Source organism: Podarcis pityusensis (assembly GCF_964106645.2).
Source record: "Podarcis pityusensis genome assembly, chromosome: 3".
NCBI classification, from domain to species: Eukaryota; Metazoa; Chordata; class Lepidosauria; order Squamata; family Lacertidae; genus Podarcis; species Podarcis pityusensis.
Genome location: NC_138026.1, coordinates 39,315,127 through 39,387,215, shown reverse-complemented (window position 1 = coordinate 39,387,215; position 72,089 = coordinate 39,315,127). Strand labels below are relative to the sequence as shown.

The 72,089-nt window shown below is 42.0% G+C and overlaps 1 protein-coding gene across 1 annotated transcript in view; it reads left to right on the top strand.

Moving 5' to 3' along the window:
- The first annotated feature begins 70,573 nt into the window (after window positions 1–70,573).
- The window catches only part of HTR1B (5-hydroxytryptamine receptor 1B), a 6,941-nt gene continuing 5,425 nt past the window's right edge, over window positions 70,574–72,089 (top strand). Inside the window, exon 1 of the mRNA XM_080998866.1 lies at window positions 70,574–72,089. This exon is cut by the window's right edge and continues 5,425 nt beyond it. The gene's annotated coding sequence lies outside the window, so the exon portion shown is untranslated.

The following is a 72,089-nucleotide window of genomic DNA, read 5'->3' as shown; positions in this document are numbered from 1 at the left end:
AGATGGTGGGGCGGGAGCAGGAATGGGGGTCCAGAAGCCAGGAGTCAGGAAGCCAAGAGTCCGAGGGTCAGAAAGCAAGGAGTCACAAAGTCAGGGGTCCAAGCATCAAGAAGCAAGGAGTCAAGAAGCCGAGGTTCAAGGATTAGGAAGCAAGAAGCCAAACGCAGCAAGGCAGGAAGCGTGTTGTTGTGGCAAAGAGCTGAAGGGAAATGCTGACCCCTCCCAGCTCTTGCCACCAGGTGCTGTGAGTTACCAATGAGCCTCCCCTGTGAGGCTGCGCCTCGCCTCTTCAGAACAAACTTATGAAGGCCCCAGTTCTGCAAAGTCCTATTGGTCACAGGGCCTGGCTCCTGCACACACACCTGACAGAGGTTCCTTGCTGAATTTTAGCTGCAGTATTCACATGAATATTCTACAGAATATTTCAGGGGATGGGCCTTGCATCTGTTTTTAACTCAAAGAGCATGTACAATAATATCAACAGAAAAGATTGTATTCAGCAGAAAGCCCATTAGCCGAGCTTCAAGTTATTCGTTGTTTGTGAATATGTGGTATCCTCCTCCACACAGTCCAGTTTGAATATAATCTTGCATTAAATGTTGTGTGTGAATCATAGAATTGTAGGGTTGGAAGGGACCCTGAGGATTATCCCTTGCAATGCAAGAATTTGCAGCTGTCCCATACGGGGAACGAACCTGCAACCTAGGCACTATCAGCACCGTGCTCTAACCAACTGAGCTAGATCAGAGTCAATATCCAAACTAGTTTAGATATCCCCCAGCAAGGTTATTCATAAATGCTGGCATGGATGCAAATCATTTGAAGTGGTTTAAATGATGGAGCAAGTGTGTAGCATGTGGAGCTGTCTCCTTTGAGGATACTGTTTTGCTCATGACTGTGCCAAGAAAACTGAATGTTGGCTTTTTAATCTCTGATCCCTGATCCTTTTGAATGTTGCTGCCATTTTATTCTGACCTCACAGAAGTCTTTTAAGCAGTGCGTGGAAACTACTTCTCCCATAAACAGGGATGTTTATGCCAGTATTTCATATGACTCACAGAAAGTCTCTTATTATTATTTCTCTCTCTCTTCCTTTATTCAAATTACCTTTTAGATCAACATACTGGTCTTGTTAATAATAATGAGTGTGTGGTTATGTAAGGATTTTAGTGCAAGTATATCACAAGCGTTTTAAAAAATAATTGTCTAATTAAGCTAGTCACAGCATCGCTCTAATGTATATTTATAAAGGATTGTTTCTCCCACCAATGAAATGGAGTCAAATAAGGGTCAAATAAGGTAGCTAGCACATGGCAATCTTACACAGAATCTAATGAAAGCAATGCAGTGCTATAGGTGAAAAGTTTCCTTACTAGATACGTCAGAATACCTGGTGAATCTCTTCTTTGAGTGCCTTGGTTTTGGTTCATGTATGCATGCATGTCCCTTAATTTATCTGTATTTGATGTAAACTTAAGAACATAGGAAACTGCCTTCTTCTAAGGCAGACCATTTGCATGCAAAGCACATGGTACATTTCCCCAACTTGTATCGGTGCATTCACACATGCAAATCACCACTTGATGTATCAGCCATCATGGAAAGATAAGTATGCATGTGTGAAATAGCCCTTCTTTCAGGAGCTTAAATCAATAGGTGCCTGTTTGTTGTGATTATGTTCTGGAGGAGCTGATCAACCTTTGGTGAAGAAGACTTTGCCCTTCCCCCAGATGCAGGCTGAAGCAGCTGCTTTAATGCACACATGATGGGGCAAAGGTCAAAAGGAGAAAACAAACAAACCCACCAAGGAGATTTGGGGCAGTGAGACAACGCCAGATTTCCATCATTTGGCTTATCTCCCTTCTGGATCTTCGCCTTCTCAACTCGTCTCTCTATGCTATGCACTCCCAGTTGTCCTATTACCCTGAACCAATGGTCTGACTCAGTAAAAGACAGTGTCCTATGTTCCTGCTTTTGCAGGCCAAGCCATTTTGACCCTTTGTAATAATAATAATAATAATAATAATAATAATAATAATGCTGCAACTGAAAGACTGTTCCTCAGCACAACTGTGTAATTATGCAGCCAGAAATCAATTTAAAACATCTGAAAGCCCTACAAAAGCCCCAAACAAACAAAAATTACACCAGGCATCCTAGCATGCCCCCGATACTGTCCCATTCCCCCATTCCAGAACAACGGGGGGGGGGGTATTTCTTGGATTTCTGTAGTTCCCCCACGCCTAGCAAGAGATGTTACATGATCTGTGTGGAAAAGGATCACTCTAGTGGTTTCAAAGAGTAAATGTTGAAATGATTACTTTGGAAGAATATATTTAACAAGTGTAGTGTCTTGCTGGGTTATTGTTAATCTAGACTTTTAGCATTTACCCTACATATCAAAGCAACATTTCAACCTTCGGATTCCCATTAAAGTCAATGAACGTCATGCTGCTAAAACACACTCAGTTCAATGGAAGTGTACCAGTTACCATGCTGGGTGCTTGGCAGTCATGGAAATGTCACAAAGGGGCAAAAATATGCTTGAAAAATATAATTAAGATGACAGTCTACAAAAGTCACTAGAATGGTACTATAGCTAGTAGCTATAGCAACCAACACAACACAACACAAGAGGGAAGGAGAGTGAGGGTGCAATATTTTAGAAAGAAAAGGGGGGCATTTAATAGCTGAAGCACCATGCTATGAATTGCGGCAACCATTGTTATTAATTTATATAACCGTTTTAATGAGCAACTCGTCTTATTTTGCTTTGCATCACAGTAACCCTGGGAAGTAGTAATTCCTAATATTTTTGTTCTTTTTTAACAGATGAGAACCCAAGGCTGGCAGATTTGCATCCCAGTCCTGTTAAAGTTAATTGTGATGAGCTCACATTAAAGTCAATGGAGCACAGCAATTAATTTAAGCCCTTTTGTTTTCAATAGGATTGATGTTAGCAGGACTGAGGGTCATGGCTTCTCTAAGGCCATTCAAAAGGACAATTTCAGAGATGAGGATTGAACACAGAACCCCTTTATTTCAGAGCTGAATGGCGTATTACACTTAATATGTAGCCTGCACCTAAATCCCTGTTGGCTTTTTTCTTTTCTTTAATGGGTTGGGGAGGGTTGTTTTTTCAGATTGCAACAGATGGGAAGTCCATGGGGTTGACTGACAGTGGGGGAATGGAATGTTGGGTGGAGCTAGAGAGATTGGCAGGCTGGGAGCAGCAGATAGAAAATGACAGGTTAGCTCACATGAAGGCTAGAGCTAAAGGAGAGTTGAAACAGAGAGAGAGAGACAGGAATGCATATAGAAAGATCTAGAATAGTTGCTCAGAAGTTTAATGACTGTGTTTAATGATTGCTTATTCTGGGTGCTGTGAAACAAATGCTTCTGTTTCCTGATCTGTTTTCTAGTATGGGTGAATTCTAAGGCCATATTCACACCATTCATTTAAAGCACTATGATATCACTTTAAACAGTCATGGTGTCCCTCAAAGGATTCTGGGAGTTGTTAGGAGCAGGGGTGAAGGAAGGCTAACCGGCACCTGGTGAAGGCTTTCAGGGGCGGGGCAAACCACCTGGTGGCGCATGAGCATGCGACGCCATGAATGCACAGTACATAGTGGTGCCTCGCATGTGCCACATGGTGGTTTGCCGACGGTGCTGCTTGAGCGCCGTACAGACAGTGGTGGGATCCTACCACCACTGCAGCCACGAGCAGAGGATTCTCCGCATGCGGCGGCGCGATGACGGCGGCTCGTGCTGCCATGCCCGGGGCAGTGGGGCGATCCCCCCGTGGGGTGCCTTCTTGTCACCCCCCCCCCTTAGAGATGGCACCTGGGGTGAACCACTCCCCACCCCCTCCTCCGCCATCGGTTAGGAGGCCCCAGTTTCCTCCAGAGAGCTACAATTCCTAGTGGGGATTGATGGCAAAACTACTTTCCAGTGGTGCCATAAGACAAAAAGGATCTATGGCAGTCAAAAACTTCTCAGCAGGAGGACACTCAGAACAGCCAGTCACCCAGTTTCATAGAAGCTACAGTGCTATCCTATACGCATGTGCACAGAAGCATGTCTCATTGAGTTCAGCGGGGCTTCCTCCTGGTTCAATAGCTATGAGATTGCAGCTTTTTATGGCTGCTTACAAAAGCAAATTCCATCAGGATCTTGAAAAATTTATCTCATGGCAGTGACTTCTAAGCTGCTTGATGGACAGAACCAGAGGAGAACTGTTCCAAAAAATGCTATATAACCCCCTAGTGGCTGAACCTGCATTTCTCCATAAATGAGTCTTCTAAGTTAATTAATTCCACTGGACAGGAGTGCTCTCTGCAGCTGTTATCAGTGGAAGGGCTTTCCAAAATTAGTCCATCATTTATCAGCTGTTTTCTGGATCTGTGCCACTCACTTCTGCTGCCATTGTTGATACCTGATCACTGCTGTTTTCTTCCATTGTACTGAAGGCCTATTAACGCTGAAATAATGGCACCAGACACACGACAGGGGCAAGAGCAGCTAGGCAACAGACTTGGGGAATGGCCAGGCCGAGCCATCAATTACAGTCAGTTAACTGCAGCGGTAGCAACAGGCACCAGTTCCAAAAAGCCAAGCTTGTGTAGTGAGCAGAATCAGAGGTTTGAACCTGTGAGCCATATTGTTAGCTGATCTCCTCTAGGTGGATTTGTTCAGCAGTGTCAATATTTCAGTGTTGCCTTTTCCTATTGTGCCTTCAAACCATGGAATAGTTTTTCTTACATTTGATCTGTCTTTTATTACAGTATGTGTGTCTTTTCTGTATTTTTTTGAGGTACACAGCCCTGGAGCCTTATTTGAGAAAGGTGGCATATAAGACTGACAAATAAATTGAATGAATATACAGAGCTGCCTGGTACTGAGCCAAACCAGCTAGCTTCATATTCCCACCTACTCCAAGTGACAAAAAGGTTTGAGGTAGTGACGATCTCTGAAATCTGTGTTAACGTTAAGTGACAGGGATTGAGCGTAGAGCTATCTGCATATAAAGGAAGTGCTCTGTCTCTGAGCTACGGCCCTTTAGAATCAAAATGATAAATCCATTTCTCTTTCGGAGAAAGACAAGGGTGGGAGGGAACTGGCCTGCTTCCAGTCTTAACCAAAACCTACTTTAAAAAAGAGATTTCAGAATTGCAGCCTGGGGGACTACAAGGCAGGGAACCCAGTAAGAAAGTACAAAAGAGGCTAGTTCATTTCTTTCCTGCAAATAGATTGTTGAAAACTATTTTGGCAGACATACTAGCAACCTGCCATTCAAATAATAATAATAATAATGAGAGAATTTACTTGACTGAAAATCAGCTAAGTAAGAACGTGGGCACACATCGCTTTCATGTATGTGGGAGAAATGATGCACAAGGTACATGAGATTAGGGTTAAATTTCAAGCTGACAACAAATGAAGGAACTGTGGTATATCTTCAGTATTGATTGTGGGCAGAGACACTGTGAAGTAGACATTGCCCCGTCTGATAATTGCAAATATCTTGTACCTGAGTAAAAGTTGTCTGTACCTGGGTTCAGCTGCTCATGGGGAAAAGTCTACATGTAGTAAGTTTAAAAATTACTGCCCTTGGCTGTCCCTTGAAGGAATAGGTGTTTTCTTCTGTGTTTACTCTCCCAGCATGTGCTCTCAAACATGGCTTTCATTGTGAGCAGTTTCTTGGCTAGGAACAGTCCAAGTCATTGTCCTATCAGCAGCTGCCACTTGGAAATGAGCTCAAGTTGGATCACTGGTCAGCAACAAATTTGTTGTCTGCGTTTTTTCAGTTGATTTAGGATGAATCTGATGCGCTGAATCCAAAAATCACATTGGTTTTGCTCAATCAGGTCAGGTTTTTGAGCTATGGCCACATGTCTTTTTTTCACGTTTTTGTTCACATGTATGCTTGTGTGGAGCATTTTAGAAGAAGTTGGGGGGGGGGTAAAATGCCATGTCGAATAATTGTTTTGATTGGAAATGATTATTTTAATGACAAGAAGTATTCAGGTCTGATAGTTCTGGGTGATTATGTCGAAAAGGGATCAGTTTGAAGTCATAAAACCTCTGTTTTTTCTCGGAAGAGAAGGACTTGGTGTACTGTGCAGATATTGTGCAGCTTCTGCTCAAGCTTGGAGTGCCACAGTACGAACCCAAAGATTGGAGACTGTTCATTGACAGCAGCAAGCAATCACTGAAATGTGTTCTGCTACACAACAGCAACCAGTTTGCCTCTATACCCCTGGCTCACTCGACTACACTGAAGGAGAACTATGAAGCGGTGAAGTATGTGCTGGAGAAAATTGGTTATGATCAGCATAAGTGGTTTATTTGTGTTGACCTGAAGATGGTGAACTTTTTGTTGCGACAACAGTCTGGCTTCACCAAGTACCCATGTTTTCTGTGCATGTGAGATAGTAGGGACCGTGCTCAGCATTACACGAAGAAGGACTGGCCTGTGCGGGAGGAATTGGTGCCTTGCAAAAAAAGGAACATCATCAACGACCCTCTGGTGGACAGAGACAGAATACTCTTCCCACCGCTGCACATCAAGCTCGGCTTAATCAAGCAGTTCACCAAGGCTCTGGACAAGGATGGTGACTGCTTCACTTACTTGTGCCAGGCTTTTCCAAGATTGACCATGGAGAAGTTGAAAGCTGGCATCTTTGACGGTCCTCAGATCCGTCAGCTCATCAGAGATCCAGAGTTCGGAAACTCAATGAACGAAGTGGAACTGGAAGCGTGGAAGGCATTTGTTCTGATAGTGAAGAACTTTCTTGGCAACAATAAGGCCAGAAACTACGCAGAACTTGTCAACAACATGCTGACTGCTTTCAGAAACCTGGGCTGCAACATGAGCGTCAAGATGCACTACCTATTTTCACATATGGACCGGTTTCCTGAGAACCTGGGTTCAATGAGTGACGAGAAGGGGAGAGATTCCATCAGGACATGAAAGAGATGGAGACCAGGTATCAGGGTTGCTGGGAGGCAGTCATGATGGCCGACTACTGTTGGACTCTGAAGAGAGACCTCCCTGCCACTGAGCATTCCAGGAGTTCCAAGAAACGGAAGTTCAAGCCCTGAAGTTTGAAAAATGGTGAAGCAACATGCAATTTACATGTACTTACCTTTATCAATGCCCACCATTCAGTTTACAGTAAACCTGACCTGATGGAGAGAAACGGATGCCATTTCCTTATTCAGCAGTTCAAAAATACCCTAAATCAGTTGTAGAAATCTAGACAACATTCAAAAAGTAAAAAATTGTTGCCCAGTGGGGATTGTTGGAGCAGGAAAAAGCTTGGAGTTAATGGGCTATTGTGAGGGAAGAGCTGGAGCCAAGGACAAGAAAGATTAAATGTGGGCCAAGAAAGAGCGAAGGGTGGGGCCATCCTCCCATCCTCCTTGTGTGCTGTTCCATAGGGTTTCTCAACCCACTCCTGAGCCAATTTGAGGGGATGGAGGCACATGGGGGGGGGGGAGGAAACGCTTGCTTAGGGTGTCCACCTTTCAAATCTATGAAGTTTGATATTTAGCAGTGAGCAGTGGCTGACAGCTGAACTGAGTGAAGCAGAATAAAAAAGACATATTCCAACTCTGGCAGGTAATAATAGATTGTAAACCATTGTCTGACAAGATGGCAATTGTAGCTTCTACCACTTTCCCTGTTTCCCCCCCCCCCCCGTCATGATAGAGGATGAAGTAACACCCTCATCTGACTCCTTGGAAGACAGGGTGCCGGCATGGGCAGCGAATATATTCTAGCCTAACTAGAGACCTGCTTCGTAATTCTTTGTAAAATCGCAGGAAGCTGCCTCATACTGGCTCAGACCATTGGCCCATTTTGCTTGGTACTATCAACAGTGGAGCAATTTTCCATGGTTTCAGACAAGAGTCTTTCCCAGTCCTATCAGGAGATGCTGGGGATTGAACCTCGGAAAACCACTGAATTTCAGCCCCTTCCCAAGATAATTTTTTTAATCTGCATTTCTTAGGGAGCTCTTTGATGAAGCAGTGAAACAATTTTCCTAAATAAAATAAATTATGGCATTCCTGTGGTTATAAACTGCCTTGGGTTTCTTTCTGAAAGATGAAAGGTAGATATAAATATGTTAATTAAATAACAAATGTTCCTCTTGTCTCAATTTTGGACATCTGGCTGTGGTGCTTTCTGAAGGAATCATCATCTTATCTCTAGCCCGCCCATCTGACTGGGTTGCCCCAGCCACTCTGGGTGGCTTCCAACAAATATAAAAGCATAATAAAATATCAGACATTAAAAACTTCCCGATACAGGGCTGCCTTCAGATGTCTTCTAAAAGTTGTGTAGTTCTTTATCTCCTTGACATCTGGTGGGAGGGTGTTCCACAGGGAGGGGGCCACTGCTGAAAGGCCCTCTGCCTGGTTCCCTGTAACCTCACTTCTCACAGTGAGGGACCCACCAGAAGGCCCTCAGAGCTGGATCTCATGGGGGTGGAGATGCTCCTTCAGCTTTACAGGGCGATGTCATTTAGGGCTTTAAAAGTCAGCACCAACACTTTGATTTATGCTTGGAAACGTACTGGGAGCCAATGCATATCCTTTAGGACAGGTGTTATATGGTCCTGGCAGCAGCTCACAGTCACCAAAACCAGGGCTAAAGAGGACTGCGAGAGGCATTTGGGGTGTTTTTTTTGGGGGGGGGGGTCGGGTCCTGGCACATGTCTGGTAACTATGGATGCAGTTCTACATATATAGAGAACACACTAATATATAGCAGGAATATGTAAATGAAGGTCATAATATATAAGGTCACAATCCTTATACACACATATTAGGGCGCAAACCCCATTAACACAGTGGATCATTCCTATGTAAACATATAATGGGATCGGGCTGTCTTTTTATATTCACACATAACGAATTCACATAAAAGTTAAGAGATTAATTCACTGTTTTTTGCACAATTCATTTCTGTTTTAAAGTAAAGCTAATTGCTTGTGTTTTTGAATTGGGGGGAGGTAGCTAAAATTTCAGTTGGCTTTGGGGTGGGTCAGAACAGATATGGTGATTCTTGCTAGGTCAGAGAATGCTGCTGGGGCTAAGTAATGTGGGGAAAATAATTCACCACTTGGCACATGAATGATGGAAGTTGTCTAAAAGCAATAGTTTCATAGAATTGATTTCTCTCTGCTCCAGCTTCCTGCTTTTGCAGCCTGCCTTTTCTCTTACCTGTCTTGACATTAAATATTTAGGCACAGACATATACCTTAAAAAAAGAAGGGGGGGAAAGAAGTCAAATTAGAATGTGTAAGTTTTTTGTACAAATTTTTGAACGACACATTTGTGGAAACTGAAAGAATGTACTAATAAGATTCCTCTCTCCCCCCTCGCCCCCCCATCTATTATATAGATCTTAAGATTTGCATCACAGTCTGGGATTAAAGGTTGGTTTTTGATCACCAAACAGTGACAATAAGTGTTGTGCCTAAAAGGTGCTCTAGCCAATCCCACCCCTACCCCTGTCCCATGGTCACAGGGACTCTTAATGCAGGACAAATGTCCTGAACATAGGGCTGGGATACAGTGACACCGCAGTGATGGATGTTGTGGCAGGGATATGTCTCAGCAGCACTACCGATGAGCCGATGTCTTCGTCGTACTGCAAAGACTACGGTGACAAGGTGTCAGTGCAGAGTAGCATGAAGGAGGAGGGGCTCTGAGGAGAGACACTGGCGTCTTCCTGGCCTCTGAGGTAACACTTCGGGACATTTGGTAAATGACAGTTAATCACCAAGCTAGACGTCAAATGTGGCCAGAGCTACCAAGACTTATTGAAGCAAATGTTCTTTCACAGTTTCTAAAGGTGATGCCATTGGTCCCTTTGGCTAGGCTGCCAAGTCAGTGCATGTGTCTGGACCAACATGCGTGTCAAGCACGCACATGTATTCATACATGCTGTACCCACAGGCTTAGGCCCTTTGGCTTTTCTCTTTCTTTTTCCTTTCTCCTCCTGTGATGAGGCTGCATTATAATGTTTTAATGTTGTATTTTAATCTAGTTTTTAAGTTTTATTCATTCAACTTGTTTTTATTATTGCTTGTTAGCCGCCCTGAGCCTGGCCTTGGCTGGGGAGGGCGGGGTATAAATAAAATTTATTATTATTATTACTGCAAGGTGACAAGGGCTCTCAAAATGACATTGAGGTTTACCTGTCCAGTCCTCGAAACTACTTCACTTGCTCAGTACCTCACTGCCTGGGCTACTGAACCAAGTACGATACCTTAATTAGCTGTGAAACAAGACTTTCTATTTAGCTTCTCTTATGCTGTTTCTGATGCTTCAAATGGATGTGTTTGGGTAGGCCCATGCATGCAGTGGCGATGTGTGTGCAAAGTTGTTGCCACACTAAAATCAGTAGGGGAGATTGCACAAACATTCTGCCACACCACAACTTCCTTCCATATAGGAAGCTGGCTAGAAGTTAGTTGCATGATGTACAAATTTTGCACATGCTGGGAGAAGTTGGTGTGGGGAAACCTGCATTTGCTTCCCTGTGCATTTAAGGTGCCATTTGTCCTGTTGAACACATGAGCCACTGCTTTGGGAGGATCTGAATGGTCTTATATTGTTGTTGTTTAGTCATTTAGTCATGTCCGACTCTTCGTGACCCCATGGACCAGAGCACGCCAGGCACTCCTGTCTTCCACTGCCTCCTGCAGTTTAGTCAAACTCATGCTGGTAGCTTCGAGAACACTGTTCAACCATCTTGACCTCTGTCGTCCCCTTCTCCTTGTGCCCTCAATCTTTCCCAGCATCAGGGTCTTTTCCAGGGAGTCTTCTCTTCTCATGAGGTGGCCAAAGTATTGGAGCCTCAGCTTCACGATCTATCCTTCCAGTGAGCACTCAGGGCTGATTTCCTTAAGAATGGATACATTTGATCTTCTTGCAGTCCATGGGACTCTCAAGAGTCTCCTCCAGCACCATAATTCAAAAGCATCAATTCTTCAGTGATCAGCCTTCTTTGTGGTCCAGCTCTCACTTCCATACATCACTACTGGGATCTTATATTACTGCAGTTCTAACTTTATCCTCTGAAGCTAGTAAGAGAGTAAAACTACTGTGCTCACACTACCTCTTTCTTTTATTGTCCCTTGATCAGTCATGTTTTAAACCTTGTATTGCTAGCAGAATCTCAGTGAGTGGTACCCAAAGATGGTTGGTTAGAACATGCTTCTCCAGCCCCAGTAATATCAGTAGCATATTCAGGCAGAAACTTTTAATGGTTGGAAGGAAGAGACCAACCTGAATGGGGAAAATTGACTTGAATCCAACTATTTCAGGATTGCAGATTCAGTGATGTACCAACTAAAGGTAACAAACCTAACAAAGACTGATTGCACGCAACCTCACAAAAGACAACTTGTACATAAATAAATATGAATGTATGAACTGCTTATATAACAATACAAGCATAAAATAGCAAATCACGCACATATTGAAAGACTCTAAGGGTGTCTTTCTATGAAACAGCAGAGCACGGAGGCATAAATATATGAATACCAAGTAACAGATATAATAGTGGGATTTAATGGATCTTTTCAAAAGGTTTTCATATAGTTTATTTACTCAGATATATCATCTCCTTAGTCATTTGGCATTTCAACTAACTGGACTTTGAGGCTCAGCTAAGCTAGCACTACCTTGATTAATGAAATAGTTTGTCTAAGCAAATAAACTTATGACAGTCATTTTAACTTTAGTGTAGTACCAAAAGCAATGATTTATGATTTTCTTCTCTTGGCAACTTATGAAAAATAAAACAGATGCATAGCGGTACAATAATAAAGCCCTTGCACTGTGTACAACATAGTTTGAAGCTAACAAAAAGCAATTTAATTATTTCCATAAATACTGTACGATATCTTGGCTTTATGGTTTTTAAAATGTTCTCACGAAGCAAAGCCTCATATTGGTTGTCATGTCTGATGCTGTTCCAAATTCTACAAGGCCTAATTTAAATGAGACACCAGGCATCTTAAAGAAAAAAGTTAACATGCATCATTTCATAAAGACTTCACAATGAAACTGAGACACCAGCTACACCAAGGACAGACCGCCCCCAAACAAAGCTCAACAACTTTTAAGAAGCCTCCGCAAAAAGCTCAACAACTCTGGTCAATTCAATGGGTAGATCACTGCCGGTTTATTTATAGTAGGAGTAGATCACAGTCTCTTGGAAGCTGGATGTGCCTGCTCTAGATGTTGCTGGACTACAGCTGCCAAACCACTGCCCATGTCAGCTAGGGCTGATGGAGTGCAAATACATTTGGAAGGCAACCCCCCTGGCTGCCTCTGAGCTACATCAACCTGCCTATTCCATATGCCCAGATGATATTTGGAGGACCTCCTCTTGACCCCGCGCACCCCACACATGTTCAGAGGTTAAGTGTGGGGCAGAGGTAGTTATGGGGTAGCGTGATTGGTGCGGTTGCGCTGGGTGGCATGCCACAAGGGTCAGCAAAGCAATGCTGTAGAACGGAGCACAAGAGGTGAGGGGGGTGCCAAAATTTAGCATCACACAGTGCACGGATGACATTTGAGAGCCCCAAGTCCACAACTGCTTGTGGCTACTGGTGGGGCTGCTTCTAGCTAGTGGGGACTTGTCTTTGGAACGACTGGAGTTGAGTGTTATTGTTTCTCCTGCATGAACTGAAAAGGTCCTTCATTTTAACCAACCAACCAACTGAGCTTGCCCAAGATTAAAACCTCATTGAAACTGGTTTTGTTTTGCTGGTGCAATTTTTTGTTGTTGGCTTTTGTTTTTCTTCTTTTCTGCTATTTGTAGTTCATTACTTGGTTTTATTCCCATGAGACGCGGGTGGCGATGTGGTCTAAACCACTGATCGGTTTGCCGATCGGAAGGTCGGTGGTTTGAATTTCCACGACAGGATGAGCTCCCGTTGCTCGGTCCCAGCTCCTGCCAACCTAGCAGTTCAAAAGCATGTCAAAGTGCAAGTAAATAAATAGGTACTGATCTGGCGGGAAAGTAAATGGCATTTCCGTGTGCTGCTCTGGTTCACCAGAAAATGGCTTAGTCATGCTGGCCACATGACCCGGAAGCTGTATGCCGGCTCCCACGGCCAGTAAAGCGAGATGAGTGCCACAACCCCAGAGTCCTCCATGACTGGACCTAATGGTCAGGGGTACCTTTACCTTTACTTGGTTTATTTATTTATTTATTTATTTCACATATACCTTGTTAACTACATTGGGAATGGGAATGCCAGAAATAACTATGCATGCAGCATTGACATTGAAGCATGGTGACTGCCTGGGCTCACTTATGTCCCTGCTGTTTCCACCCCTACCCCCACTTTCTCTCAAGGAAGTCACCCTTTCTGTTATGCTGCCTTGCAAATGTGCAAAGATGGTACATGAGATAAATAATGCACACTTAATGAACCATGGAACGCAGAAGAGTCTTGTGTCTCGGTGCTGTTGCATTTGATTTTAGTTAGTTGACATTCATTTAATAGATGTAATTTGCTGTACTCTTCCAGTTTTCGAAGCAGGAAATCTATACAATTATACTTAATGCTACATACACACATATAATGGGTCATTATGCCCTTTCTTCCCAAGAAAACACACTGTCCAGAAACTTAATAGTCCCCACTTTCTAGGCGCACAAACCCTCTTCATATTGAGTTCAGAAATAACCTGAATGGAGAAATAGTCCAGAATTGGAAAATAGCTCTGTTTATTTCTGTGCTTACCCAAATTTGGGTTATCCCCTTCCATTTCACAGAGCCCCTGCCTTGCAACAGCCCCAGTTTCCACATCACCCATCCCAAAACATCATTATGTGGATGTCATGCAGCTCTATTTCTCCATAGCATCAGAAAAAACTATGCAAACCACAAACCAGTGCCTGAAAACAGGCCCATACAGCTGGGAACCTGAGAAGAGATGGCCTCTGAAGAAAGGAAGTATGAAGATCCATCATCACTGCATCTGCTTCTGCTATCGGTATCTTCTATGTGTCACAACTGTCATGGCAAAAAAAGAAATATGCAGCAGGTGAGAGAGGGGTTGTTTTCTTTGCTTAATGCTCCTCCATTAAATGCTGTATACTACATTTTCTACACACGAGTAGGCACAAGTGTCAGCTTATCTATGCTGGCGATTCCCGCCCCCTCGTTCTTCCTTCTCTGACCGTTCAATGTTGATTCTCAGTCTACAGACATAGCTTTATGCCCTTTACAAAGTACAGCTGCATTCATAAATGCTTCTCACATTTGATGGTAGTTCTAACTGCAAAAGAAAGAAAGAACAAAGTCTGAGCAGGTAAAAGGGAGATCAATTTTCATAAGATAATTAAGAGAGTCAGATTACACAGGGGGTAGTATTTTCTTTCAACAGCTAGAACAGAAACTGGGAATCATTCTCTCTGTTTTAATTAAAATGTAAAATTAAGCATTTCCCCCCTGCTAAACAATTCTGAGAATGAAGCAAAGATGACAAACAAATAGAGAGAGCTTGCTAAGTCGAAGCTTGGGCTGTAAACCATGAAGACATCTAACAGACTGAATGTAGTAAAAAGTTTTTGAATCTAAATTGGTAGTTTGCAAAGCTCTGATTTCAAGACACATAGAGAGACTGAGTGTAAATATCACCGTTTTCAGTGTGAATAAAGCAAAACCTTCATGGTGTTTATTATTTCGAGAGGCTAATTCAATAATTTATTAATTGATCTTTATAGATGACAAAATTCCTTCAGCAACAGCCTCTTAAGATCAGTGGTTCTCTTTGAAAAGACTCTGATTACCCGGCATAGTTTCAAGTGAAATATCATTTGACCTAATAGAATATATAGAATAGTACTATATAGAATAGTATTATAAGTGTGAGCCTTGATCATATAGAGCAGTGGTTTCCAATTAGCTAAGTACTGCAGACCCCCTGTTATTGAAAAGCCAAGCCATGCCCCCCTACTATATACATACACACACACACACACACACACACACATATATATATATATATATATATATATATATATATGGTAGTTTTTGTTGTGTGAATGACGCCACGGACACCCTGTGTGGGTTACATGGACCACCCTGGGGTCCACATACCACCAACTTGAAACCACTGATATAGAGTATCTATATCTTTCATATTTCCTCTAGATTTCGTCACAGCCTGGCATTGGACAGTGGACAGAGGAGTCTTAGTTCATGACCTTTGAAGTCTGCTGAGTACTCCAACATTGTGGAATTTGTGTCACATATCATCTACTTGGGTGTCAACTGGAAGAAACAACCCCCCCCCCCCCCGCCAAGGAGCACAAGAAGCTGAAAAGGCAGCTGCTATTCTTCATTAAACCCTTCATTATCTCCCCTGTTTACCCAAGGGCTTAAAGCTATTCTGATTTAGCAGGGTACAATGTTTAGTGAGACAACTTCCTGCCATAGGAATCTCTCCCCACCCCCAGCACTGTTTGAATTGGTACATCCCAGACACAGTAGTTGGGTTTTTACTGCCTCATCAGCTCATCATGACATCTTTTCCAAGACACCCGCTAGTCCAGCCTCAGAGATCAAAAGGAATGGTCACCTCATGGTCTCATATTAAAAAACCAAGATAGATTTAGTGATACCTTTTTAAAATATCTGTCAGGGAATTATTCATCTCTTTTTACAACGTGCAGAGAATAACCTAATTAGTCAACAAACTAAGTTGACTTCTTTGGCAAATATCTCCATTGATTCAGCTAAATAAACCGAATGTGTCTGAATTATGGTACCAGTGGCCATTACTTTATAAACCACTGACACCAATAAAGATAATTCATCTTTTCTGTTTTATTGTTGGCAGGCAGGAATTGAAAATATGTGTGTGTGTGTACACACACATACACATACACAAACACAAACACTAGAAAGCCTGAAGATGAAATTCAAGCAAAAAAACCAAAATACTGACTCAAAGAATGAGTATAGGGAGTCAGTTGAGAATAAAACACAAGAAAGATGGTTTCCACAATCAGTAGGTATCTACACAACCATTAAAATCAGGAAAGAAGCATAGAAATTCTTAAGAAACGTTCTCAGAATGTGGAAGCTAACATTAAAACAGGTCAGTCTGACACCAGACCATACTAAGAATACTAAGCACATAGAAACCTGAAATGAATGTATGATTCTTCAAGGCCTTAATTAGTTGAGAGAGAGAGACAGAGAGAGAGAGAGAGAGAGAGAGAGAGAGAGAGAGAGAGAGAGAATTGGGCATCCACATTGCTATCTGTGAGGAGGAAGAAAGAGAACTGGCACCTGTGAAAAAGAAATCAGGTAGCATCTGACATATTTATATTACATACTTGTAAGCTTCCAACTTGTTTATGAGAAACGAAAAGACCATTTGGAAGAGTCTATCAGGTGCAGCTGACTGATTAAAATACAAATGAGGAGGTAAAAAGATTTTTGTGTGTGTACCTAATCCATCATGCTGACAATACCACAACCTCCAACTCTTATCCAATTAGCACATAAAAGCACAGACGATTCTGACTGATTGAGGCTTACTACAGCTCTGAATTGTGGTGATAGGTGCTCATGTTGAACTCTTCCCTCCTTAATCACAAATGCATTTTATCATGGTAGACTTCCTGGGCTTAGGGTTTTGAACAAAAGCTATCTGGGGCGGAGGGTGGGAATACGGAAATGATAATAGAGTCCATTGCAAACATACAAGTTCCATTTAAGTCCTGAACCATCTAAATTGTCAAATAAGTAGAAACCATTATCATCACCATGCACTTCTTAGGATTAAAAGACACCACACCTGTTGTCTTACATTGATAGTTGCTGAGCTTTTTCTTTTTCTTTTTTTAGTTTTCCCAAATGGACTGCCATCAGGGGTGAATGAAGGCGTTGTGACACCTGGGGCAGCAAACCACTATGTACGGCACATGTGTGGCGTTGCTACATACAGTGCATGCGCCGTACGTAGTGACATTGCAAATGCACTGTACATAGCGGTCTGCTGGCGGCGGCGCTTGTGCCAGGATCCTTTGCTCATGGCTGCAGCCACGAACGGAGGATTTTCCGTTTGCAGCTGTAGAGGCAACGGAGGGATCCCACCACTGTCTGTATGGCACTCGAGCGGCGCCGGCGGCAAACCACCATGTAGAGCTCATGTGCGGCAGCATTACGTACAGCGCATGCGTGCGACGCTGCACATGCGCTGTACATAGCAGTTTGCCGCTGGTGCTGGGATTCTCTGCTCGCGACTGCAGCTGCAATGGAGGATCCTCCACATGCAGCTGCGGCAGTGCGATGGCTGCTCGTGCCGCCGTGAGCCCCCGCGGGGTGCCTTCTTGTCACCCCCCAGACATGGCACCCAGGGCGAACTGCCCCCCATTGTGATGCCACTGACTGGCATACGTCCAGACATTTTAGAGATTCCCACCAGGACACTGTTTTTGATGGCCGATTCCCGGCTATGCCCAGGCAACTGTATCTTACAACAACCCTGTAAGGCCAGCTATTATTAATAAGATAAGGACGACAGTAACCATTTGCTTGAGATAACTCATCAACTCTGAGTTTAATGCTGGCCTCCTTTAATAATCTATTTAATAGTTTTGTGGAACTGTGAAACTGGGGTGTGGGCTATTTTTGGTTGAAAGCACCTTCATTCCAAACCAGTTGGGAAGAGAGTAGTCTTCAGGCAAACTCCTTTTGATATATATCATGTAAGTAAAATACTAAGGCATCAAGCTTGAGCAAGCATGTTATTCGCCGGGTGAATGCCGCAACACTGCCTATTCCTTATCTAGACATGTTAAATGCACGGCACTATTGAGAAACTGCTACATTCTAATTGGATGACAGGAAGAGACTGCCAAGGTCTAATTGGGGAGGGGAGATAACTGTCAGTAATGACATTTCCAGATGATTACAAAGCTCAGGGACTTAATCCTAAGTGTAGCTGTGCCAGAGTTTGAGTCATGTAATCATATTAACCAGTCAAGAGTCTCTCTCCCTCCCTCTCTCTCCCTCCTATTATTTAATTTTCCAGTCAAACTCTCTGTGGTAATAAATTCCAAGAACAGTGTCAATACTCTACAAGATGATAGAAGGCCATGTCGATACAGCTGCCCGCGTAATATAGCTGTCAGTTATGAAAATGGCCGAGAGTGTACTCTGCCTGTATTGTTAGTTATGGATCTGCAATTTTAAAACTTTGTGCTGCTCCCTGTGCAAGTCAAATTTGTTGGTTTTGAGAAGCTGTACAGAGCAGCTCTGGGGTGGTTGGGCAGCAGGAAAGCAGCAGCAACAAGATGTTTCCTGGTACTGCAGCCCAGAAAAGAATCCAAAATGGCGGCAGAGTCAACGCTATCATTAGGCAGAAGATGCTGCCTCAGCTGGTAGGTGCTGGGGTGTGTATTGGGGGCAGCAGTGGCAGGACCCCTGAGATTGCTCCTGAACTCTCCCCTGCCCCAAATTCCAGTGCCATGTGCCCTGCAGCAGCCTGCCCTAAGTTTGTTGCTGCCCTCAGGTGCAATAGTGAATGTTGTTGTACCACTCCTGCTGAAGCAAAGTTCAACTCTAGTGTGGTGGACTTGTCTGTGTGGAATGAAGAGGCAGAATCGGTGTGACAGGATGAAGCTGATTATCAAGACCCTGTGTCACTCTGTTTACCTTTATTGTGAAGGAGAGGGGTGATGTGATCCTGTTAGTTCTCCTTTATCTCCCTAGGGCTTTTACATACCATTGACCATAGTAACCTCCTGGAACGGCTCTGTGGATTGGGAGCATTACAGTCTTTCCTTTCTTAACTGCAGAACCAGCTTCTACTCGGTGCCTTGCTGTGGGGTTCCATAGGGTTCCATTTTGTCTCCAGTGCTTTTTACATATATATGCAATTTTACATATATATGCAACCTCCCCATTGGGAGCTGTGAAGTGGGGGTGTGGAGTATGGGGTCATCAAAAGTTGTTGGACTACAACTGCTATCATCCCTAGTTACAGGTAGGTAGCCATGTTGGTCTGCCGTGGTTGAAACAAAATAAATAAAATTCCTTCCAGTAGCACCTTAGAGACCAACTAAGTTTGTTATTGGTATGAGCTTGCATGCACACAAAAGCTCATACCAATAACAAACTTAGTTGGTCTCTAAGGTGCTACTGGAAGGATTTTTTTTATTTTGCTATCATCCCTGACCACTAGCTGGCTAGGACTGATAGGAATCAGAGTCCATAAACACCCCTGATTTAGATCTTTCCCTGATAATAACATGAATAAGCTATTTTTTGAACTAAAGCTTTCAAATACATTTCAGAATACCCTTCTGCCTCTCTGTGTCAGTCTTTGGCATGCAGACTTCCCTCTGAGGGTGAAAAAAACTGCAGTTTTAAAAAATAATAATATTAGTAATTATGATTAAACAGATTATTGTGAATGTCTGAGACATTTTCCATTGCAATTGACAGATGGAAGAATACACTACACTTTGGAATGGATCCAGAATACAGGCGTCGAAACAGGTAGGTTGGCGAAAAGAAGAATTTTGGTGGTGGTTTTTTATATTAAAAAGTCATTATAAGTTTATAAGAGAGAATGTTTTAACAGAGATATTCCTGAGGTACACTGTAAGCCTCAAACTTCCATTAAAAGGAAAAAGCAGCAACTTTCAATGAAAAATCCACCCTGAGTAGGGAAAAACCCTGCTAGATTAAGATCAGAAATAAGGCTATCTCATTTTGGCTCAAACTCCACAAAGCCAGGAAATTGGCAGCTAAGGCTGATGCCTTAACAGAAGTGTCCTGTGACCAGCAATTATATTTTGCGATGTCAGAAATTGAGCTTGCTTACAGCTTACCCTCCATGTAGCCACACCCTTTTCTCATTCTCTAGCAATACAGTAAGGCTCAGATGGTTCATAAGGCAATAGAGTGCATTTGAAACATATGACATGCCTGTATAAAATTTGCAAAGGCAATCTGTATCGATCTTCAGCACTTTTTAAAAAAAACAACTTGCTGTACATGTGGCAATGTTATTGGATAAGTTTGACATTTGCTGCCTTTGCAGACCTCATCAAATAGATCATGTGTGCTGCGTTTCCAGTTATGAGCTCAACGGGGCTTATTTTTAAACACAAATAGACTTTTGAGGCTTATAATGTTGGTGGAAGCTTTCCCCATCCCCACCATGCCACTTGTTTTAACTAAGGATAAGGTTTGAGCATTATAACTCTAGGTGATACAGCATAATGCTTAGGAAAATGTTACATTGTCTAGTATATAGATCTAAACCTGCTAGGATAAAATGCATCATTTGTAGAGTAAAACGAAAGGCCCACTGGCATGGTCTTAAGCTAAGGTGACATGTAATGAGGGTTTACTGAAAAAAGAATACCTCTGAATTAGCTGGGGTGGAATCTACAAACATATTTTAAAAATGCTGTGAAAATGCTTTTTTAAAAGTTTTGAAAAATACACTGAATTTGGCATAGCTCACTGTCGCCATCTAGTGTCACATTTGTATATTGCACTTCACAACACATTTAAAACGTTTCATTTGTAGCTGTATAGCTGATTTACTTCCTAGTATGAGTGAGTAGTATATCAGAAGTTATTTTCAAAAAGAGTTAGTTTGCATCTAGGTCTACACAGGCAGTGGAGTGAGGTGGTGGAATACTGAGGGGCTATTAGAGGACCGTGCTACTCTAGATAACAGCCCGGGGGGACGCACAATTTTTGAATACTTTCCCATGCAAATAAGGAAGCAAGTCCAGCAGAGACAAAGGTTCTAGCCCATCCCTGTTGTTGTTTTATTTGCAATAGCTTTTTAACATACAGGACTGTTCTCTAAAAAATGTTCCATTAATCTGCAGGTCCAGCATTTATCCAGTACACCCAGACCTCAGGTTGTCCAGAAATCAAATACCCCTCTCTTCCCCGCCCCCCATCTCTTTCCATAATCCAGAAGCTGTTTACTGTGGAAAGGGGCACTAAGTTCTGAGGGTTTTGTTGACAGAGAAAGGAGTGTGTTATGTGGGAAATGTATGCACTTCATACCTCAGAGTGTTAGGACAAATGTCGGTTTCTGGTGACATTAATCCTGATACTGAGAATGTTTTCTTTGTACTTGAGGCTTCCTCCTCCGGAATACAGCACTCTTCAAATAGAATCATGACTCTGTCAAGGTCTGGTATTTGCTCCCAGTGTGCAGATGTTACTGCAGGCTAGAATGCATAAGTCAGTGCTGAGAGTTAAGGATCAGTCAGAGATATCAGATCTATTTATTTTCAAGAAACCCCAGGATATCACAACACAGGTATCAGGTACAAAAGTGTATTCCCATACAGCAATATAAATAAACATAAAGCACTGGTCCCCTTATTAAAACAGAATGTACACTTGCTTCTTTCCTCCAGAGAGAGTTCTTCTAATATCCTCCTGAGGGAGATCTCACATCCAGCATTCAGACAGAATGTACTAAAAGCTGTTCACAATGCACTCTTATATATATTGAACTGGAGACTAGCCCATAGAAATCTCACAGCATAAGCAGATTTCATTTGGAATAACAACAACATACTGGGATTGCTTCTGCCATCACTGTATTTATCCTGTTTTCTGTAACATAGGTAAAGGGACCCCTGACCATTAGGTCCAGTCATGACCGACTCTGGGGTTGCGGCGCTCATCTCGCTTTATTGGCCGAGAGAGCCGACGTACAGCTTCTGGGTCATGTGGCCAGCATGACTAAGCTGCTTCTGGCGAACCAGAGCAGCACACAGAAACGCCGTTTACCTTCCCGCCGGAGCGGTACCCATTTATCTACTTTCACTTTGACGTGCTTTCAAACTGCTTAGGTTGGCAGGAGCAGGGACCGAGCAATGGGAGCTCACTGTCAGCATCGCCCTTGAGCCAGTGCCACCAACTGGACTCATCCACTTCAACCCCGACTGGGCTAGGCGAGCTGGGTAGCACTTCCAGAGACCACCTTCTGCACAGGAACAGGTCTAAGTGCTGTGGACTCACAGCTTAGAGTTGTGAGCACCGGATTCACTTCCACAAGAAGACAGTCGTCACACACAGCAGAGTATAGCAGAGCATAAACGACTCAGAGAGCAGCTCTGTAGAATATCTTCTTTATTCTATCTACAACTAGATACAACTATATACAGAGCTATATGAGGTCTAAGCAAAATGAATGCTGAACTGCACTGAGTGCCTGCAGCTGCTCTTAGCAGCAACCTTATCTATACACACGATCTCTAACACTCAGTCTCTCTCTCACTCCTGCACTGACTGACTGACTCTTTGATGTTAGGCTGGAGCGGAATAAGTAGAGAGCAGAACACCGCCCCTCCTCTCTGGAAAATCACCAGACTCATCAGCAGATTCTTGGATATGGGAGGGGTGAAATCTCCTCACTCACTCTGTTGCAGGGATTCGAACTGCTGACCTTCTAATCATCAAGTCCTAGACTTGCACAAAAGAGCAGGTTCAAAAACAAAAGCAAAAGTGTCTTGCCCCACCAGGAGTGTTTCAATAACAGAAATAAGAAGCATGGTGATAGATGGCGCTCACCAAAACATCACCACCCATATTAAAAAACAAAACAAAAAACTATTCACATGATTTCTTAAGGAAATCAACACTCAGTACTGATTTACTTCAGTACACCCACAGTTAATTAACATGATTTTACGTTTATTTTAAAAAACAGTTTAAACTGCTAGGTATACACAACTCTGTTGAATTCTGTAGGCCTGGCTCCCAGGTAAGTAGGATTAGAATTGCATCCTAACCTGACCTTCCTCATGGAAATTCTCTAGTAAGTGTACTTACTGGATTGCAGTCTCAGTGCCGCTGAAATGCATGGGAACTCATTCTACTCAAATTCAAAAATTTTGGCTTACGTAGACAAAAGACCAGGTTGTCAAAGTAACAACAAAAAATCCCACTGCCACTTCTGTAAAGATGATATGAGCACACTAGTTTCCAGTTTCTCCCTATCATCAATAAAAAGGCCCCGCTGGCTAAATTCTATTGTCAATTCTGTTAGAGGAATCCAGTTATAAACTTTCCCCCTTCCTTGATGTCATCTGGGCCACCCATGCTTTTATTCAATGGCTCTGCAAAATAAATAAATGAATGAAAGAGCCTCTCCTCATGAGAAGTGAGTAATTCCACAGCCACTGTACAGAGCAGAAACACACTTCCAACCCCTTGAACCTCTAATTCCCATTCATTAAATGAGTCTGTTACCATATGGATGGTTCTCCCAGCATTCATTACTACAATTTTCTAAGAAAAGAAACCATCTTCCTCCTATTAACTCCATTTTCTCAGCCTCTTCAGATGGGGAGAACCTATTTCAGCAATGCTAGACTTGGGCTATTTTTCACTTATAATTATTTCTGAAATGTTAAATTAGCTTCCAGCAGCCCTGGAATTAATATATTAAATATATTTAAGTCTTGACATCCCAGTGGAATTATCAGTGTAGCATGGCACTGAAAAGAATGCTAGAGCCATATCTTATTTCAAGCAGGGGCTAATTGAGGCACTAACATAATGGCGCCCTGGACTGGATTCTCAGTCATGAGCCATGTGTTGTGGCTTGTCAGGTCACTATTTATGGCTCCCTCCTTTCTACATTTGCAAGCAGAAAATAAAATGCTTATCAAGTCCTTGGGATAGGTTCTACCAGCCTTGCAGTCTGAAAGCATACCAGTGTGAGTAGATAAATAGGTACTGCTGTGGTGGGAAGGTAAACAGCGTTTCTGTGCGCTCTGGCACTCGTCACGGTGTCCCATTGCACCAGAAGCTGTTTAGTCATACTGGCCACATAACCCAGAAAGCTGTCTGTGGACAAACATCAGCTCCCTTGGCCTGAAAAGTGAGATAAGTGCCACACCCCATAGTTGACTTTGACTGGACATAACTGTCCAGGGATCCTTTACCTTTACCCTTGGAATAGAGGGTGTGACATGTTCAGCTTGATGGGTCACAAATTGTGCCAGTCCCACTATAGCAGGCATAGGCAAACTCGGCCCTCCAGATGTTTTGGGACTACAACTCCCATCATCCCTAGCTAACAGGACCAGTGGTCAGGGATGATGGGAATTGTAGTCCCCAAACATCTGGAGGGCCAAGTTTGCCTATGCCTGCACTATAGCTTAGCTGGTGCTGCATTATGACAATTCAGTAGCATAGCAATGCAAAAACATTGTTTGACTCCTCTGAATCTGGCTTAGATTATCACTCCTGCCATTGCTCATTTTCCATATTCCCCCTCCCCCATATTTTATTTTCAATTTTCAATAATTTAACATCCAAATTAATTACTTATTCACCCCTTCTAGAATTCCCCCCCCCCCCACCGCAGCCCCTGTTTATTGCTCATTTTCTTCAGTCTGCAGATCCATGTCAAATGAGCTCTTTCCCAGGACACCATTTGCAGGGGCTCAGCACCCAGAAGAGAAAGCAGGATCAGGCCTAATGCTGAATTGCACCCAAAGAAAAGGTGATAATGGATCAGGAAGGCAGACAGGTCATCTAAGCCTGGGAACCAGAATTCAAAGATGGTAGGATTTGGTCTCATCCCAAAGAAAAAATTCACAGAGTATGGAAGACAGCCTTTTATGAACACTCAGATAATTTTCTGATAAACAGTTCCAGCCTTTGTTCAGGGGTGAGAAAGAAGTTGCTAATATTTGATGAGCTTCAGTGGTTTACTTTGTTTAGCATGTACGGTATGAATGATAAATACTTCGAATAGGCTAGGTTACTGGTTTTGAAGACCTGCTATCTAGGATGAATAAATAACAGCTGTAGGGCAGAAATCCAAAAACAGATCTGTAAAAGCAGGCTGAGAAAGTCAGAGCTAACTGCAAGTTTGTTTGTTTGTTTAATTTCTATCCACCCTTCCTCCCAAACGAGTCTGGACTGGAAAACAACAAAATAGCAAAACAATTAAATTAAACATAAAATATCAACCTATTTAAGACATTTTTTTTAAAAAAATTAGTAGCCGCCTTCTGTTTTGAGTTTTAAATGCCTGCTGAAACCATGTATATTCCCTCAGGCTTATGCAGGCAATTAAGACTCTATCTTTTCATTAAAATTAGCTGATTTCTGATTTTTACATAGTTTTTATTGGAAGGGTTTTATGTAAAACAGCTGTAAATCACTTGATGTTTTTGATGAACAGCAGTATATAAACATTTTGTATAAATAAATAAATAAATAAATAGCACTCCTAAAAACTTAAGTCGCACACTCTTCCTTTCATAAACTTTTCTCTCTGATAGTTATGATTCGATAATCATATCAATATATAATTGCGTTCCATTGTTGTGGAGATCTGCCTTGAGTGCTAGGTAAGAAAAGGCAGGATAGCCATTTGAAGAATTAAGAAATGATAGTGATATGGCACTTGAGCCACAGAGGCCTACGTCAAAGGCTGTACAAACTCTCGCCTCAAAAACTGCTCACATCAAAGTGTGGGGTTACCTTCTTAGACCAGGAGGAGCCAACATCTCCTCCAGATGTTGCTGGAATACAACCCCGATCATCCCTGGCCACTGGCCTGGTTGGCTGGGGCTAATGAGAGTTGGAGTCCAACAGCATGTGGAGGGCAGTACATGTCTACCTCAGGGGCACAGATGTTGCTGTGAAAAATGTGAGCTCCTTTTTGAGCCATTTCCATTCACATGAAATTTCTTTGTGTCCTCATTTGGCCTCATAATGGAGGCTATAGCCTGAACTGCTTGATTTGAGTTTGATTTCTGCCAGTTTGGGTCTCTCCTTTGTGGCTTTCATAAAATATTATGTGTTTTTTTCCATGTGAACCAGTTTTTCCCCTTTTTATTTTCTTGCACCTTATGCAAACGTGTTGTATTGTATGCACACTTTTTTTTTTTTTTTTTTTTGCATCTGTGTGATCTTTGGGCATTGAGCATTTGTTCTTGACAGCAATGAAATTTAAGATTCATTGCTCCTAAGAGTATTACTCCCAGTTGTATTACTTATCAATGTAAACTTTTTATTGAGTAAAAAAAGAGCCTATTAAGTTCAGCTGGAAACAGAAATCAATTAAAATGAAATGGCATTATAGAAGCAAAAGGCAACAAAAGAAAACAAGGGAATAAGTGTGAAAGTTTTTAGCACAAAGTACTAATACACAGGGTCAGCTTGTACTTTGGAGAAGAAAAGCTTCAATTAGTTAATCAAAGGATATCAAGGAAAGGAGAAAATTAAAGGGGTGACAAGGAAGGGAGGGTGGTGTTAATAAAATAGACTTATGTGAGCTGATGTAAAATTGAGTGGAGCAGTACAAGTGGAACAAAATTGGAGAAATGAAGGAAATCAGTCTTCTTTACCATGTATGTGCATGCTTTAATTTGCCTTATTCAGTGTCCTTAATTATCATAATCAATGCTCTTAAATCCCAGTACCAAATACAGTCTATGTACCCAACAAATAATCAACAGTAATCCAAATGTTTCTATCTTCCAAAATACTACAAATTTTCAATTACTCTCTGTGTGTGAGAAAGTGAGAGAGAGAGATCTCACTCTACAAAGTGCACATACTCAATAATTCAATGAATTTCATCATGAACCCAAAATTCTGGAGGAAACCTATTCACTGAAAAATCAAATGAACTGAAAAATTATGGGCTTCTCAGCAGGGATTTGAAGCAGCACTAATCAAAGGTATAGTTCCTGGCAAGCTTTCTTCATGTGTCACACGTGCACACACACACACACACTTTTAACAGCTTTGCTTCTCTTTTCTGAATTATCTGTGATGAAAAGTGGTATATCTGTATTCCTAAAATGTAGCCACTCAGAAGTGGACACAATAATCTGGGCTGAGAACAGTTGCGCTGTTACTACCTCCTATGTGCAGCATACAATGCTTCTCATAATGTAGCCTCAAATGGCATATCATCTGCAGCTTCCAGTATACTTTTATGAAATATACATGAGCCTGAAATCTCCCTGCCTTTCCAAATGCCTAACGGCAAAAAAGAAAAAAAAAGGGGAAAAAATATCTCCCTCCTTCCAAAATGTCGATGGATGAATTGATGGTGATTCAGAGTGATTGTCATAAAATGGTAAGACAAAATATCCAGAAACAGATGGCAGATAAAACACTTTAGCCACTTTATTAGTACTGTATGTCCTCAGTGTTTTGTAACAGAAAGAAATACATGAAGCTCAACTGCCTAGGATCTGGTAACTTCTGTTTCAGTGTATCTGAAGAAGTGTGCATGCACACGAAAGCTTATACCAAGAACTAACTTAGTTGGTCTTTAAGGTGCTACAGGAAGGAATTTTTTTATTTTGCCTATAGCAAGGTAAGCTTGTCCAGGTTATCATAACCTTTTCGCAGGTTGTCTCAATGTATCATGTTATAGGATGAGACTATGTCAACCACTAAGTTTAAATGTGTCGTTGATCATTATCTGATGCCTCAGCTGCATATTACCTTGGATTACAATAAAAAAGTAGGATTTATGTAATTTACATAGATCAGTATACTGGGCACTGAAAGCAGTCCAAAATGAAAATGTCCACATATTTATGGATCATGGAAGATAATGAAATTTAAAGTCACTTCCAGGTGACATTTTAAAGGATCATTTGTCCTGGTTTGTTTATGGGGATATCAGTTGACTCTTTATTGAGCATTATTCTCATTCATTTGCAGGATAGACAATGCTGCAGGATAGACAATGTTGCATTACATAAATGTTAACACTGTCCAGTGCATTTTCCTGTTGCTTTCTGTATAGCAAGAAATTCCAATTTGGAGGGGAATTTGCTGATTTAGACTTGCGAATGAATTTCTTTCCAGAAATGATAGCCATCAGTTCTTGCAACTAAAATCACCTAATATTTGTCTTCCTATGTAACCTGCACAACTCCCAGTACAAAAGTGTTACGGCTGCAAACAGTAGACAGTTGCAGTGTAAGTAAGCATAATGTCTGCTTGCAGATCAGCTTGGAACACGCAGGGAATGAAAAACTGCCCATTTAGACTTTTGGAAAAGATGTTGATCGATGAAATTGATCCTGGTTTTGAGTGATTGTCCCACCCAGGGAGATACTTTGAATTAAAACTGGTGCAAGAGGTTCAGATGAAAACCCTATATGTTGTGAAACATATACTTTCCCAAACATTAAACTTTCTGTCGTACTTTTTTTCTGTACTGCTGATAAACTAACATCAGTTCATCTAGGACATTGTTCCAAAAGGAGAAAACCACTCCCCATGTCTACATGCAGTTTGTATTGCTCAGGTGCAAATGAATAAGCCCTAGCTACGATTTCTGTATTTCTGTCCCTTTTCTTTAAAGATGCTGATTGCACACTTGAGGTTTCTGCTGAACATGATGACAGTTGTCCCACGGTTGGAGAATCTGTGTGATTGTGTTAAAATGTTTGTTTTTAAGAAGCGTGTTGAGAATGTATGTCATGCTGGCTTCTGGTTACTTAGGCTGCAATCCAATACCTATTCCCCTGGGAGAAAGCCCCACTGAACTCTGCAGAACTTATCTCTGAGTAGCAGTGGGTAGAAGTGCACTCTCGGTGGATCTCAGATAAGGGTCATTTGAAGGGCAACAATTCCTCTATTTTCATTGTTAATGAAATTTAATCTACAGTGGTACCTTGGGTTACATACACTTCAGGTTACATACACTTCAGGTTACACACTCCGCTAACTCAGAAATAGTGCTTCAGGTTAAGAACGTTGCTTCAGGATGAGAACAGAAATCATGCTCCAGCCGCGCGGCAGCAGCAGGAGGCCCCATTAGCTAAAGTGGTGCTTCAGGTTAAGAACAGTTTCAGGTTAAGAACAGACCTCTGGAACGAATTAAGTACTTAACCTGAGGTACCACTGTACATTGATAAAGGCGTGACTGGAGATTTCTGTAGGGCTGCACCAAGATATTTTGTTGCTTGCAGCAAACAACAAAGTGTCACCAACATCCCCTTATGTCACCTCCAGAAGACAACCAGATGGGAAGTGCAATCTTTAAAAAAACAAAACCAAAAACCAAAAACTGGTGATGGGACAGTGTCATTCAATACACCTGAAGGCAGCAGGCTAGCTTAGGAGGTATAGCGTATTGTCTTCTTTATGCAGTTCCAGATTTCCCTGCCATGTAAAAATTTTCATCCTTATTATCTTTTGAAGTATAATTTATCTTATGTAGAAAAATGGAAGGGACATCTGCAGACTGATGCAGGAAGGCATGGAGCAAAATATGGCTGTAAACTTCTCAAATCTTCATCCTTGAATATTAGAGCACTTATTTTAAAATTAGAATCAAGGTGTTGTCTAACATCCAATCAAATTTCACTTATCAGCAAGCCATTCATGAAGCTAGAAAATATGTGGCAAAACAGGCACCATATATGCAGTGCTGGTAGGCTGTCCTAAGATACAGAAGTAAATTTGGCTAGTTTTTGTTTTGTGTTGAACTGTAAACTGTAATGTATTGCTTATTTATTATGTATACTTCGGAGTTGGTTGATGTACTTGCAAGTACCTTGAAATTTCCCCCTCTTCAGCAAGGAAATGGTTTGTCTGCACTGATATTACTTCTCCAGTGCTCCACGGACAAGCAGAAACAAAGTGCACTTTCCGTATTTTTCGCTCTATAAGACGCACCAGACCACATGACGCACCTAGTTTTTGGAGGAGGAAAACAAGAAAAAAAATATTCTGAATCTCAGAAGCCAGAACAGTGAGAGGGATCGCTGCACAGTGAAAGCAGCAATCCCTCTTGCTGTTCTGGCTTCTGTGATAGCTGCGCAGCCTGCATTCGCTCCATAAGATGCACACACATTTCCCCTTACTTTTTAGGAGGGAAAACCTCTGCATGTATACTAAAAGCAAAAGGATGAAGTTGTGTGTGTGTGATTGATTTACATTTATGAATACATTTCAATCCCACCTTTTCTCCAAGGAGCTCAAGGTGATGTACATACATCTCCTTCTCCCCATTTTATCCTCACAGCAACGACCCTGTGAGTTAAGTTAGTCTGAGAGTGAGTGATTGGCCCAAGACTGCCTAGTCAGCTTCATGGCTGAGTGGGATTTCAACCCTTGTCTTTCAGGTCCTAGTCCAGCACTCTAACACCCACAACTTCATCCTTTTGATTTTAGTATACATGCATAGTTTTTGTGCCAGAATTGTGAGGACAGGTTCTTCATTTGTCTTTCTGTTTGTTTTCGTTGGCACACAACTTGTGCTGTCAGTACTGCATTACAATTTACTGCCCCAAATAGGCGCTGTGGGAGGGCAAACATTAAATCAGACACAGCTATGCTTCCGTCTTCCTTGCACACAATGAAAGGAGGAAAAACCCTTTAGTTTGGCTTTTCCTGTTGAGTTCCTATCCGGACTAGGAGGTAGTTTCTTTTGGGGTTTGTAAAACTTCCTTGCGCAGTGCCATCTAGTGGTTTCATGCTTACAGAGGTAAAAGCACAGAAACTGTAGCAACGAGAACCACCAACAAGCAAAGCTGACACGGCTCAACTTGAAACTGGAAACACATCTGTTCAATCTTCAGTAAAGATAAGTAAATAGTAAGAGTAATCTGGCTCTTGCACAATGAGTTTTGAACTTTCTTACCATTTCTAGATTTCTAAACTGCTGAAAAATATGATGCATATGCATAAATATTTTGTAAGGATCCTAAGTTGTGAGGCATAGCCCATTAAGTGTTCGTGGGAAAAGTACAGTATTTGGCTAATAAAAGTAATAGATTATTACAGCTAGCTATGACCTGGTAAGGGGAAAATATTTAGCAGCTATCCAGAGCCAGTATATAGTTTGGGGCAATCTTGCAAAGTAGAATATAAAATTCAAACCACTTTGACTATATCATATTTAAAATTGGACTTACCCACTTGAATGTGGTCAAGGAGACCATGTCTTTTTGTCGAAATGATCCCATATTTAAAGGATTATTTTTAGCATCTGTTGGGGTTTGGAGGGGGTGTTCACTTCAGCAGTATGTTAAGACTGTCCGATGAACAGCTTTAATGATGTTGCCTAACCTCATCCATCAATGCACTATGTGTTCTTAGGATTGTCACTTTGCAGTTGTATTAGGGTCTCTTTGCCTCTGCATTTCCTTGCAGCACCGATTAAATTATGGTTAGAGCTTTGCTTTTTTCTTCTTCTTTTTTTTTTTAGTTAAGTGCACTGATTACTTTAAGCTGGCGATACAAAAAACGATTGAATCATGATATTGCAGTTAGTGAACCTAGAGCATTTCCAGGAATTTAACTTCTAAGATGTGGCCCTGTTATATATGAATGAATGGATATGGTCACAGTGGGTATACCACATTAAGTCATAGGTAAAGGTAAAGGGACCCCTGACCATTAGGTCCAGTCATGGCTGACCCTGGGGTTGCGGCGCTCATCTCGCTTTATTGGCCGAGGGAGCCGGCGTTCAGCTTCCGGGTCATGTGGCCAGCATGACTAAGCCGCTTCTGGCGAACCAGAGCAGCGCACGGAAACACTGTTTACCTTCCTGCCAGAGCGGTACCTATTTATCTACTTGCACTTTGACGTGCTTTCAAACTGCTAGGTTGGCAGGAGCAGGGACCAAGCAACGGGAGCTCACCCCGTCACAGGGATTCGAACCGCTGACCTTCTGATCGGCAAGTCCTAGGCTCTGTGGTTTAACCCACAGCACCACCTGCGTCCCTTACATTAAGTCATAGCCCTCCCTAAATATCCTGGGCTTGGTAGTTTGCTGTGGTTGCTGGGAATTGTATCACTGTGGGGCTATCTAATAACTCGGCACCCATAACAAACTGCAGTTCCCAGGGTTCTTTGGAAGACTGTCAATGCAGTACAAGCAGTGGAGGTTCATCTCTTAGGACTACTCCATCATATGAAGTTTAAAGCTGGGGGTGGGGATAAAGGTTTTCCCCAAAATAATAAACACACACGATTTCTGATCCTTGCATGCTCCCTAGCAGTACATTTGAACTGCTTCAGACATTTATGCCTATCTCTCATTCTCTGGCCAATCACTTCTTTCCACTGCTCAGCCAATCCCAAGGCAAAACTATTGCTATGGCCTGGAGTCCTTCCCACCCATCTCCGGGAAGAAAAACACATCCATGTAGCAACGGCTAGGGCACTCCTATTTACTTCTGCTGTTTTTAAAAAACTTAATTTGCATCCATATAGGCAATCCAACCTATGAGAGCACAGGAGCTATCAAGCAGCAACCCAAACCTGCTCCCCAAATGCCTGAGCTTTTGACCCCAATGCCCTGGCAATTTGGCAAGCCAATTGCAGTCATTCTTCCATTCTGAGCATGCTCATAAATGTTTCTTTGCAGAGCAGCCTACTGAGTTGAACTGCAACTCCCATCATCCCTGATCATTGGCTGGGGCTAAAGAGAGCTGAATATTTGGAGGTTTGGGGAGGCTGGCTTAGAGGATGATGAAAGTTCTGGGTAGTCTGTAATTCTAGGTTGCTATTTATTTTGCCCTGCTCCCCTAGCCCATACTACTTTTTCTTCTTCTAATTCCGAGTACAGTAGCTTGAACGTAATTCCTCCCCTTTTTCCTACTCTTCCAGCGAATGACTAGTACTAAGTGTTCTGTGACAATTGTTGCTTTTCTCTCTGCTGCTCACAGAAGACTTCGCTGTTTTTCAAAGGGATTTCTCAGCATAAAATATCATTAACTGCTGGGTATTTTACTTTTCTGTTATCCCTGGTATATGAAACTATGCATCTTTCCTTGAATTGGATGCCTTTAAGTTTTCACTTTTTAATCCCCGGGGGTTCTTTGTATTTGCTATATCACTAAAAAAGAGTGTGTTGCTGGTGGTGGAGAGAATATTATTTTTTCACAGATTGCTCCTTGAGATTGGATTTACACATTTTAGCTATTTATAAAGCTGGCCAAGCAGGATCAGCAGCCTTAGAAGTAGCCTCCATAAATATCTTGTTCAGGCTCAACTTTTTGGAGACACACATTACCTCCTATTACTGTGGTGACCACCTGAGTTCTTGTTTTACACTGGCCATCCTGATCCTGCAAATGTGGCTTTGATGCTATTGGGGAGGGGGGTCATGAAAACACAAGTATCAGATGTTCTGGTATCGGACTTATCCACACACACCCCTTTAGTTGTATCAGAGTAAGGGCAGGAGCTCCCACCCTCACCTGATTTGGCTTGATGAGGTTGGCAAGTAATCAAATCTGATTGGTTATGTGTTGTCACCAAAATGCCAGATCAGACTGAGGGGGAATGTTTCCCACTGCTGGTAAGGAGCCAGAACACTCCAGCCATACTTGCAACCCCCTGGCCCTCCCCCCCAAAAAAACCAAATGGCAAGGGAGAGTTCTTTAAATTCCACTATTTGGGCTCTCCATTGAGAATTACTAATATTTTCTGATTAGGAGGTCCTAATGAAAATGTCTATTCTTTTCTGAATGCAATTGTAGCAGACTTTGTGAGTGTGCACCCTAGGAGATGCAGACAAAGGTGGGACCTGCAACAAAGTGTATTGTGCACTGTTTCAACCAGCCATGCCATCCTCCAGGACATAGGCATGTGCATGAGGTTTGAAAGGTGTGTCCAGGCACACTGTAATGTTGTTGTTTTAAAAAAACAGTGGTTATAGTGGGGAGGAAAGAGTATGGAGCAGCAACCCAACTCCCTTAGCTGCCATGACTGACAAGGAAACAGCAGTGAGGGAGAGACAACAGTGGAAGGGAGGAGGAGGGAAGCCAACAGAGGGAGATGTGGGCAGAAGAAAAATACTGGAAAGGACCAGCAGTTTCTGCCGGCATCTGTTTCTGGAGGTGTCTGTGGGTTGATTGGTTCCAGTGGCAGCGCTGGAGCCAATCAACCCACAGCTGCTTCCAGAAACAGATGCCGGCAGAAACTGTGGGTCCATAGCAGCCTTTTTCTTCTGCCTCTGTCTGTCTCAATCTCAGACCACAATCTCAGAGTTTTATTACTGCAAGGACTCAAAATCATTCAGCCTGAGCATAAGTTTTCAGTGCTAGGGTTCAACTATGTGTAACTTCTCCAACTACTCTTTAGTATATTTAAATGCATCAAAGGTTTGTGTCTCTCAATCAGAGAAAGGTGCTTCTAGAAATATCCGTTGCCCAGGCATCTCTTTCTCTAGAAATTAGGTACTGACCATGCTCAATAAAGTGCTTGCAATAGCTTTCTGTTGGTTAGCAGATTAGCAGTACAGTGGTACCTCTAGTTATGAATTTTAATAGTTCTGGAGGTCCGTTCTTAACCTGAAACTGTTCTTAACTTGAGGCGTGCTTTAGCTAATGGGGCCTCTTGCTGCCGCTGCACACGATTTTTGTTCTCATCCTGGGGCAAAGTTCTCAACTTGAGGTAACTCTTCCAGGTTAGCAGAGTTTGTAACCGGAAGCATTTGTAACCTGAGGCATTTGTAACTCGGGGTACCACTGTACTACTAACCTGTTGATCAGTGGTCCTATCCCTACCAAGAGCCACTGCCAATGAGCTAAGCCGGACAGCAAGCTCTGACCTGGAGTCCATCACATTTTGTTGAACCTTCTGGTGATGATGCCAAATTAGCTGCCTTCAACACAATAATTTCCACATCCCTCTGGACATCAGTCTTCTGGAAAACAAGTCATTCACCAATCACCATCCCTTTAGCAGCCTTTGCCTAATAATCAGTGCCTCCAATTGGTTACAACTGCTGTGTTTCTTTTAAAGTAGAAGCCACACTGTCAGCTTGTCATGCACAGGGGTGTCTAGAGTGACATTGCCAGAGGGAGTCCAATTATCAAATTGGAACATCATGGTTTCTGACAAACTAAGCAGTGCATTACAGTATCCTGGTGGTATAATCGAACAACAATGGTAATTTAGTACACTCACAACGAAACCTAGTTTGGAACTCTTTAAGACAAAGTTGCATTATCAACATTGTTGTGTTATGATCCTGTGATCATCATAATAAAAATTGATTCATAGACATTATTACACAAAGTTTAGCATTTTATTTTATGAAAAGTTTATAATTTCAATATTTCTAGGAAGCATACACCTTTTGGGTATCACAACTCTAGCATTCACAGCACCAACAGAAGTGCTAATTGTGAGTAAATTTTGCCCACCCCTGGTGCAATAAGTGTTGGAAAAATGTAATGTTTCTGTGACAAAAACACCACAATAACCAAAAAGTATCTGCATTCCTGTACAGTGGTACCTCAGGTTAAGTACTTAATTCGTTCTGGAGGTCTGTACTTAACCTGAAACTGTTCTTAACCTGAAGCACCACTTTAGCTAATGGGGCCTCCTGCTGCCGCCGCACTGCCAGAACACGATTTCTGTTCTCATCCTGAAGCAAACGTCTTAACCCAAGATACTATTTCTGGGTTAGCAGAGTCTGTAACCTGAAGCGTATGTAACCCGAGGTACCACTGTACTCAGAAATGGAAAACCCCAAAGCATTTTAGTACAGGAGTCCCAAGAGTAGCTAAAAACAAGAGACAACTTTTTCTTTTTCAGTGTGTCTAGATGGCAACATCAGGCAAAACTTTGTAGTTTTGATGACTTGCTGGCCTTCTGCAGTATTCTCAGAACCTGCAATGAATACAGATTCCCAAAGATAGGCTGACTGCCATTATCTGATAATGTCATAGCCATGGGAACTTTATAGAGTACTTCATGCTAGATAAATTATCCATGTTACTAAATTGGCCTGCTCTTTTAAAGACTGGGGGAAAGGGAATCGTGGAGCTGTCCACCTCAAGGACAGCGCAGAGAAAGAGTTTGTGTGACATGAATATATGGACAAGGAAGTTCTTCCCTACCTTTCATCCACTTCAAAAGGAACACTGTAGTGCAGACAACCTGAGGCCAACGAGCTCTACTTTCTGCTTGGATTGGCTGCCCTGCAGAGTGAACTCTACAGTTCAGCCAATCCCAGTTAGCTTGCTCTCACTGCTAATCTGCTGATTGGTTGTGAAAGCAAGCCTCCCTTGCAAATACACAATGCTGTGATTCAATAGCTTTTTAGAGACTCCTCTGTTCCAGCAAATAGACTGTCATCGCCATTTTTTTCCAACCTAGAAAGAGCGGTCTGATTTTAAACTCCCTTTCTCTCTCCATTCCATTCCATTCCTCTCTCACACACAGTTCCAGTTTGATGTTAAATTTCATATTATTAATTCAGTTTCTTCCACCTTCACTTTTTATATTATATTTTAAGATTGCATTCTGGGGAGGGTTACCGAATCAGAAGTGTAGAAGAAAAACTTTGAAAAAACAACCATAGGCTCCCCTCCCCCCACCGTCTATGGCACGGAAGGAAACCTTATCTCAATGCCAACCTTTAAATCCTTGTAGCCGAGATGTTCCTCAGTTTGTCATCTCATCGCTTCTAGCACGTGCCTGTAATTTACTCCAATTAATGGTTGAAACAGTGCACAATACACTTTGTTGCAGGTCCCACCTTTGTCTGCATCTCCTAGGGTGCACACTCACAAAGTCTGCTACAACTGCATTCAGAAAAGAATAGACATTTTCATTAGGACCTCCTAATCAGAAAATATTAGTAATTCTCAATGGAGAGCCCAAATAGTGGAATTTAAAGAACTCTCCCTTGCCATTTGGTTTTTTTGGGGGGGAGGGCCAGGGGGTTGCAAGTATGGCTGGAGTGTTCTGGCTCCTTACCAGCAGTGGGAAACATTCCCCCTCAGTCTGATCTGGCATTTTGGTGACAACACATAACCAATCAGATTTGATTACTTGCCAACCTCATCAAGCCAAATCAGGTGAGGGTGGGAGCTCCTGCCCTTACTCTGATACAACTAAAGGGGTGTGTGTGGATAAGTCCGATACCAGAACATCTGATACTTGTGTTTTCATGACCCCCCTCCCCAATAGCATCAAAGCCACATTTGCAGGATCAGGATGGCCAGTGTAAAACAAGAACTCAGGTGGTCACCACAGTAATAGGAGGTAATGTGTGTCTCCAAAAAGTTGAGCCTGAACAAGATATTTATGGAGGCTACTTCTAAGGCTGCTGATCCTGCTTGGCCAGCTTTATAAATAGCTAAAATGTGTAAATCCAATCTCAAGGAGCAATCTGTGAAAAAATAATATTCTCTCCACCACCAGCAACACACTCTTTTTTAGTGATATAGCAAATACAAAGAACCCCCGGGGATTAAAAAGTGAAAACTTAAAGGCATCCAATTCAAGGAAAGATGCATAGTTTCATATACCAGGGATAACAGAAAAGTAAAATACCCAGCAGTTAATGATATTTTATGCTGAGAAATCCCTTTGAAAAACAGCGAAGTCTTCTGTGAGCAGCAGAGAGAAAAGCAACAATTGTCGCAGAACACTTAGTACTAGTCATTCGCTGGAAGAGTAGGAAAAAGGGGAGGAATTACGTTCAAGCTACTGTACTCGGAATTAGAAGAAGAAAAAGTAGTATGGGCTAGGGGAGCAGGGCAAAATAAATAGCAACCTAGAATTACAGACTACCCAGAACTTTCATCATCCTCTAAGCCAGCCTCCCCAAACCTCCAAATATTCAGCTCTCTTTAGCCCCAGCCAATGATCAGGGATGATGGGAGTTGCAGTTCAACTCAGTAGGCTGCTCTGCAAAGAAACATTTATGAGCATGCTCAGAATGGAAGAATGACTGCAATTGGCTTGCCAAATTGCCAGGGCATTGGTGTCAAAAGCTCAGGCATTTGGGGAGCAGGTTTGGGTTGCTGCTTGATAGCTCCTGTGCTCTCATAGGTTGGATTGCCTATATGGATGCAAATTAAGTTTTTTAAAAACAGCAGAAGTAAATAGGAGTGCCCTAGCCGTTGCTACATGGATGTGTTTTTCTTCCCGGAGATGGGTGGGAAGGACTCCAGGCCATAGCAATAGTTTTGCCTTGGGATTGGCTGAGCAGTGGAAAGAAGTGATTGGCCAGAGAATAAGAGATAGGCATAAATGTCTGAAGCAGTTCAAATGTACTGCTAGGGAGCATGCAAGGATCAGAAATCGTGTGTGTTTATTATTTTGGGTACAGATAGGTAGCCGTGTTGGTCTGCCATAGTCAAAACAAAAAAATTCCTTCCAGTAGCACCTTCTTCCCTCCCCCCACCGTCTATGGCACGGAAGGAAACCTTATCTCAATTCCAACCTTTAAATCCTTGTAGCCGAGATGTTCCTCAGTTTGTCATCTCATCGCTTCTAGCACGTGCCTGTAATTTACTCCAATTAATTTACTCCAATTAATTTACTCCAATTAATTAAATACTGCAAAATTAATGAAACAAAGGTCTTAGAGAAAAATTTAACAGAGATTGAGAGAGAGAGGTTTCAGAATGAGACAGGTTTAACAGTGGTTAAGAAAGTGAAATACCTGGGGATTAACATGACAGCTAAAAATGGGAATCTATTTAAAGACAATTATGAAAAATGCTGGACTGAAGTGAAAAAAGATTTAGAAATTTGGTCAAATTTGAAGCTTTCACTGCTAGGCCGTATTGCTGCGATAAAAATGAATGTATTGCCTAGAATGTTGTTTCTGTTTCAAACATTGCAAATTTTGGATAAAATGGATTGCTTCAAGAAGTGGCAGAGAGATATTTCTAGATTTGTCTGGCAGGGCAAGAAGCCTAGAATAAAATTTAAAATACTAACGGATGCAAAGGAAAGAGGTGGATTTGCCCTGCCAGATCTTAGACTTTATTATGAATCAGCAGCTTTTTGCTGGCTGAAAGAATGGCTGCTTCTTGAAAACACAGACATTTTGGATTTAGAAGGCTTTAATAATGTATTTGGATGGCATGCATATTTGTGGTATGATAAGGTCAAAGCACATAAAGCATTTAAAAATCATATTGTCAGGAAAGCATTGTTTAATGTCTGGATAAGATATAAGGACCTACTTGAAAATAAAACCCCAAGGTGGTTGTCACCGATGGAAGCAAAGGCTCAGAAAAAGCTCAATATGGAGGCCAAATGGCCGAAATATTGGGAAATTTTGGAACAAGAGGGAGACAGATTGAAATTGCAGAGTTTTGAAAAACTAAAAAATAAAGTGAGAGATTGGCTTCATTATTATCAGATAATGGAGGCATATAATTTGGACAAGAAAATTGGCTTCCAGGTGGAAAAATCAAAATTGGAAACAGAACTGTTAGAACCCAAGACCAAGATTTTGTCAAAGATGTATAACTTGCTGTTGAAATGGAATACTCAGGATGAAACAGTGAAGTCTGCTATGATTAAATGGGCACAAGATGTTGGACATAACATAATGATGGCTGACTGGGAACAGTTATGGACCACAGGTATGAAGTTTACGGCATGTAATGCCTTAAGGGAGAATATTATGAAAATGATATACAGGTGGTACATGACACCAGTCAAGCTTGCAAAAATCTATCATTTGCCCGACAATAAATGTTGGAAATGGACTTCCGGTCAGCGCCAGCAGCAATGGCGGACCTCCTTTGATCTTCGGAGGGGGTAGCTCAGCGGGAGATCGGGTCCTGTGCGCTCCGGCGAAGCGGGGACCCTTAGAAATCGCAGGCGCGGACGCCTGCGAACGTGGAGGCTCGGCGGGCACCTTGGAGCGCCCCCCCAACCCGAAAGGAAGCCTTTTTTGAGGCTTCGGAAGGGAGCGGGGGAGAAGCGCAGTGCTGCGAGCGGATCGCTGCTCTCACTGAGCGAAGCCGCGTTGCCGTTGCTGGAGAGCGCTGACTTATTCCTGGGACATTTGGATTTAAAAATTAACCGTGAGTAGTAGAATTGGATAAAAGAGCATTATTTGGACTAATTTGGATTATTTGTGAAAAAGCGGAAAAGTTTTAAGCCGTTTAAAAACGTCTGAATTGGCTACCGCGGTGGAAGCGTAAACAGGAAGTCCGCTTCACTGCACTGTATAAGGAATAAAGCAAAGAGATTTGGAGCTAAACGTGGGAAAACTGAACTGAAATAAGTGTTTCTTTCTGACCTGAGAACTTTGGAAGGATCTACCCTTTGGAGGGTTAAGGGAAAGACTCTTGATTTTACCGGACTGTTTAAATTAAAGGATTAAATGAGTGATCTGTCAGTGGGACGTCTCAGCTGTCAAAGTTGTTAAGGCTGCTTGCTGGCTGCAAAGGAGATACACTGTGGCCAACTTCATTGGGAAAAGATTGGAAAGGACTGGAAAGTTATATTGTGTCCTCTATTCTTGACTTTTTTACTTAGTATCTTTCCCCTGTTATTTTTTTAAAAAAAGACAGTAACTTGCTAGGTGGTAACAGTGTCCACCTAGTGGGACTCTCTGCAAATTGCAGGAAAGGAAAGGAATTTTGCAGGAAAGGAAAGGAATTTTCCACTTATAAACAGGAACATCAGACGTGGGAAAGGAATTTGACCTTCACTTTGTTATGGCTGATGGTCAAAAGGACCAGTCAACTTTGAGATCAGGGAAACCTTGGACACATAGAAGGCAATCATCTGCTGGCTTGCCTGCATCGGCAATACAATCTAAGTCTGGTAGGATGTCTGAGGAACTTTTAGCCAGTGCTCTGACTAAGATTAATGAATCAATACAGCAACTAAGTACAAAAGTGGGGGAGACGAATAGCAAGGTGGAAGAGACGAACCAGAAAGTGGATATTGCAAACAGGAAAATTGATTTAAATACAGAAACATTAGGCAATTTGGAGAAAAAAGTAAACAGCAATACGGAATCTATCCAGAAACTATTGCAAGACTCAAAGTCTATACAGGAAAAAACTGCTGCCGTAGAATTTAAACTGGGGCAATTGGAAACTGAAAAAGTACCAGACTTGCAAAAAGAGATTGCAGAACATAAGTTAACGTTATCTATGATTGACCTGAAAGACAAACAAACAAATCTTAGAATTAGAGCTGTTCCTGAGTTGGAGAAAGGTACCTTGATAGACTTTTTGACACAAGAATTTTTGGACTTTTGGAAATCGGAATTGAAACAAGAGGATTTTAAGATTGTGAGGGCTTTTCGATTGGGGAAAGGAGGAAGAAAGATTAAAATAAGGGACTGTTTGATCACTCTCCGATCCAAAGAAGAAAGGGACAAAATTTTGGGCTTACATTACGAAAAACCTTTGACAATTATACAATCAAAAGTGGAAATTTTCCAAGATATTCCAAAACATCTTCTTGATTTAAGAAAGGACTTTGGAGATTTGGTGGACTTGTTGAGAAAAAATAAAATCCTTTTTAGGTGGGAATTTCCCCAAGGTCTATCCTTTAGCTTCAAAGGAAGAAAGACCAAGATTAGATCAGTGGAGGAAAAGAACAAGTTTCTGAGTGCATACGAAGAAGATCTACTGAAAGGATTGGGAAAAGACATTGCGATACCGGATAAGGGTCTGCAAAAGAAAGGGAAACCAACGCCACCGATGGATATAGACAATCTTCTTGGGGCTGTTGGAGGAGAAGGAGAGTAACTACAAAATGACACTACAAATTTTAAGCTGGAATATTAATGGCCTAAATTCGTCGGCAAAAAGGGGGAGAGTATTTCATACATTGAAAAAAGAACATTTGGACTTGATTTGTTTACAAGAGACTCATGTGACAAGGCTACATCGGAAAATTTTGATAAATAAAAGATTGGGAGAGGAATTTATCTCATCGGATAATGTAAAAAAAAGAGGGGTAGTACTTTATGCGAAGGAAAGCCTGTCACCAAAATTTATATTTAAAGATGACCAAGGAAGATATATAGCAATTGAAATTCAATTCCAAGGTCAGAAATTTTTGATAATAGGCGTATACGCACCAAATGAGGGAAAATCAGAATTCTTCAAGAAACTGCATGAAACTCTCCTGGATTATTTGGATTACAACATTATTTTGATGGGAGATATGAATGGAGTAGTGTCTACAAATATGGATAAAGCCCAAAGACAAACAGTGACAAAAGATGGAAGACTGCCAAGGACTTTTTTTGAAATGACTGACAATATGGATCTTGTGGATATTTGGCGAATAAAGAACCCCTTGGAAAGAGAAGGAACCTTCTTCTCTGAAGCAAATATGACATGGACAAGAATAGACCAAATCTGGACAACTAGAGGACTGGCTCCTAAAATCAAAAAAGCGGTGATTTGCCCGAAAATTTGCTCTGATCACAATCCAGTAAAGATTGAAATGATATCAACGCCAATTGGGGCCTTTAGATGGAGGATGAATGACTCCTTATTTAGGAATGAGGAAATTATTAAAAAGGCTCAGAAGAATTTGAGAGACTATTTTGAAATAAATTTGAATACTACGACAGAAAAAAGAGTGATTTGGGATGCCAGCAAAGCGGTGATGAGAGGATTTTTGATACAACAAAATGCAATTAGGAAAAGATATCAAAATGAGAAGAGAGAAAAAATTTTGGAGAAAATTAAGGATGGAGAAAAAAGACTGAGAGCGAAACCGAACTCACAGGAGATTTTAAAAGAGATAAAGCTATACCAAATACAATATATGAAATTGATGAACCAGGAGATAGAATGGAAGATCAAACAGATGAAACAAAAGACTTTCGAATCGGCAAATAAATGTGGGAAATTATTGGCCTGGCAAATGAAAAAAAGACAAAAGCTGAACACGATTACGAACTTGGTTGTAGAAGGGAAGAATATACAGAATCCTGGAGAGATTCGGAAGTGCTTTCAGAATTATTTTAAACAGTTATATACGCAGGAGAATCAGAAAGAATTAGACATTGACCGATTTTTGGAAAATAATGGATTACAAAAAGTATCTCAAGACAGTAAATCAATATTAAACTCTACAATATCTGATCAAGAAGTGGAAGGAGCCATTCAGAATATGAAATTGGGCAAATCTCCAGGGCCGGATGGACTAACTGCAAAGTACTACAAAACTTTGAAAGAATGGTTACTGCAACCGTTGAAAGAACTTTGCAATGAAATACTACGGGGAGGAAAAGCACCCGAATCGTGGAAAGAAGTATACATCACACTTATACCAAAAACCGAAGTGGAGAAGACACAGTTGAAGAACTACCGTCCCATATCCCTATTAAATGTGGATTACAAAATTTTTGCCGAAATTATGGCTAAAAGATTAAAAAATGTATTGGTAAAAGAGATTCATAAAGACCAGGCGGGCTTTCTCCCTGGGAGACATTTGTCAGACAATACTAGGAACATTATTAATATTTTGGAAAAATTGCAAGTTAATATTAATACTAAAGCTGTTTTAATATTTGTAGATGCGGAGAAAGCGTTTGATAACATTTCTTGGAGTTTTATGAAGAAAAATCTGCAGGGGATGGGGGTAGGCCAAAGTTTTGAAAATGGTATAAGTGCAATTTACTTGGAACAAAAAGCTAAGCTTATTGTGAATAATGTAGTTACAGAAGAATTTAAGATAGAGAAAGGAACAAGACAGGGTTGCCCAATCTCCCCATTGCTTTTTATATCGGTCCTGGAGGTCATGCTCAATATGATTAGGAAAGACCAATTGGTTAAAGGTATACAACTCGGAGCTAAACAGTACAAACTGAAAGCTTTTGCCGATGACATAGTTTTGACATTACAGGAGCCAGAAGCTAGTACAAAAAGAGTGTTACAATTAATCCAAGAATTTGGCCAAGTAGCAGGTTTTAAATTAAACAAGATGAAAACTAAGGTATTAGAGAAAAATCTTACAGAGACAGAGAAGGAGAGGTTTCAGAAAGAGACAGGATTAACAATTGTTAATAAAGTGAAATATCTAGGGGTGAATATGACTGCCAAAAATGTGAATCTGTTTAAAGATAACTATGAAAAATGTTGGTCAGAGGTGAAGAAGGATTTAGAAATATGGTCAAAATTGAAGTTATCATTGTTGGGCCGAATTGCAGCGATAAAGATGAATGTATTGCCTAGAATGTTGTTTTTGTTCCAAACATTACAAATTGTGGATAAAATGGACTGTTTCAAGAGGTGGCAAAGAGACATTTCCAAATTTATCTGGCAGGGCAAAAAGCCTAGAATAAAATTTAAGATATTAACAGATGCGAAGGAAAGAGGGGGATTTGCCCTGCCAGATCTTAAACTATACTATGAATCAGCCGCTTTTTGTTGGCTGAAAGATTGGCTACTTCTTGAAAATGTGGACATTTTAGATCTAGAAGGTTTTGATAATGTGTTTGGGTGGCATGCATATTTATGGTATGACAAAGTCAAAGCGCATAAGGCCTTTAAGAATCATATTGTCAGGAAAGCATTATTCAATGTTTGGGTGAGATATAAGGATTTGTTGGAAAGTAAAACACCAAGGTGGCTATCACCAATGGAGGCTAAGGCTCTGAAAAAAACAAATATGGAGACAAACTGGCCAAAATATTGTGAAATTTTAGAACAAGTTGGAGATAAATTAAAATTGCAGAGCTTTGACAAATTAAAAACTAAAGTTCGAGATTGGCTGCACTATTATCAAATAAGGGAGGTTTTTAATTTAGATAAAAAGATTGGCTTCCAGGAGGAAAAATCTAAACTGGAAACGGAATTGCTAGAACCTAAAACTAAAAACCTGTCAAGAATGTATAATCTGCTGTTGAAATGGAATACACAGGATGAAATGGTTAAATCTGCTATGATTAAATGGGCGCAAGATGTTGGGCATAATATCATGTTTGCTGACTGGGAATGGTTATGGACCACAGGTATAAAATTTACGGCTTGTAACGCCTTAAGAGAAAATATAATGAAAATGATTTACAGGTGGTACTTAACCCCAGTCAAGCTAGCAAAAATTTATCATTCGCCTGATAATAAATGTTGGAAATGTAAAGAAAATGAAGGCACTTTTTTCCACCTTTGGTGGACGTGCCCAAAGATCAAGGCCTTCTGGGAAATGATATATAATGAACTAAAAAAGGTATTGAAATATACTTTCTTGAAGAAACCAGAGGCCTTCCTCTTGGGCATGGTCGGCCAATTGGTGCGAAGGGAAGACAGGAATTTCTTTATGTATGCGACAGCAGCGGCAAGAATACTTATTGGGAAATACTGGAAGACACAAGAATTGCCTACCCGAGAAGAATGGCAGAGAAAAGTGATAGACTATATGGAACTGGCTGAGATGACCGGCAGAATTCGAGATCAGGAAGAAGGGTCGATGGAAGAAGATTGGAAAAAATTTAAAATATATCTTCAGAAATACTGTAATATAAAAGAATGTTAGAAAAGGTTGGAGAAGAATACTAGACCGTATTGGCAGACAGAGTATAATGGAATAAGTAAATATGAAGTGTAAAATAAAGATAGAGGAGAATTAAATACTTTCGAATGTTAAAATAAGTAAATGAAAAGAAGGTTAGAAGGATTTGCTGGAGATACGATTCAAACTAGAATACAAAGCAGAGAGGTGAGAGGAAGTCACGGAAATAAGTAAATGGGAAAACGGTTTTAAAGGTTTAATTTGATTTTTTGTTACCTTTTTATGGTGATTTTTTGTCTTTTGTATTTTTCTTTTGTATTGTTTGTTTTTTGTATAAGATGTATGTGATTTGTTTTTCTTTTTCTACTTTTTTCTTTTTCTGTAATTTTTAAAATTGGAATAAATATATATATTTAAAAAAAAAGACAATAAATGTTGGAAATGTAAAGAAACTGAAGGTACATTCTTTCACCTTTGGTGGACGTGCCCAAGGATTAAGGCTTTCTGGGAGATGATCTATAATGAAATGAAAAAGGTATTTAAATATACCTTTCTGAAGAAACCAGAGGCCTTTCTCCTGGGCATGGTTGGCCAATTGGTGCCAAAGAAGGATAGAACTTTCTTTATGTATGCTACAACAGCAGCAAGAATACTTATTGCAAAGTACTGGAAGACACAAGATCTACCCACCCTGGAAGAATGGCAGATGAAGGTGATGGACTACATGGAACTGGCGGAAATGACTGGCAGAATCCGAGACCAGGGAGAAGAGTCGGTGGAAGAAGATTGGAAGAAATTTAAAGACTATTTACAGAAATACTGCAAAATTAATGAATGTTAGAATGATGTCGGAATGAAGTTAAGTGGTTTTAGCAGCAATGTTACAAAGGAGTGTGTAAAAATGGATTGTTAACAGGTGAGAATCTAAAGTTATAATATATTAAGATAAAGGATTAAGATAAAAACAAAGAGGGAAAGGATTTGCTGAATTAACTAATTGAACTGGAACACACAAAAGGGAGGTGTGAGGAGGTCAGGGAAACAAGTAAATGAAAGACTAGACATGGAAAGATTGATTTGTTTTTAATTGTTTTTATTTTTCTGTATTTTGTATTTTCTCTTTTCTTTTTCTTCTTTTTCTTATTTTTGTAACCTTTTCTGAAACTTTAATAAATATCTTTAAAAAAAAAAAAAAAAAAAGCCCAATTAGCAGGATATCCTCTGCTTCCAGAAATGGATTGGGGTGTGTGTGTGTTTCGCGTCAGTCGGAGTGCTGCATGCACCCAGTGTCTTTGCCTGCCCACGCATTCTGTAGGGAAGCGAGTGCCAGACCACAGGGCAATCCACAGGTGAATGCCTGTTTCTCTCCCACCCAGAGAGGAATTCAAGGAAAGAGTTTTTCCCATCATTCTTTGTTTATCTCCATCTGCCTCTCCCTGGGGGTGTTGAGAGAGACCTTCATTCCTGGTGCAGGCAGAAAGAGGAAGTCCCTTGTACCTTTTGTTCAAGGCTGAGCACAGTGCCATGAAACTGAGATGGCCATACCCATACCTATAGATCAGGGGTCAGCAACCTTTTTCAGCCATGGGCTGGTCCACTGTGGGCTGCTCTACATGGTCAGACCATGTGGTGGGCCGGACTATATTTGAACAAATTCCTATGCCCCACAAATAACCCAGAGATGCACTTTAAATAAAAGGACACATTCTACTCATGTAAAAACATGCTGATTCCCGGACCGTCCGCGGGCTGGATTGAAAAGGCGATTGGGCCGCATCCAGCCCTGGGGCCTTAGGTTGCCTACCCCTGCTATAGATAGTCTCTTTATTTCTTTGATGTAGCCCCTTGAAGATGGGCTGTATCCTCTCAAATGCATTGAAAATTTGGTTATTTCTCATTCAATAATCTTCTGTTCACTTGTACTAGTCTGCCCCCTTCATTAGCAATGGAAGAAAAGTTGTCAACTGTTCCCATGAGGCCTTGGGGTGCGTACTGGTGTGGGGAGCTGTAGCAGCTGTAGCAGCAACACTTCCCACCCTGCTCATGCAAAAGAGGAACAGGCCTTAGCAACATTTTCAGCCCTCAGACGGCATGCACAGACAATCATTTATGCCCATATTATATTACTATAGATGTTGCATTGTCTCTGCATACTAATAGCAGGGCCAATAGCTCTCAGGCTAGACATTTACTGGTTTTCTAATGAAAGCCTAAGAATTCTTTGTTATGATATTAACATCCTTCATGAGACCAGGTTGCTTAGGTTGCACTCCTATAAATCAGAGGTGAGAAACTTGTGGTCCTTCAGATGTAGCTGGGCTGTAGCTCCCATCATCTTGGACCTTTGGCCATACTGGTTGGAGCTCATAGGAGTTGAAGTCCAAGAAATATTGAGGACCGCAAGTTCCCCATCCTTGCTATATACATATATCATTGAACTCAGTAGGGCTTACTTTTGTCTCATTCAGCCTTTAACTCCTGTATACTTTAAAGGACAGACTCACAAACTACGGTAAATGATAGTAGGGTGCTCTACAAAAACCAGTCTTTCGACTTTCTTTGTCACGTGTTTGGAGTAAGTAAGCTCAATGGACATTAAAACAGTCCTACACAGAATTCACTTACCTTGCTATTGCTTCCATTTGCTTTCTAAAACAACAACAACAACAACAACAACAACAACAACAACAACAACAACAACAACAACAACTTATTTTTGACATTAGCTCTTCCCTTCTGCCCAGAAGCACTTTGTGACACTTTGGTAAATGTGAACCATCAAATTTTAGTTCACATAATTGTTTGTAACAAGTGGTCCAAGAAAACAGAGTGTTTGTATCATTCCATTCAATTAAATCAACATAAAAAGAATGATTTAGTATTCTGTTGTTGTTCTTTGAAGACATGCAGATGGCAGCAATACTTGGAAAAGCAAAAATTGTTTCAAAGCTGCCACCAACTGTTACACTTGCAAACTGCAATCCAAAGCACTGACTTTGCACTGAAATCCACACTGATACATTGTGTAACACGGTGAATTTCTCCTCTTTCACTATTTCTAACTCACAGGACACACACATACACACAGCTCTTCTTTTAGTAAGTCACGCAGAGAAACAAAGAGAATGCTCTGCTTTCTGATAACTAGAGTGCAACGAAGAAGAGCCTGCTAGATCAGACCAATGCCCCATCTATGCCAGTGCTCACAGTGGCCAGCCAAAAGTCTGTGGGAACCCTGACTAAAAGTGCTTGCAGCTTTTAAATGTGACTATGCAAATAACTTTACATGAATCATTTTGAGGCTCTCTGGGATCAATTTTCCCAAGCTTCAAAACTGTGTTATATACAAACCACATACCAGTACTCTTTTCCCCCTCTAACAAACCATGTAACTTCCTGCATTTCTGCCAGCTATACTAAAAGTCATGTCACCTCATGGACTGATAGCACTGCAGTGTCTTTTTCAAAAGCTCATTAAAGCTTGGTTCACGCAACCAAAAGATCATGTGGCAATTCTTCTTGGACTTTTCCTATTCTGGTTGGAAGTCCAGACTTTACCATTTTGCACAGGCCAGCTTCATAGATGATGCAGCCAATCCTCTGGATATCGCAGCTGTGGTTGACCCACTGTTTATAGGTGGATGAGCTGCTGACCTATGGTTTTTTAAAAAAATAACTTCTGCAAAGCACATCCTGTCTGTGAGATACTCTTATTATTCAGGGTGGTGGCAGTGGGGAATTCTGAACACTACTTCGCTGTCTCTGCCGGAACAACTTTGTATGTAAGGCTGCTCCCATGACTGTTGGTTCAAAAGAAGTCAATGAAGGTAGGCTGTTTTCAGAGACGGTGCTAATGCACCATGTCCTTCTGCAGATGTTGTGTTCATTTCCTGTCTAAATGACACTGGTGTTGTTACTGTGTGGGAAAGGCTGATCTATACTGACTGACATTGAGCAAGGGAGGTTTTCATTGACAGCAGTAGAAATACCTATTAGAATAAGGATACCACCTTTATTGCTGTCATAAACAGAGGAAAATTATCATTATCAAGGCTTGTTATGCTGCCACATGCTTCACTGTCCCTGGTAAGGACCTCCAGAAAATAGCAGCTATTTACAGCTGTTAGTGGCCTGGAAATAATTCATCTAAGTCAATGACTGTTTCCAAGCTTCAGCAATATAAAAGTTAAAAGCTTTTGGATAAGACAGCGGGAGCACAATATTTCCATCTGCATCCAGTAGCTTGTTCCTTTGTATCTTATAAACCATTTGATTAAGGGGTCAGCAAGTGAACTGCATCCTAGGACCTTTCTGGGTCTCTTGGTCATACTGCCAACCTTTTTGCCAACCTAGAGATAAGGGAAGTGTATGGAAAGAGTGGTAGCTGTGAAAACAGGACCTACTGGCATCCCAATTCAGGAACAAGTGCAGGTCTCTTAGACACACCACTGCCCTACTATCATTTCTCCCAAGTGTCCCTCTTGGAAAGCAAGTTGGTGGCCAGGTCATCATTTGGCATTTATAGAGGAGTCTTTCATCATGCACTCACCGAAGGGCCTTGCACAAAGCATAGCCTTTGGTTCTCCACTCCTTCCCCATATCTGCGGTATTGTTACCACCTTTTCACGAGCCACTTTTTCTCTAAACACAGCTGCAGAACTCTTTTCCATGTTCAAATGATAAGTTCTTCCAGAGCATGAATGGGAAATTTGCTCAATGATGTGTTCTAAGAGGCAGGCTGCTGCTGTCTGAGTGGTAGGGCTGGCCCAGAAGCTGTCACTCAAAACAAAACTCAAAAAGAGCCAGCATCAAATAAATTCAGACAGTTTTGTCAAGGCAGCAGAGTACTCAGGGTAGTAACAATGGGCTTGCCTAAATTTCCCTTTGTCCTGCCATGTCTTCCCTTTGTTCCATGACTTCTGGGCATGGGCCCAATAGGATTTTCTTTTGTCCCACCACTTTCCCCAAGAAATGCCGCTGTTTACTGCTGAACCAGAATAAACATCAACTTGTGGAAAACCTGACTGGTGTACACGGTGGGTACTGCTGGAAGTCACAGACTTGGATGGGCCCAAAGATGAGGAAAAAATCAGAACTTTTTAAGGAACTGAGTTTTATTAAGAAAGTGTAACAAAATAGTAGTTTAATAATCCCAGAGGCAGAAAGGGAAAAGCAAGAGGGAGATGAGGGATGGGCGATATATTCTTCTATTACAAATTTCCTGGAAAGGAGTCCAAAGGTACAAGGATGGGCACCTTGCCTGGAGCTGCAACAAATTAGTTAGCAGCAAAGTTAACACAGGAAGCTTGTGTGAGAGGCTTGTGGGAGACTCTGGAGGCTCGCTTAGCTTCTGATCCACCCATAAGGTGGGATGCTAAAAGGCTTAAAAAAGAATTGAGAGGCAAGATCAAAAGACAAAATGTTTCCTTGCTCCTGTTTAACAACGGCAGCAACAAAATAAGGTGTTTATGTCCCAGTGGGTTTGAAAGTGCTTCGTAAATATTACAAAGTAGGACAGGTATGGTTTCAGATTGGATAGTGTTGAGATTTTAGCTGAAAGGCACAACCTGCACTGCTCCATTTATCGATGGGCAGCTTATATAGGCAGCTTATTGGTATAGTAGCTTATTTTTGAGAATATCATTGGCTCCAGATTGATCTGGTATAATGAGCCCAACTTGTGGTCTGAATTTCACAATTGCTTTTCCTTTAGTCTAGTTACCTGAAAATGTGCAGGGCAATCTTTGCCGGTGTTGCTGAAAAATTGATTTCCGAGAAGCACAAGAGACAAGGCAGCAAGTCAGTGGCTCCAAAGGCAGTAACAGGTCAAAAAACAGCGTGGTCTGTAATAAAAGGCAAGTCTCTCCTAGGGTACTTACATTAAAGCCAACTGAAAGATCAGAGCAGACGTGGCAAAGAGGATGGTTGAGAGGGGAAGGCGATATTCAGAAGTCTGGAGACAACTTTCACTGGAACAGCATCTGAGAAAAGATTAAGGAAGCATGCAGGTGATTAGATAAGCAGCAACACTCAACCTGAGGAAAGTGCAGAGATTAGGAAACTGTGGCCCTTCAGATGTTGTTGGATTCAAACCCCTTCAGCTCAAGCAAACAACCTAGGATGGCCTTAATGGTGTCAAGTGGGGTGGGGGTGGGGTAGAGAATGAAAAGCCAACAAGGAAATCCCCAAGGGTAAATAGGTGAGAGCTTTGGCTTGCTTGTGTACAGTATATGCCAACTGGGAGGAAGAATGAGCAAATGTTGCTGTGTTTAGTTAAAATGCTTATACAGTGGTGCCCCGCAAGACGAATGCCTCGCAAGACGAAAAACTCGCTAGACGAAAGGGTTTTTCGTTTTTTGAGGTGCTTCGCAAGACGAATTTCCCTATGGGCTTGCTTCACAATTAAAAAAAACCCCATATAGGGTGGAATTCCCATCCCATAAACATATAGGGTGGGATTCCCATCCCGTCAGAACAGACTTTGCATGAGGGCTTCCACTTGCACAAATGGGGTTTTCTCCCTCTCCTGGCTCCCCCAAAACTGGCTTTGGGGGGGTCAGGAAGTACAATTTCAACAAAAATACGGGAGTATCAAATAACACTGCAGGCACCAGATTGACTTCTCCTGGACTGGTGTTTTGGGGGCACAGCACCAACACAGAAAAGGCCCTGTCTCCAGGCTGTTAACTGCCTGGCCTTTGGTGATGATCTGAGTAAATGGACAGGATTGTATGAGAGGTTTTTATTGCTCCCATTTCCCTGGGCAGCCAGAAGCTCAAGGCATTCATTGATAAATCAGGGTTTGGTTTTCCATATATTTGCAGGGCGGAAGCAGAAATCACTGCAGACTTACATGATGTGGCATCAAGGAAAAGCAGCGCTACTGGCCTGGAGGCAAGATCAGTATTTGCCCCACAGCCCAACAAACCTGACTGCATTTCCAAGTGTTGTTCCTGACCAAGTTAAACTCAGTGTGGAGCCACTTAAATTAATGAACTTTACTTTGAGTGGGTCTATTCTGACTAGCACTAACACTGGAAGCAACCCCAAACCTCCACTTTCAGCATTAAACAAATCCAGCACAAGGGGGGGGGGGGGAGAGAACACCCTCTCCTTTTAGCTGTGTGTGTGATTTCCAGGAAAATATAATGCATTCCATCAGTAACAAAACAAAAGGAAGGACACCTTACTTCAGTGAAAATGGGCACTGTAACATCTTATATTGATCCTTTTAATTGGCAAGTCCTACTCTCGAAGCACTCAAGGAAGAAGGTGAAGTTCTGTAGAGAATATTTATCATCCAGAAAGATATTTACTTTGCCGTGTGACTCAGTGCCATTGAGAGAGGCTACACTTCATAGAAATTCGGCATTTAATTATATCCCATAGATATGCTATTGAGTTTTCAGAGCATGAAGGGCAGATGTACTGCTGGTATGTGAAAACAACTACCCTGAACTAAATGTGTGTGCTAATGAGCCCAGCTTAGGAGGGTTATCTCACTTCCAATAGCCCTTGTTTTGATCTGGAAAACAGATCCCCACGTGTTGAGCAGGGCACACATGAGCAGCATAGAAGGATGAGGTCGCAAGCTGGATCAGGCCCACCATAAACCTGTCTTCGGAAAGCATGGTGAAACTAGAAAGGTGAAACTCATACAGAATGAGTTATTTCTGTTCATGTAATATATCCATTCACAAAGGTGTGAAGCAGCAATTGTATCAAAAGCTTCCATCAAATTGAAGCAACTTCTGCACCTTTTCTACATAAATGTAAGGCAAAGCTTTGCACTAAAGGTCACTCCTTATCGATTAGAAGATTTTCTGAGTCCTTTGGATTAGTTATTTGGACCAGCCCGAAGCACAGACATGCAATGCAGGATACATAATGAGGCTGTAGACAAGATCTTTGCAGTGGTGAAACTGACTACATGCCTTCTCGATCCCTGTCTATCCCTTGGCTAAAAACATCTAGTAGTAGGGAATTGACTGCATGGGTCCAGTGGACTCCAAGGGGACTTTATAGGAAAAATTTGGCTAGTTCAGATAAAGGTTAGGATAAATGAGTACCAGTGCCCCGCTGGAGTCCCAGATTAGCATCCATCATGTTGGGGATGTTTCCATCCCTGCACTGAGCCTCCCACTGCTTCTATTTGTGGGTATTACTCAGTGCACACCAAATCTCTTGGAAGTTTGGTTTTCCATATATATTATAGAGTAGAATTTTCCCATGGACTGCTAATTGCAGGGGGGTCGTGCATCCTGACTAGTCCAGACTTTCCAATCTTGTTTGGATATCCATTTGGCCATAATGGCTGTCTTTATTAATTTATAGTGCTAAATTATGATTGAAGGAATCTTTTTGATGGCTAATGTCACTTGGCAATGTTCCCCTCCCCTTATGTTTGCACACAGGCAATTAGAACAAGTGGTACCAATATAGGTGCCACATGTTCTGACTGCCTGGTAACCTCCAGTAGCCAAACTGCTGCATTTTGCACCAGTTTAAATTTCTGAAGTATCTCTAAAGGTAGCCCCATGTAGACTTCATTACAGTAGTTTAACCTAGATATCATTAGTACACAGATCACTAAGTAGAACAATGTTCTGGTTAGCTACTCCATCTTGGAGAGGAATTGAGTGTTATTTAATAACACAAAATTGGGAAAAATGTGTGCCTGGTGAAACTTGCATTTGTGTGGGGTTTTTATTTATTTATTTACATTTCAAGTTTGCCTGTCACTCAAAATGCTCACAAAGTGGTGTGTGTGTGTGTGTGTGTATCCACACAATGGGGTGAGCTCCTGTTGCTTTGTTCCAGCTCCTGCCAATCTAGCAGTTTGAAAACATACCAGCATGAGTAGATAAATAGGTACTGCTGTGGCGGGAAAGTAAATGACATTTCTGTGTGCCCAGACACTTATCATAGTGTTCCATGCACCAGAAGCGGTTTAGTCATGCTGGCCACATGACCCGGAAAAGCTATCTGTGGACAAATGCCGGCTCCCTCAACCTGAAAGAGGAGATGAGTGCCACACCCCAAAGTCGAATATAACTGGACTTAACCATCCAGGGGTCATTTACCATATATATATATATATATATATATATATATATATATATATATACACACCCACCCACCCACACACACACACACCCAGTTTAAATAGGATAAAAGCATATCTTCATAAAAGCAAGGGTAAGAATATCCAGCTAAAGACCTTATAAAAGGAAGATGTCTTCACCTGCCTTCACAAAGAGACCAAGGAAAAATAAAATAAGCTTTTTTATATATGACAGAAGCATGCAGCCAATAAATCATTAAAGGTGACTTATAACCTAACACAGAGGAATAATGGAATGTGTTAGGTGCTATATGAAAGCTAATAGATTAAAATGAAATCTTCAGTTTCCTTTTGTCTGCCTTGCTCAGCAGAAACCTTAAGCTGGAAATCTAAAATCATTTATGTCTTAACTAGAATTTGGGCAAAGAACAGAGAGCAAGTGAAATGATTCTGCTGCTGCTGTCGTTTTTTTTTTTTTTTTTAAAAAAACCCATAATCCCTTTCCTTTGATAAAATTATTTCTTAATTTGGGCACTAAAATTATATTCTTACAATTGGGCATCTCCTTTGTTAATATGTCTACAGCTTGAGCAAACATTGATACTATAAACAACCAGGGAAAGGAAAGGATAATAACTGTTGTGAAAATAACTGAGAATCTTGCAGGATAGCCAGTATTCAACCATATAGTTAAAAGGCTATGAAAGTAATGCATTTTTTTTATACTCAGGGGGTGAAGTATCTCTAAAGATCTCAACTGAAAGGGCAACTGCTTTGTCCTTCCCAATATCTGTTTTGCAAAATTTTGTTTGCCTATTCAATTGTCTACAAAAATAGCTGTTGCTTTGTGACACTTGCTGCTAGCTACAGCTGAACAGTGCACATGGAGACAGAGTGAAATCCATGAAGCTATTCTATAATATTGATCCTTGATAGTATTGATTCTCGAGGGCTGTATGAAGCCTTGGCCCGAGTTCCTGTGGATGGCAAGGATAGAAAAAAATGGGCAAAGGGGTGGTGGCAACAGAAAGAAGAGAGAGTCCTGTCTAACTCTGAGTGTGGCCACATGCACTATTGGGTGCCAGCATGTGCTGCCCATCAGATTTCCCATAACAGAATATGGACCTTAACAGGGGGAAAAACATTCTCCACCTCTGCCCTTTACTTTGCTTCTCTGACTTACTGCACCATTCCATGACTGCTTTGGAAACCACAGGAGCACAACAGCAGCAAGCTTGCTCCTATATGTAAACCGTAGTGGCTTTATGTCCGTACTGCAAGCAGGCATAGCAGTGTAAATGTTTAGAGTCAGTAAGTGAGTGATGTTCATTACAATCCAACAAAAGAGATCTGAGCACGCAGAAACACTAACACACACACAGGCAGTAGGTGTAAATAATTAATACACATCTCTATCAAAGATCAAGGTGCTTAACTTTTGGTATTGGCATCTACTTTTTCCCAACTAATTATTAAGCATGTCATGAACTTGGAATCTGAATGCATTTAAGAACTAAAGAGATGAGAAGTGGGCAAGGAACTGAATCTTTTCACCAGAACATATAATGCCCTGAGTGCTTGCTCCGTAAAGAGATTGCTCACCTTCTGCTTATTCCAGCTAGCTTAGAAACAGCCCCCAAAGTGGAAATCACAGTGTGGCTTTTCTATTCAAGCCTTGATCAACTGGATATGGAAAATGAGTGTTGATGTTTAACACATCGCAGCAGGTTGCCATGGGGGAACACCAAATGTAGCAGTTCTTTGGAAATTTGGTATCCATTTTTCCAGTACTGTACATAGATACAGAGGAGAGGAGAATATCTCAAACCACTAGGGATACCTATGTTCCTTTCAGAAAGACTTGCTTTATTATATAAAGCTTGTATAAATTTGTGCCTTGCAATCTTGTAAGGATGTTTGTTGGTATGTTACTTGTTTATGGTTGCATATGTTATATTATGCATAATAAAATAATAAAAATACAGTGATACCTCGGGTTAAGTACTTAATTCATTCTGGAGGTCCATTCTTAACCTGAAACTGTTCTTAAGCTGAAGCACCACTTTAGCTAATGGGGCCTCCTGCTGCTGCTGCACCGCCGGAGCACAATTTCTGTTCTCATCCTGAAGCAAAGTTCTTAACCCAAGGTAATATTTCTGGGTTAGCAGAGTCTGTAACCTGAAGCGTATGTAACCTGAAGTGTCTGTAACCCGAGGTACCACTGTATTTTTACAAATGAATACCTTCTTCACCATTCTCAGCTGAAAGTCTGACTGACTGTGCGTGTGACAGAGAAGAGACGGAATTTCTTTTTATGGATCCTCAGAGTCAAAAATCAAAACCAGCCCCAGCTGTCCCTAATAATTAAATTTCAGTAACCCAGACTGAGAATTTTTATGTTGACTGGTGACTTAAAATGCTGACATTTAAACAGCTTCATCTTTATTTCAAAATGAGCACAAGGGAACTTCACACATGCACTGGAGTTTTCCTGCTGGGAAACCCAACAAAATACCAGTGCATTGATTTACATAGTGAAGGTTATTCATGAGGACTTGGAATTTTATTACCCAGAATGTAAAAGTGAAAGTCACCCCCATACAAAGATGCACGTGATTCTTAAAACTAAGTTGGAACTTAATAAACTTTATATAATGATGATGGTTTGTTCTATCAAAAATAAAATTCAATGTCTAGTTGCAGCTGAAAGATTAACAAATTCATCATGACATAAACTTTCATAGGCAAGAGTCATAATGATAGGATGGTTCCTAAAAGCACACTTCTCACATATCAAAGGCCAGCATAAAACAGAAAGTACATAATGAAGATGCCAAACACACCACTGTGAGGAGGGAATTCTACAACTTAGAGGCTGCCACAGACTTCCAAACTTCTGACAGGGATGGCCTCCTATGCTGATCCTAGAAGGTCAGTACAGAAGGTGGAAGTCTTTCAGATATTTGGAGCCTAAGTCATGAACAGCTTTAAACACTAATGTGAGCTTGAAATTGACCTAGAAAGGAACTGGCAACCAGTGCTGCTGCTTTAACTCAGGGTTTTGCATATTTTAAATGGAGCCCCAGCCAGTAACCTGCTACATTTTGTTTTTTTTTTTTTTAAATAATCTTTATTAAAGTTTCAAAAGGTTACAAAAAACAAAACAAAAACACACAAAAAAAAATAACACAAAACACAACATAAAAAATTCCACCTTTTAAGTCTCATTTTCAATAACTTCTTTTCATGACTTCCCCACGCCTCCCCTTATTGTATTCCAACTCCGATTGTTTATTCAAGCAAGTTTTTATCCTTAATGTCCTAATCATAATTTATTAATTTACTTAACCATAAATTATTAATGTGATTCTTTATAATAATTTTAAACCTTAATTCATTATTATCCATTAATTTAGATTATTTAGCAATTTTTAGAATATATACCTTAATCATACATGAAAAGAGATAAAAAAAAAAAAAAAGAGATATAAAAACAAATAATAAAATACCTTCCCTAAGATTGTCCCTAATTCCCATCCACAGATTCCCCATTCTTATAATAATAAAGAGCATATAGTTTTACACTGCAAAATAAAAATCAAGCCCCCTTTGGACTTCTAAACCCCACCCTTCTCTTCCCGGTTTCAATCCCAAACCAAAGTCCAATTAGTCCATCTTTTTAGCCTGGTGACCTTACGTCCGAGGCTCTCGAATCTCTCTCAGTCCCTTTCCGCCGGCTTTTTCGAAAATCTTTCATATTGAACACCCCAGGTCGGGAAAGTACCTTCTCCATGTTAACCATATTTCTTCCAGCAAGGCCTACTTGTTTAGAGGTGGAGCTCCAACTCTGTTTCTTAAGTCTATATGTCCCAAATAATCCAGTTTTCATCTTAGTCGAATTGGGATTCTTCTTGGCAGGTCTCCGGCTCTCTTTTATCTTCTGTAACTTTTCAGCCACCCCTTCTTTCTGCTCCTCCTGTTCAGCTGATGTCTTAATCTTTGGTTTCTTTTCTTGTCCAGCTGCCTGTGTTTTGAGCATCAAGTCCCTTTCCAACTCAGTAGGTATATTTTCTGTTGACTTCGGTTTCGTAGGACTTGTAGACAAAACATGGCCTTGCTCGATCCTCTCTTGCAGCTTTCCCATGAGAAAAATAAGCTCTTGCAAGTCAGCTCATATTTCCCGACCTAGTTCCATTCTTGTAATATCCAAGAATCCCCTCTAGAGGGATTCTAGTTACTTAGTATTCTTTTCCCTTCCGATCCAAAAGTCAGGTTTATTTGTATCAGTCTTTCTTTACTTTCAATATTTTGTAGCAGTATAGCCGGTTAGAATTTAAGCTTTGATTTTTCCGGCTTTGACAGCTAATTTGACAGCTGTCAAAAGTTTTCTATAAATCCTCTGCAGGCTCTTTTCACGGGTTACTCCCGGGCTTGAGAAAGGTGGTACTTAGTCCAAATAGTTAAACTTTTGTCCTCCGGCACATTAGCTTAGTCCTTTAAATCTGTGGAATTTATATCTTTTATCGAATTTCCCCAATTCTTCACGCAACCTTAGTTGACAGCTCCTTGCTTCAAACTGTTTACAATAAGGGGGAGGCGGACTTCCCTTTTTTTCACCTCCCCCGCTCGTGCCAAATTCATAATCAAATTATTTGTAATCCAATTTCCCAATTACTCACGGGTTGTTGTTCTTGATTTTAAGTCCAAATTTTAATAGGAAGAAGTCAGCGCTCTCCGACAAATGGCATGCGGCTTCGCTCGGCAGGGGAAGCAGAAGACTCACAGCACCACGCCACTCCCCGGCACCCGTTCCGTAGCCTTTAAAAAGGCTCCTTCGCGAGTCGGGAGGGCGCTAACGATGCCCGCCGAGTCACCATGTCCACGGGCTCCTATGCCCGTGGTTTTTGAGGGTCCCCGTGTCGCCGGCACGGCAAGACCCAGCCCCTGTCAAGCCGATTCCCTCTGGAGCTCGGAGGGAATCCGCCATTAGCCGATCGCGCTAACCCGGAAGGATAACCTGCTACATTTTGGACCGGTTGACTTTTCTGAGTTCTCTTCCAGGGCAGCTCCATGGATGGTGCTCTCTACCCCCCATCAACATACAAAACCAAAAGAAAACAATCCTCCTTATGGGGATTCTAAGTGCAAAATATCTGTATAAACATTTAAAGTTTTCCATTGAGTTCTGGACACTGGAAGAGTTAGGTACCAATGAGTCTTATTGTGCGGTTAAACTCAGGGCAACAAAGGAACCTCTCCAGAAGGCTATAATGGGAAATTGGGCTTAAGGTGTGCGCAGCTCTGCCATTTAGAGCTTTATAGGTCAGCTAGCAGGCTGGTGTGCAGTTTCAACAAGATCAGCATGTCTTCCATTTCCTCTTTCTACACTAGATGACGCTCCCAAGCTATTTACTAGGACAGTCCTGGACACACGTCAAGGACAGCCCCAAGCAAAGCACTCAACAGTAATCAGTCCTGGAGATGACAAAGGCATAAATTATAGGTGCAATGATGCTACTCTCCAGTAACTCTTTACTGGAGTTAAGAAGAGAATCCAGGTGCTGAATGAATAGCCGGTACTTTTCAAGCATATCTGTTTCTGTGAAACTCAAGTAAAATAGCTATCATACAATGGTTGCTGGAAAAACCAGTCAGTTAATTGGTATGCATTGCTTTTTGCCAGTGAATATATTACATTCATTTATATCAGTGGGAGCTATATGTGGGTTATCCAGCCTCATATAACCAACATGCTTAACTCTAATTAATGCATGAAGGGGTTAAGACCATACCGTAAGCTGTCCTGCCAGGTTTAGCTAGGTCACTCCCCCTCGCCTTGGGAGGAAGGATTATCAAGCCTTTGTCCCCCCATTCCACCATATGAATCCTACCAGTAAGGAGGTCGAAGCTGGATGCTCCAAGCTTAAACCAAGTGGCTTTAGCAAGCCATCACTGTGTTTCTATACAAATAATTTAGAAACCTTTGCCAATTTGTATCCTAAGTTATACTGCCTGTCTTTACTTGCTGCTGTATGGGAAAGCACATGAATCTGACCTTTGAAGAGTTTGAAATAAACCATTTTTAATCTATGCTCTATGCTAAGGGAAATGGGGAACTTTGGAAGCAACTTAGAAGGGGTTATTTTAAAGGTCTAACAATCTATATTTCCAGGCTTTACTTTGCTGCATGTTTTGTGATTTTATATCTCATCCATGCAGTATTACTATTTATATTTTTATCATATATTTATTTTTATCCTCCACAGAGTTCAGCGTTCCATACATTGTGCCTCTCACCTTTTATGCTCACATCAGCCCTGTGAGGTAGGTTTAGATGAAGGGGAGTCACCCAGTCAGTTTCATGAGTGAGTAGGGATTTGAACAAAGGTCTTTCCAACACTTCGTCCACTATACCACACTTGATGCACAATACAGATGGTGCAATAATAATTTGGATACAAGCTCTTTTCTTAATTCCCAGGAGAAGTACAAACAATTGTGATCCTTAGGATGCTTCAGTGATACTCATTCACAGAGACTATATTTCTCAAACTGCATGGATGCTGGCTGAAAAACATCTTTGCTAGAGTTAGAAAGTTGTACTCCAGAAAGTTTTACACCAAAGATCCTTATATTTCTAGTTTGACAGTATTTTCATTTAATGCTTGATGGAATAACTGCTAAGACCCAAATAAATCCATCACATTGCACTGTGGAATCAGTGCAGATGAATCAGGTACACTGCCCCATCATATACCCTTTCTGGTGGTTAGATTCAGTATGTTATAATACAACGAAAATATAAGGAAGGATAAATTATTCTCTATAGAGCTAGAGCAGAGAGCAGGTGAAACACTTTTCAGAGAGCAGAAGTGAATGCATGACAGATGCAACATTTTAAATGTTGCAGGACTGCAGTGGCAGAATTGCTATGCAAAAGAATTTCCAATGCAGGGAATTGCTTACATTATTGCTGCTGCATGATATATGGCCTAGTTTTGTTGCAAGAAAATGAACACAATGCATAGGTATCTTTTAATAACCCAAAACAAAACTATTATGCCCCATAGACCTTTTGAGACAACAGTATAAAAAACCCCAGAATTTGTTGCATTTGTCGTCTACACCAACCTTATCCCATTTTATCCTCAAAGTGACTGTGAACAAGCTTAGGTTGGAGAGACAGTGACTCAGTGCCAGATTTACGTATAAGCTAAACAAGCTATAGCTTAGGGCCCCACAAAAAATTAAAGAAAACAACTTGGATGTACATTTCCAAAATACAAGATAAAAAACAAATAAAATAAAACCTACATACAGTTGGAACTTAGCAATTATTTCACTATTAATATACTTCTTAATTGTATTTCAGTTCAACAATTACTTTGATAAAATACATATTTTGTTATGTGCAAATGGCTTTAGATACCTATTAGGTCCATAAATTACCATATAGCATATATCCAACACAAAAAACAGTGACAATTTGTTATTGACAAAGGACAGCTAGACATATAAAGGGCCCCATTACCTTCAGTAGCTTAGGGCCTCGTCAAACCTAAATCTGGCCCTGCAGTGTCTATTCTTTCTTAGAATGGATGGAGGAAGGTTTTCTGCAATGACTATAGCCAGGGGCCTAAAGTTCCTTTCCTCAACATATGTTCTAAATTGAACAGAGGAGATATGCACTGCAGTACTGGAGAGGAAGAAGGGTGCAAGATTCAAACAACTACATTTTTTTAAGTAGTGGGAGGTAAGTAGTGGGAAGTGGTGGGCCATTGCTGCAAGGGGAAAAACAGCAGCCCTGCAGAGGTTTACCATTTGCCACTTAGGAACATAGGAAGCTGCCTTGTACAGAATAATTTCAATGGTTTATGTAGATCAGTATCAGGGCCATCCCAATACATTGTGGTGCCTTAGGTGAACAACTAAATGCTGCCCCGCCTGGTAAGAAGATGTGAGTGAAGATCTACATCAGGAGCATAGGAGGAACAAAGATCTACATCAGGATCTGCTGGCCCTGTGGATCCTGCTGGCTGAGACAGTAACCTCACCTTGCCTCATGGGTGGTGCAGCCCTGCTTAGTATTGTGTACACCAGGGTATCCCAAACTTGGGTCTTCAGCTGTTTTTGGACCACTACTCCCATCATCCCCAGCTAGCAGGACCAGTGGTCAGGGATAGTAGGAACTGTAGTCCAAAAGCAGCTGGAGACCCAAGTTTGGGGAACACTGGTGTACACTGATGGACAGTGGCTCTCCAGGATTCCAGGAAGAGATATTTCCCAGCCGTACCTTGAAACGCTGAGAATTGAACCTTGAAGCTTTTACATGCAAAGCAGATGCTCTCCTACTGAGCTATGGCCATAACTATTTAATTTTTAACATGCAGAATGTGTACTCCTGCACAATAGAGGAGTAATCTGCACAATAGAGGAGTAATCTGCACAATAGAGGAGTAATCTGCACAATAGAGGAGTAATCTGCACAATAGAGGAGTAATCAGTTACTACAGAATATATGTGTCTATTTCCATCTACCTGTGTTAGATATAGATATTTTTAAACCCACCACCACCACCAAAGGCACAAATATGAAGGAGTATCAACCATTCGGTTCACTGACACTGATGAGACACATTCCCCGACATTGAACTCACTATATCAGCTGACACACTAGCTAGAAAAGGACATGACATTTCCCCATTGAAAACATAATAAATATTGATCCCTGGATGCAGATGTTTTCCACAGCAGGTGTGATTGTTAGAGATTTTTAGATCCTCTGAAACAACTGAGTTGTAACTGTGCATTCATTTTACAATAAAGCATTTGTCTAGAAAGGCCCCAAGGCAGGTCAGGGTAATGGAAAGGGAAATCTACCATATTAAGATTAAGGCACCTTTCTTACTGAGACCCTTGTGATTAAAAACTCATTGACAAAAAGCAAAGCTGTCTGTTTCTGCCTTCTTTACTGCAGCTACTGTTTACTTCAAGTGAGCATGACACCTAGATGGTCAGATTCAGGTTTCTTCCTGATCACCTTTTTATTTATTCTTTACAGGGAATTTATATGAAGTTGTGTCAAGCAAGTGCTGTCCCACACTTTCCGGTGCCACACACGCACACACACACAAAACAACCCCCTAACCATTTTTAGGTGAAATATCTCTCAGAGTATTTGTACAACAAAATCAACAATAAAATCATACATGCATATTAAAATTCACCAAGAAATTAATAACCTCAAAATCCAAAACAAAACAAAACACCAAAATGAAACCAATGAAGTGCTGTTGAGTACAATAAACTGAGATTCAGGGTGGAAGTTTTAGTAGACATCAAAGATTATCTAGTTTTGAGCCATACAAAATCCTTGCAGAGAAGGTTACTATTGTTATGATCTTCATATTGCAAATTTGGAACTGAGACTGAAGATATTAATTTGGCTAAGGCCCACATAATGGTTTCATGTAAGAGATGAGATTTTGACTGGGAAACTGCAGGTTTCAGCCTCCTAGCCACTACACTTTGGTAGAAATCTCCACATGTTTCTTACCTGTTCCACAACAAAATCACTGCGTCAGCCTTGCCCAGCCAAACACTCATTGAGAAATCACAATAGGCTTTTTAATATGTTACACTGAACACAGGTACAATCTGTCTTTACACACGGACAAAGATTTGTGTGCAGGAGTGTACACTTGTTGGTTTATTGTGTATAAAGGATTGTACAGTCAGCTATAATCTCAGCTTCAGTTTATTTTCTGTAAAAGAGGAACAAAAGTGGCTGACCTGATGGGGCTGACTGGAGGATAAACAAAATGAAGAAAACATGTTCTCAGTACATTTTTTTAAAAGCTATGTAGAACTATTAACAAGAATGGAATGCTATGGAAAACGTTTGCCCTTGACAGATGTACTTCATGTTTTTCCTAGCCTCTTAGTGGTGTACCAAACACACCCAATATCCCATCTCTAGTCAGATTGATGAAATAATGCAGGAAAGTGGTGTAGGGAAGATTAAGTGGCCAAATAGGATACAGCTTCTTGACTTCAACCATAGTAGAAGAAGAAGAAGAAGAAGAAGAAGAAGAAGAAGTGTTCTGCAGGAGAGATGCACAGGAAATAGCAGCCAGGATTCACTTAACAAGTCCTTTGTCGGCATGAGAGTTTCTACTTGCACAATAGGGCTTTCCCCCCCACCCCAAAATCAGTTGCTGGGGTAGTCAAGAGAACCTGCAGAACAGCATATAAGGGTAGGGAGGGCAGAGGGGATTGTTCCACCTGTCAAGTTGCAATGCTTGCTCTGATAGGACTTTACCATAGCATGATGTCAAATTCTACCCAGTGTTTTCAATATTAATTGACTATGGTCACTGGCATTTTTGTACCTACTACAGCTGTCTAACTCATATCCCTTCCTAGGATCAAACACCTGCCAACAACCAACTCTATGAGGATGGGGATATTCCGAAAGCCTTAAGGAATCAATTTAGACCCCATGGATCACCACTGAACTCTTTGAATTCTCAACCCACTCATCACCCTGTTTTCATTCTCCAACCCCCCCCCCCCCCATTTTGCAGTGCTTCTGAACATGATAATTCCTTTTGTGTTTTACCAAATGCTAGCAATGTTGGAGCAAGGGGAAAAGATACCCATCTGCACCAATACATGATGCCCAGTGCTGAGTTTATGCTTTGAACATAGCATGGAGCTGACTTTCTAACCTACACCCCCCCACACACACCTTAAGAGTTTGCTCCCCTCTCTCTTGCTATTTATAGAGTGCAATCAAACATTTTTTTCTACTTCTTCATTATTAGGCTAATGAGGCCTAGGTCTCTTAACTTCTTCCTATGATTACTCCAGCTGGTTATATATACAATCTCATGTATACTGGATTATATTTATAACAATTGCAAGACTCCACAGAAAATCTGAAGGCAGCCCTGTTTAGGGAAGTTTTTAATATTTAATGCTGTATTGTTTTTAACACTCGATTGGAAGCCACCCAGAGTGGCTGGGGAAACTCAGCCAGATGGGCGGGGTATAAATAATAAATTATTATTATTATTATAAAATCTCTAAGTTCAGACATACTGCTAATATGTGGGTTTTTTACTGAACGGCATGAGGATGAAGTTAGGTGTTTTAAATGATGCTCGTGCTCAGTGGCCTCTTAAGTTAAGCCACAATTAGTTTATGTAGAGCAGAAACTGAATTTAGTTCCAAGTAGAGGTGCTAAAGATGGAAATTTAAACTATCATTATGTGCCAAAAAGCATTCAAAATGGAAACTTCTCTTTAACTGAGAGAATTCTTAGTTCACAGTTAATATTGATCAGCTTTCCTTGCTCATGGATGTGCAAGTTGGTCCTGTTGTGCTTGGGATTTTTTAGCTATGCAAACAGCAGCTGCAATATCTAGTCAAATACACATTCGGTCCTGCAATTTACAACAACATCAGAATTTCTTTGGTCCATGAGAGATATGAATATGTCCCCCTCTGTCTTGTTTTAACTATATTGGAAGATGCTTATTATAGATTAATAAATCACCACCTCTGAAATCTTTCTTCCTACGAAAGATTTAGTAACAAATTAACCCTCTGCCAGAACGTCTTACTGTCAAGGTAAAATATGGCCTGAAGCAACAATGGATGAGATTTCTACACTGCCTATTGATGAATAAACTTTGAAACATGCAGTCTCCATCTGGAGACTCAGATATAATATGAGTTTTGAGTTCTAGGGAAACATATTATTTTAATTAAAACATGATTTGGTCCATGAATAAGATGTGTTTATAGTCCTCTGCAATACATCATACCTGGCTCTTTTTTAAACAAAAATAAACTCAGGTGTTTTGATTTTTTTAACAAAACTATCTTTTCCATTTTCCCAGAGCTTGGGGATTTTTTCCAATTTTGCTTGTATCTTATTTAATATTTATGCCACAGCCAGATCAAGACTATGTATGGATTGAAAATTGTCCTGGGTACGAATCTTCAAACCTTGAGAAAACTATTTCCATGTAGCATGCACATTCCCTCACCCATCTATGTATTACAACACACTGGCTCTCTACTGAATTATGCCATGTTCCAAATTCACCTAATTGCTTAAGTAATTCAACAACCACAAGCTATATTATGTCCAAATTTTAATTTATAAAATTTCTTCATAAATCACTTACTGGGAATTTGGGTTCATTTTCCTTGTGTGTGCTTTCACTCTTTATTTTTTCTTTTGATTTAATTCAGTTATGTTTAACACATCTTTCTTGAGTACCATTGTTAGCATGTTGTAGGGCAGATTTTGGCTACAGTTTAAGAATGTAATAATGTCACTGAAAATTTACCTTCAAACATAGTTCTCCATTAGCAATCCCAGTACCTGAAGTGATCTAAGTTTGTAAAGCTGATACTAATTGCGCCATGTCATATGTGAGAAAAACACTGTGCGGGTCACAAGGCATTATCCACACAAATGGGACTCTAAATTCTTGTATCAGCTGCATTTTAAAATGACAATCCCCATGCGGTGCAAGATGAATCGTGGCCCAAGTTTGAGAGGACATTAAGCAACCCTGCATAACCTCAAAGATGTCTATTATCTTTGTACTGGGGATGTATCACATGTTAGATGTTGATTCACAGAGGTAGAAAGAGAATATGCTTGCTGCCCTCAAGCACAAACATACCCCAGTTAACCCAAACAGAAGCTCTGAGAAGCTGAATGTTGTAGAAGTCCCATAGCATTCCTAACCTGATGAAGATGGATTGATGCTTTCACAGACAAGTATTTGAAGCTTAAGCTGAGGTGTTTAAGCATCTCTGAAGCTCTGCCTTCTTCCTAGGAGGAGACTGAAGTCTGTATTGTCAGCCCCAGCCCTCCAGAAACACACTGGGTGTGCTGACATTTCAGGAGCTCTGTTTGCTGGACAGCTCCCTTACCAGCTGCTGCAAAGCCACAGAGACAAGGAGCAAACCTCTCCTATTTTTGGTCTGTGATCCATTTGTGTGCATGTGTGTTTTAAAGGAAACCTTGTTGGGATCTAGATCAGCAGCACAGCGGGGCCTTCAGGGCAAATAAAGGAGCAGAAGTCCAGGGCCCCAGAATAAGCAGGAAGGGACCCAAACACAGCAGGGCTGAGTTATCACATTTTGAAATAATACACATTATCATCTAAAGGTAATTTGGGGGGGTGGTGGAGGGGGTGTCAAAAATTAGCTAACTGCACCATTTCAGGGAGCTGCCTTTTAACATGCTCAGCTGCTTTCCGAAGTGCATCCTCCTCCTGTCTGTGCCATCAATGGTGTTAACTTTTTGATGAAAAGGAAATGCTAAGATCATTTTCACTTGTGACTTAATAGATAATCTCCACCTCAGCTCTGATCAACCCAGTTCCAGATGTGACCCAGTCCAGAAAAATCACATCAGCTGCAACTTTCAGATCAGCTTGCATTAAGGTTGGAGATCATAAGAGTACAATTCTGTAGGTTTGCTTGGAAGTAAGCCGCACTGTGTTTGATGGTTCTTACTCCCTGGTCTAGCTTAAGTACACCTTTATCAGGTAGATGTAAGTGCCACTATAACCAGTGGGACTAACTTCCTAATGATTTCCATCTGGGCATTCTGAATGGGAATTAAGTTTTGCTGAAACCAGAGTGCCAGGGTATGATACTTAAATCTTTCACTCCAGAAGCAGTGCCACTGGCTTACATCAAAACGAAGACTTCTGTTTGTGAATTGCACCCTAAGCCCATTTAAGGGCACATGCATGGATTTAAGTGGCTCGTGGATTTTCCTTAGAAATGTGATGAGACAAGGGAGAGAACTTTGGACGTTTTACTGTGTTGAGGCAAGCAAGTCTCAACCAGTTCTAACTATATTATGGCTTACGGTCCACAAAAGTCCTACAGAATTTTGGAAAAGAAGAAAAAAGCAGCTGCAGCAATAAACAAGAGGGTGAGCAAGAAAAAGAGGAAGGGCAAAGTGCTTTCCTTTGGTGCTGAGCTTCAGCAGGCAGGAAACCATACTTTACACTGAAAGAACGATGAGGGCTTGCTAGAGTTTCTTTCTGAGCACGAGTAAAAGGGCCCCTTCACAATGCTGTCCGGACCAAAGCTGTTAACCTGCTCTGGATGGAAAGTGCAACAAAGGGTGAGCCTGGAAGGTGGGGTGACACTGAGGATACTCTGGGGCTCCCAGGCAAAATGAGCAACCAGCTGAAGGTGCGATAGGATGGCCACAGACAAGGCCATGGTATAATATGGTCTGCGGCTGCCCTGAGGAACAGAAGCATCAGGGAGAGAGCTGGTTCTCTGGGGTGCCTTAAGGAAACCCGAGGGCAGTTTTGTAACCTAAAACACAGCTCCTGGCAGCAGTTAACCGCTGATGGCGAGAGGGAACACATTTCTACCGAACTAAGGGCCGCTTCACGGATTACTTTTAAGTGCACCTAGAAAGCATAACATGTGAAAGCAAGAAAGGGAGGTTTGTTCGCAAGGGGAGCTGTGATTGCCTACAGTTCACTGCTGAGTGCACACACTCCATGCCCACGGCCAACTTTAGTGCAAGAATTCAGTTGGGCTCGTAATCGGATCTCACCTCTCTGCTGCATCATGGATCACTTGCCTTGTAAAGGTGATGACGGTAGATTAGGGATGTGCGTGCGCCACGCATGCAATACAGAAATCCGGGAGGAGAACCTTCCCTCTCCACCCTGTTTGCTCGCGTCATTCAGGCAATCTGTCGCCCACCAATGCAAGCGCCCACCCAAGCCTGTGGGAACGAGCTGGCACGTGGCTGCCGCGAACCTCCAACTCGCCACTTCTACCAGGATCCGTCCCTTCTTCGCTTGTAGGGTGGAGCTCGGGACTTGTGCGATCGCATTCAACCCCCTGCAACTCGGTAGGAGTTAGTTACTCTTGAGCAAACGCGTTGAGGGGGCAGCCTTTTTTCCGAGACGCAGTGCAATAATGTTTTAACGATCGCATTTCGGACTGTAAAAAACCCACATCGTAAACGCGTAATAGCACCGCCTGAGTAGTCCACAAAAGCTCGCGGCTCTGCAGTCAGCACGCGGAGCTGTTCCCCTCCCTGCCAAGATCGGGCGGTGGGAAAAGATAAAGGCTTCCATAGTCACCGGTTTTGTTGCTCTTCCGGCGTTTACTGACCGGATCACAGAATTGTAGAGAGGCTCATCTAGTCGAACCCGCTTCAAGGCAGGAATGTGCAGCTGTCCCACACAGGGATCAAACCTGCAACCTTGGCGTTATCAGCACTATGCTCTAACCCAGGTCCTCCAGATGTTTTGAGACTACAATTCCCATCATCCCTGACCGCTGGTCCTGTTAGCTAGGGATGATGGCAGTTGTAGTCCCAAAACATCTGGAGGGGCGAGTTTGGGGATTGCCTGCTTTAACCAACTGGGCTCGGAAGATTGCTTCACACACACACACACACACACACACACAGGTTGAGCACTTTGTAGGCGGCGATAAATATTGCTTTCCTACTTCTGCCAAAGGCAGCCTAGTTGAGGATATCCCGGGGGCCCATAGCCCTCTCTCCAGTCAGGTTCCATGGCGTTTTTGGACGCCCCCCGCAGCCCAAGAAAGAAACCCTCCTGCCTTTCTCAGCCTGTTGATTTCCACCAGACGTGCACTGTTGCTGCGTGTGAACAGAGCTCAGGAGGAATGTCTGGTTCTGCACGTGCGTTGCAGTCACCCTCGATGGGAGGTTGCGACCCGCGCACAGCTGCTGAAAAGCCCCTGGTTTCCGAGTAAACGCGCGTAAAAAGCGGCGGCGCGCACGCCGGTTTCGTTCGGCCATGCAATTGTGTCTAACGGCCAACTGCTGTTATATATATGTTTCCACTGCAAACCGCCTTGGGCTCCAAAAGCAGCCCAAAATGAGAGGAAGTAGAAATAAAAACGCAGAGAGCTTAGAGCTTGGACCTTCTAGCCAACTTGTGAGGCGCGCGGCGCCCGAGTAGGTTGCGAGCGAAAAGACAGAGGCATCCCAAACGTGCTTACTCAAAAGTAATTCTCCCTAGACTCTCATATAATGGGGCTCGGGTGTTGCGTGTAAGAGAGAACGAGGAGTATTATTAAGCTTCTGTCCTGGGTACATGCTCTCTGGTTCTGCCAGTCCCCATAAATGCCTGTCGTCAGACTGCAGATTTCAAAGCGCGGGTGGGTGGGCAGAGGAAGGCGGAATGCTTACGTTTGCACTCGGCGTGAGTGCAAATCCTCCGCGGCTGGAGATAAAAGCAGTTCCCATTCAGCCGATGCTCTTCGGGGAAGACTTTCAGAGAATTCCCCCTTCCAAAAAACAGCAAGAGCAGCCGCCCGATTCGCGACGCTGCCCAATTAAAAGCCGAAGGGCTTGGAGTCGAGCCAGCGGAGCCAACGGGGTAAAGTTGGTTTACATCAAAGCGCAAAGGACATAATTGGACTGTGGATCAGGCAGGAGCATAAAAAGAGAAAAGAGCGATCCAGACACGACAGCAGTAGCCCGGCTGGATCAGAGAAAGGACCCATCTGGGTCCAGCGTCCTGCTACCCGCAAAAAACACGTGAGGGCAACAGACCTCTCCCGCGCGCGACACTGCTCCTGACACTGGAGGTTGCATTTAGCCACGATGGGCTACGGCTAGGAGCTGTGGATAGACCTACCCTGCACCAAGGAGCCCTCAAGGCCAGGGGCCATTTCGCCCCATCTAACGGCAGCGACCTCTTCGTGGTTGGACACCACCCTCATCATTTTGCCCCACCTCGGATGTCGCTGGTGACCCATGCTGTTGGCAGCCCGTCAGGCGTCCGCGTCCAAAGAAGGCGCAAGCAAAGCGACAAGGCAAACTAGCGATCACAAGCAAGTCCGCTTCGGTTCGAGGGGAAAGCTGAACCTCCAGTGGCAGGTGCGGTGGGAGGGCGCTAGGACCCGGCGGGATCCTCTCGGGGCCGAGAGGGGCGGGGCGGGGCCGAGAGGCCGGCAGCCGGAGCTGGGCGAGAGCGGCCACGAGTTGCCGAGGTGGGCTCGCGCCGAGCGGAGCGGAGCTGCGGCGGGCGGCGTATATATAGCCGAGGCTGGCGCTGCGCTCGCTCACTGAGGCGCCGGCTGCGTCTGCCGGGAGGACCCTCGCTCTCCTGGGCTGGGAGAGAAAGAGAGAGACGGACCCGGGGAACATTTCGCAACACAGGGGTCGCCTCGCCGCCTACTTTCCTTCCGTCCGCCGCCTGGAAAAAGTTGTTGGGCGAGGCGCGGAGAAGACGTGAAGAGGCTTCTGGCCGCCCGTGGCGCCGTTTCCCGCCCTCCGAGAAGCCCGCGTGTGGGTTCCTACTCCCACCGCCACCGCCGCTCCCAACTTCTCCGTCCGCCGGCTTCGCTGTTGCCGTCGCGAAAGTGGGAAGATGCTGCCTCGCCTCGACCAGGGCACGGACTGCCGCCGCCGCCGCCACCACCCGAGATGGCCTCGCTTGGAAGCCCGCACGTGCTGAGGCGGCGGCGGCTTGGCGCCGGCAGGAAGGTAAGCGGACGGGCGAGCGCGTGATGGCGGCGGCGCGAGACCCTGTCCGCCCGGGCGCGGGAGGCGTCCCCATTGGGTGAGCCCCGCGCGCATGCCCTCCCCCGCACATCCGCCCAGACTCCCGTCTGCCAGCTCACATTTGGCGCGCGGGCTTCTCTGGAGATGTAGCGTGCTGTGAGGGCGCTGCCCTCTTCCACCTCCTCCTCCTTCCTCCTCCTCCTCTCGGCAGCCCCGTCGG